Source organism: Arachis hypogaea, chromosome 14 (assembly GCF_003086295.3).
Source record: "Arachis hypogaea cultivar Tifrunner chromosome 14, arahy.Tifrunner.gnm2.J5K5, whole genome shotgun sequence".
NCBI classification, from domain to species: Eukaryota; Viridiplantae; Streptophyta; class Magnoliopsida; order Fabales; family Fabaceae; genus Arachis; species Arachis hypogaea.
In genome coordinates this window covers 109,720,089-109,792,177 of record NC_092049.1, presented here as the reverse complement: position 1 = coordinate 109,792,177, position 72,089 = coordinate 109,720,089, and the positions used below count along the sequence as shown (strand labels likewise).

The following is a 72,089-nucleotide window of genomic DNA, read 5'->3' as shown; positions in this document are numbered from 1 at the left end:
ATTTTTCAAAATAAGATTTTAAACTTTGATGAGATGAAGAATGAGGTTTTATATTGGCGTGATACATGGGAAAAAGAAAGAGAAATCCGAGCAGATGGGGTAGAAGAGATAGGTGGAATCCTATAATATAGCTGATTTGTTATAGATTTTAGTGTTACTTATGTTGTTGTTTTTGTTTGTTTTGATTTGGATAGTTTTGTTTTAAAAAGTGGTTAGAGATTATACTGTGATGTAGAACATGGGATTCGTATGCTGTTTGAGAACTTGATGATTTTAATTATATAAAAAAAGTCATCCCAAAAATAAAAACACACCGATACTAAGGGTAAAAATACATTAGAATCCACTAAATTTGCCTCGGAAGCTGGGAGATCCCATGAGAGAAGATGATTCTTGAAAGATTAAGTCTCTAACTTTAAAGCCTTGATGTTGTAACAGATGAAGTTCTAAATTCTGTATTCATTGCTTCATATATTATGATCCGTCCGTTGGCTATAATTCAGCTCAAGTAAAACTAAAACTATAAATCGGAATCAATTTGGTTAAAACTAAATACACACGTGCAGGAATACGTGGAGAGCACGTGTTTTGCTCTCCTAACGAACTTATCCTATACAATCAAATAACTACGTGCCAACCCAGATGACACAGAAATCTCTTCGCAAATCTCTCTAAACAAGCTCACTAAAGAGCAATTATCACATAATTAGACTCATTAAGATCAGAGTAACCATACCACAACAATTCTATAAATATTTTCAGTCCTGACATAAAAGAGGTACACTATTCATTCTGAGTCATTTGATATTCATCTTCTACTCTTACTAACTTGAGCGTTGGAGTCTCTTTGCAGGTCCCAACCTCCTCCGGTGTTCCTTAACGGGCTGAAGTATAGCTTGAAGTCTTTACTCTTAGAACAGAAAACTCTATACACAGAGAAGAAGGAGTTATACCTCGGCTCAGATTACTAGACAGGAACATATGGCGCCCACCGTGGGCCAAGTTTACTTAACCCCACTATCATTTTTTCTACCCAAATATTTATCCTATTTTGCAGGTTATAATTAATAACGGACGAGTAAAATAATTCTCCTCCTCCTCTCACCGAGGCCGAGCGCTGTGAACAAACGTTTAATAATGAGGTAATGAGGCAATGAGGAGGAAAAAAAATTCTAGTAATGATAACACTATACCTCGGAGGCTAAAGCCGCTTTTGATAGACACCCAAAGCTCGTCAGACGAGATACATACATTTTGTGGCAATACTCTAACAAGTACAGTGAATATCTTTTTCTCAAAGGTGTATTTCAGCTAAGTTTATATGTCGAAACACAACTATGTGCTCTCTTTTATTAAATAATATATCTTTACTTTTTTACTTTCAATTTTTTTTTCTATTAATCTTCCTTGATCTATAAGTCATTTAGTACACGATTAAATCAAAACTGAACTATACTCCTGTTCCTTTCCAGTAGTCTGAGCCGAGGTATAACTCCTTCTAGTGCCGAGATATAACTCCTTCCGTGTGTATGGAGTTTTCTGTTCTAAGAGCACAGATACCGAGCTATACTTCAGCCGTCAAGGAACACCGGAGGAGGTTGGGACCTGCAAAGAGACTCCAACGCTCAAGTTAGTAAGAGTATAAGATGAATATCAAATGACTCAGAATGAATAGTGTTGTGTACCTAAGATTGGAGGTGGACGTATTTATAGAATTATTGTGATACGATGTGGGTCTAATAACTGCTCTTTAATGAGCTTGTTTAGAGAGATTTGCGGAGAGATTCCTGTGCCATCTGGGTTGGCACGTAGTTATTTGATTGTATATGATAAGTTCGTTAGGAGAGCAAAACACGTACTCTCCACGTACTCCTGCACGTGTGTATTTAGTTTTAACCAGATTGATTCCGATTTATAGTCCTGAGCCGAATTATAGCCAACGGACGGATCAACTCCAATTTCCCAACGCACAAGATACCAACCTATCTATTATGTTCAATTATCCCTAACAACCGACCATAAAGATCAGACACTCAAGCTCAAGTACAACTCACACAACTGATACTTTGATGCAATCATTCAACTTCAAAATCAATTAATCAATCCGAAAAAAATAACTTTTTACATGATAGTTACTTTGATACATAGGTGATGGACTCATCCCTTTTATTTTTCTATTTTACAATAATTTATGCATGTTTACTTTCAACTCATTTTATTTATGTTACAATCTTTATTATTTAATCAATATTCAATAATTAATTATTTTGGGCAAGAAATTCGTCAATAAATTATTGTGGGTCGGAAAAATTCTCAAAGACAATTGATCATTAAATTCTCGTATCATACAATCGATTCGATCAATGAATACGAACGAACTTTTCAGTTCGCGTCAATCAAATACTATATGCCATCCATAAAAAATTGTTCTCAAGCAAAAAAGTATCCCCAACATAATTATATTGATCGAACAACTCTTACCATTCAATTGTTTTTGAATAAATATCGACTAACTGGCTAAGTTTGGGAGCTACCACTCATTGAATAGCCATAACTATCTCACTTTCTAATCTTTTTTATTCATCTTTTTTTTTTATTTGTTTATCTATTTCATCTGTTACTACGAATTTTTTTCATTTTTCTCTCTTTTCAATCTAACAGGTTGAGCTTGGGGTCTGCCATAATCACAATTCCGATTTATAGGTCGGAAGCTCAACCCGTTTAATTGAAAATTTTCACAGGTCAAGCTTAGGGGCTATGATCCGTCCGTTGGCTATAATTCGGCTCAGGTAAAACTAAAACTATAAATCGGAATCAATCTGGTTAAAACTAAATACACACGTGCAGGAGTACGTGGAGAGTACGTATTTTGCTCTCCTAACGAACTTATCCTATACAATCAAATAACTACGTGCCAACCCAAATGGCACAGGAATCTCTCCGCAAATCTCTCTAAACAAGCTCACTAAAGAGCAGTTATCACATAGTTAGACCCACTAAGATCAGAGTAACCATACCACAACAATTCTATAAATATTTCCACTCCTGACATAAAAGAGGTACGCTATTCATTCTGAGTCATTTGATATTCATCTTCTACTCTTACTAACTTGAGCCTTGGAGTATCTTTGCAGGTCCCAACCTCCTCCTCCGGTGTCTGTACTCTTAGGACAGAAAACTCCATACACAGAGAAGAAGGAGTTATACCTCAGCTCAGATTACTAGACAGGAACATATGGCGCCCACCGTGGGGCCAAGTTTACTTAACCCCACTATCATTTTTTCTACCGAAATATTTATCCTATTTTGCAGGTTATAATTAATAGCGGACGAGTAAAATAATTATCCTCCTCCTCCCACCGAGGCCGAGCGCTGTGAACAAAAGTTTAGTAATGAGGTAACGAGGCAATGAGGAGGAACAAAAAAATTTCTAGTAATGATAACACTATACCTCGGAAGCTAAAGCTGCTTTTGATAGACACCCAAAGCTCATCATACATTTTGTGGCAATACTCTAACAAGTACAGTGAATATCTTTTTCTCAAAGGTGTATTTCAGCTAAGTTTATATGTCGAAACACAGCTATGTGCTCTCTTTTATTAAATAAAATATCTTTACTTTTTTACTTTCAATTTTTTTTTCTATTAATCTTCCTTGATCTATAAGTCATTCAGTACACAATCAAATCAAAACTGAACTATACTCCAATTTGTGGCAATACTCTAACAAGTACAGTGAATATCTTTTTCTCAAAGGTGTATTTCAGCTAAGTTTATATGTCGAAACACAGCTATGTGCTCTCTTTTATTAAATAAAATATCTTTACTTTTTTACTTTCAATTTTTTTTTCTATTAATCTTCCTTGATCTATAAGTCATTCAGTACACAATCAAGATACCAACCTATCTATTATGTTCAATTATCCCTAACAACCGACCATAAAGATCGGACACTCAAGCTCAAGTACAACTCACACAAGTGATACTTTGATGCAATACAGGTAGTAGGAGTCGAACTTGGGTCTTCTGGATTAAAGACCAAGTGGACAACCACCACACTAACCCGTTACTTTAGTATTGCTAGTGCTTTTTATAATATATATTTCAATTTTTTATAACTAATACATATATATATTTATACATGGAAATACTTAACTCAATATTTTTTAAATTAATTATTTTTTAATTGAAATACAAATTAATTAATTTTAAAATAAAAAATAATAATGAATATAAAAATAAAATAAAAATTATTTATTTTGAGAAAAAAATTAATTTATATAATTATTTAATTATATAAAAATATTTAGACCTTGAAATTATTCTTTAGATATAATTCATAGATTGTTATTCTTATTGTGTTTAATTAAGATACTATACAGTAGTATGAACTAATTATATGTCTATTTTTGTATTAGTTATTTATAGAATTCGACTTAATTGTTCTTAAAATGTTAGTAAAAATATTATTTTTAAAAATTTAATTTTAGGTTTTTGACTATTTTTATTTTTTATTTGCATAGTACCGAGTCAACCGGTTCAACCAGTGACCCACCGGTTGAACCAGTAACCCAGTGACCCAGTGACTTGACCGGTTCGATTACCGGTTCGGTTCTGACAACTATAATCTTTATTATTTAATCAATATTCAATAATTAATTATTTTAGGCAAGAAATTCATCAATAAATTATTGTGGGTCGGAAAAATTCTCAAAGACAATTGATCATTACATTCTCGGATCATAAAATCGATTCGATCAATGAATACGAACGAACTTTTCAGTTTGCGTCAATCAAATACTATATGCCATCCATGAAAAATTGTTCTCAAGCAGAAAAGTATCCCCACATAATTATATTGATCAAACAACTCTTACCATTTAATTGTTTTTGAATAAATATCGACTAACTGGCTAAGTTTGGGAGCTACCACTCATTGAATAGCCATAACTATCTCACTTTCTAATCTTTTTTATTCATATTTTTTTTATTTGTTTATCTATTTCATCTGTTACTACCAATTTTTTTCATTTTTCTCTCTTTTCAATCTAACAAGTTGAGCTTGGGGGCTGCCATAATCACAATTCTGATTTATAGGTCGGAAGCTCAACTTGTTTAATTGAAAATTTTCACAGGTCAAGCTTGGGGCTATGATCCGTCCGTTGGCTATAATTCGGCTCAGGTAAAACTAAAACTATAAATCAGAATCAATCTGGTTAAAACTAAATACACACGTGCAGGAGTACGTAGAGAGTACGTGTTTTGCTCTCCTAACGAACCTATCCTATACAATCAAATAACTACGTGTCAACCCAGATGGAACAGGAATCTCTCCGCAAATCTCTCTAAACAAGCTCACTAAAGAGCAGTTATCACATAATTAGACCCACTAAGATCAGAGTAACCATACCACAACAATTCTATAAATATTTCCACTCCTGACATAAAAGAGGTACACTATTCATTCTGAGTCATTTGATATTCATTTTCTACTCTTACTAACTTGAGCGTTGGAGTCTCTTTGCAGGTCCCAACCTCCTCCGGTGTTCCTTAACGGCTGAAGTATAGCTCGGCGTTTGTATTCTTAGGACAGAAAACTCCATACACAGAGAAGAAGAAGTTATACCTCGGCTCAGATTACTAGACAGGAACATATTAGATTGCTATAGAGTAGTACACTATAATCATATCGTCATTATGTTGTAAAATGAAAAAAAAGTATCATTCTTATGAGTTTGGCCAATGCTTCACGTCTTATTTTAATTTCCCTATGCAAATTGCAATGAGAAATTCCCAATAATTTCATTGTAAACAATTAAACATTCGTTCAAATCCCATGACAGTATCAAGTTAGTTTGTCCAAATGTTGAGTGCTTCACATAAGAAAAATAGATGAAAAATAAAATGAAAAAAAAAACCATATGTATGATACATTTTTCATTCCTTTTAATACTCAATTTTACTTACAAGCTATTTTGAATTGAAACATAACTATCATAGTGCAAAAGAAAATTGTAGCTCATCCTGTAAAAAAAAAAAATTAATCTGTTGTTATTTGATTTTGTGCAGTGTACACACAAAAAGTGCATCCAGTATTGGTGCAACGAAAAAAGAGACATAATTTGTGAGATATGATATCAGGATGTTTCTGTGTTTTATTTGTGTGTGTAATTATATTCTTATAATTTTATATTCTATCAATTTTGTTGTTTTATTTCCAAGTTATCATCTTACTAGAAAAATGAGTATGTTGAACAAGAATATTGAAAAATGGGGTTAACTTTATCTTGAATTTTTTAAAGTGAAGAGATCTTGGGCCATAAGTGGAGAGGCTTTTAGGCAAATGAGTATTATTCTTTAATTCTTGGGAGTATATGAATAATTGATATCCTCACTTTTTGTTTTTAGCAAGAAAATTCTTGAGTTTTTATCTTGAAGGATGTTTGCCTTCCATTTAGGATAGTGTAAGCTCTTTGGTTCTTGAACTTACATTTACACATTTCTTTGCTACAAAAATTGGAGAGGAAATTTTGTTAGATCGTGGGACTGGCGTGATTATTAGTGAAACTGCTGTTATTTGAAAGAGTTTCATTAATGCAAGTGAGTTTGTTTTACTTCTAATTATTTTATGTGAATTTTAACAAGTTGACCTTTGTATAAGAGAAAAAGACTTTTATTAAAAATTGGTGTCTCTCAAGAGATTTGTATTTTCTATACAAAAAATTGACAAGAAAATAGTTAATTATGATCATTGTCAGTGTTAAAAAATGTCCTTCTGCATAGGTATAAATTAACAACCAGCTAGATGTACATCATAATCAACCACCAAAATTAGCCACCAAGGTAGAATATACATTGAAATATAAAATACACATTAAAAATAAATTAAATTACAAATATATTTATATACAAATACATGATGACTAGTTTTAGTCACTGATTTTGGTGTGCAAATAATATTTTTAATAAATTAATAACTTTTAGAGAACAATTATTACTTGCAATTCTACCTGATTAATGATTTGTTTTGTAAGAAAATGTTGATTATTATAGTGTGGTTGAATTGTTTTATTTCTTTGTTTTAAAGAATTGTGTCCTTTATTGATTTTTTTTTTACTTTTTTTTTTTCTTTGATAGTCTTATTATAACTACATTGTTTCTGTTAGAATAATCTCTGATTTGATCAATAGGAAGCTACTATTTGTGGCAAATCTAAGTGTTGTTAGATATGAATTAAATACATCCCTGCATGTTGTTAAATGTTAATTATCTTTTTTGATCTTTGTGTGTGTTTCTGTTTAAAAGACATTTTGTTTACTAAGTTGTCTTTTATATTTATTGCAGTTGTTCAATCTACATGCTGATGGTCTTCATATTCCTTTAGAGAAAAATATGATCTCCATCAACATTCTCATTTTGTTGGTAGTGTTGTTTCAAGTTCATGTGTCGGATGTTTTCCCAGTCTGTTTTTAGATCAAATCATTGGGTATAGTAATTAAAACAAAGCTTTCATATTTTACTTTTTTATATAAAATTTTTACTATATTTTTTGTTTGTATAGTTTGAGATTTTGAATTCTTTTAATGTGTATTGTTTATGTTGTGTAACTATATTAATGTTATTTATTATTTCTTTTTTTGAAGAAATATAGGATTCTATTAGTAGTTCAAGAATTAATACTACATGTATAAAAGATTCAGAGTTCAACGTGATCCATGTAAAATTGTGTAATCAATAAAATATATTATATTAATTTATATTTAGAATCTTGCTTAGGTCCTTTTTTTGGATGTTAGTTTCATTGTATTGAATACATAAAATTTTTTTTCATGTTATGCAGGATGTTATTCATAAGAATATCAAGTGTTCACATAGCTTAGACCTGCTGCACAACATAGTAGCCCTTTGACAATTAGATGGGAGCTAGAACTTGCTTTTAGGAAATATTTGAATAGTAATTCGGATGAGCATATGGATAAATGTAGTGCTTAATATCTAATTTTTATTGATCGTATCATGTTTAAAAAAGTTTAAAGTATATGAAAGACATAATTATAATTTAATTTAGTAAAAAACAATTTACAATGTGTAATAATTAAAGATAATATGTGAACAATTATGTGTGTTTCTAGAAACAATCAAATTATTGTGTAAAGATATTAAGAAATTTATTCTGCCCGTTTCAAAACTTCGATGCTTTTTTTTCAATGGCTTTAAATACTTTGAAATAGTAAAAAGGATTAAAATTATCTTGAAAAAGTACAATAGTTTAAGTAAGTTTAATTATATTGTTGTTTCTTTTATGTGAGAAATATTTTACTCAGATATAATAGTACATATGCAAAAGATGGATTCCCCCTCCCATTGAATTGCAAAGGTTAAATATCTCCAATTTAGTTTAACTAATTTTTACAAAAAAAAAAAAGTGAATTGGAATAATGCTATTTGCACGTTAATTAGGTTTGTTATATACAAAGTATAAATTGATTACAGGAGCTTTCTTCAGTGGGGAAAGTATCTTTTGGTCCTTGATGGACCAAGAAATAAATGAAATTAATGAAAAATCTAGGGGTTCGTTCACAATAATAAAAAGTTCACAAATAAACTTCCATTTAACATATGGGGCAAATTTAAATGTAGGGTTAAATTGAGTTGGGGTCACGGCGAAGCCTGGGTTGGACATCTAAGTGGCAGACGGCACTGCACGACGGAGCAGAGGGAGTGGTAGAGCACCGCCAAAGTAGACGCGTAGATCGGACCCTGGCCGAGTTCAGGTACACCAGACAGAAGGCAATGGACGACATGGGAAAACCGTCGATGCAGGCACTGCGGTGGAGACGTCGGAAGAGCAGCTCTGCAATGAGATCGATGAGCTTCTCCGCCAACAGCGCGAGGTCACTCATTACTCTCTCGCCAATTACCACACTACTCTACTTCCACTATCTCCAATCCATTCATCAATTCTGCTTCTTTTTTGTTCAATTTTCTCATATTACGAAGCGGCTTTGTGATCCTCGAGGCCTTCGAAAGAGTCCCTTCTCAGCTCCTTGCCGACAACCCTTTCCTCCCCATGTCAGTCTCACTCCCCCTCCCCCTTCTTTTCTAGAGCAGAAAATATTATCTTTCTTGTAATTTGAGTTTAGGGATTCGGTTAAATAGTGTAATTTGACATACAGGGAGACAAGAATGAAGCAGAAGGTCAACCTCCTGTTAAATGTCGACTTTCTTATATTGTTGTCAGGGTAATAACATTATAATCTTCTCATTTTCATGTAATTTGGTTCTGTTTGCACATTAAAGGATTAGAATACATCATAGGAGGAAGCATAAGATATAGTTTAAGTTGATTATGGCTTATTAATTGATAATGGTAGAGGAGGAGGGAGAATTGATTCAGGATGATCCTGCTCATGCACCGAAGAGTGTTAACACTAATGGGACCAGTGCTACTGATCCTATATCCCGCTTTCTGGTAACTAGAGTTTCACATCAATATTTTGTTGATAAAAGAATAGTTTTGGTAGAATTTCTGAATCCATTCTTTTTAGTTGTTTAATCGGACTACAATATTTATCTAAATGTGATTTAATTGTATTATACACAGTTCATTGATGCTGGAACAATGGTTTCTCCTACCGTCTATGCACGACGCAGTCTGTGTTATCTTATTAGCGATATGTATCAGGAAGCGCTGAACAATGCAGTGCAGACTGTAAACCCCGGGATTTTTAGAAAATAAATAATGAATTATTTATAATTATATATATGATTTTCTTTTTAGAAAGGTTATGAGACTTCATGTTTTAAATTAATTTGGTTTTATATAACTTTCAATTATAATTAGATATTTTTTTTTACTAAAATTAATAGTTTGTGCTTAATTAAAATTAAGAGTTTTAATGATTGAAGATGAAAGAGAATTTTGTATATAATTTAAATTGAAATAATTTAAAATTTTGATTAATATTATGAATTAAAAGAAAATTTATTTATTTATCTATAATTTTAAATTAAAGTATTTAATTACAAATAATCTGTAATTTGAGAAATAAAATAGTATTCTTAAAATTAATTATATTTATTAAATTGGGTTGTAAATCAAAACTCTACTCAAATTCCTAAATTCCCAATTTTAAACCCTAATTTCACTAATCCTAACCCCTCTCACCCAAATCACCCACGTAACCCCTCTCCACACTTGTTCATCCCTCTGAGTGCCACGCTCACTCACCACCGCTACTCCCTTTCCCAGATATACACGCACAGACACAGCTCACAAACAACAAAAACATACACACACACACTGTGAATCAGAGAAATAAGAGGGAAGAAAGAAAGGGGAAAGAGAGAACGAGGAAGAAGAGAGAAGAGAGGAAGGAGGCGTCACTGCCTGTTGCCGCCGAGCCTGCTCCACCGCCGATCATCACGCTCTACTGCAGCCATCGCATGCATCGCCGTCCAACGAGCGCCGCCGACCCGTCAACTCCATGGTTGGGTTGTCGTGGCCGTCAAGTCCAGACGAGAGAGGGGAGATGCGGGACTAAAACCCCAACTAGCCGAGAAGAATCAGCGCTACCGCTGCACCGCTCGTGGATCCCATTGCCGCCGCTGAAGGTTCCGATCGTTCAACTCGTTGCTGCCGTTGCCTCGCTGCAGATCCGTCACCCCTGTCGTTGTTGGAGTCACGCATAACCTTGTGGGTTTCGACTAACTGAGTTAGGGGATTTGTTTTAAAAGTAAAGGTTTTAACTTATGAATGCTACTAAAATCAAATGAGTAACTGTAAATGGTTTATGATTGCTTTGTGTGAATAATTGACGGAATTGAGTTGGATTATAACTGTAGTTGGTGATTGATTTGATGATTGTGCGTACTGAATGTTGTAAGGGATAGAATAAATGGTGTTACTTTTGTTGCTGAGCTTGCTGGTGTGAATTGATGAGTTATTATGTGTTTGAATGATGATGAGTGTATATGGAAAATTATGCTTGGCATAGTGTAGAAAAGAAAAGGTTTGATGATGCTTAAGTACTTGACATCGTGTGAATTATTGATTCTGGGTTCTTGGACTGTGTTGGCAATGAAGACAATTTTGAATAACTGGAAAGAGGTTAAACGTGTGATTTTGGAAGGGTTATAAGTTCAAATGTGGTTTTTGATAAGTAAGGTTGTTGAAAATGCTTAAGGCAGAATTTCTGCATACATGACAGTAGAAAGAATCAATTTCTGGGAGCATCCCAGGTCATATACTTGAATGAAACTATTTTTTCATGAAACTTTAATGTGTTTTGAGCATCTCATAAAAAATTCAGAATTTATTGATGAGTATTTTGGGAGAAACGAATTTTTGAAGATTGATGGTTTCTGCAGAAAATTCTGTTTCCTTACTGCAGAAGCACCAACTTCCAACTCACTTAATTTTCAATTCTGGTAAGTATTTGAGCTGAAACTAACGGTATTTTCAAGCTTCCTGTGTCCACAATCTTCATTTTAAATTTCATGTCAATATCTTATTTAACCAAGTAGATATGTTGAAAAGAGTATGGATAGCTCACTGGATTTTGGAAACCGAATTCTAAAAGGCATGGCTGTGTTTCTGACTTCATAACTTTTTCATATGATGTGGTATTAATCTGGAATTTGATTCAATGAAAAGCTAAAAGAGTCTTGTTTGAGGTAGTGAATTTTGAAAGGCAATGGGTGAAAATTGGATTTTTAAGGAATTTATCAAACTTACTACTTCCTGCTGTTTTTCTGCATTTTATCAAAATTACCTCAACACCAAGTTTTTCTTTTAAACCAGTAGTACTATAACAACTAGGAAAGGTTTAAAGTTAATTGGGTGATGCGGAGGTATGTATAGTTAAGCGGTGATGCGGAGGTACGTTTAATATTATGGTGATGCGGAGGTATGAGTATGTAAATGGTGATGTGGAGGTATAATGAAATGAAAGAAAATGAAAAGTCATGAATGAAATAAATAAATGAGAATTGTATGTTAAACGGGCCCTGTGCCAAACTGCTAATGCAAAATTGCCCGCCTAACGGATAGCCTGAGATTGCTAATGCGGGAATGTTCGCCTAATTGATAGCACTGTTCCTTACTGTGATACACATTGAACTGTTATTATAATGAGGCCTAATTGATACGGGTAACCTGATGCCAAGGTGTCTAATTGACACAGTAAAGGGACCATATTCGGGGTTCATTCCGAGTAACGTCGGGTTGCGGGTAGACAGCCGACGCATGAGCTCATGGCCTGCGCTAGGAACAGGCATGCATCATCTTGTTTGCGCATTTACATTTGATTGTGTTTGCTTTATTTTATTTATTTGTGTTTGTGCTGTTGTTTTGGTGATGTGCTTACGTGCTTTATGGATATTTTACTTATGTTGTGTTGTGGTTTTAATAATGTATTTAGGAATGATGTTTATGGATAAGGAATTGTTAATGTGATTGGAATTTTGTTTAATTAACGTGAATTAAAGGAAGGAACTTAAACTATTTTAAGTGAAATTATTTTTATGATATGAATTAGCTATTTGTATTTACTCTGTTTAGTGCGGCATTCCTATTCCCTACTGAGAACTAGTGGTTTGTTCTCACCCCAAAATCTTCCACCCTTTCAGTGACACAGGTTCAGAGACTCAGTTTGAAGCTGCAGGTGATTATGAGTTTTATTTAAGTTAAGTTTATGTGTTGAGTTGTTTTTATAGAATTCCCTCGCCTTTGTTATTTAAGATTTTATTTGATACAGAAGGATAGGAATTGTATCTGGGTTTCTTTTGAAATTTTTTGTATAATATTTATCATTATTAATAGTTATGTGATTAGTATTGCTTCTGTTCGTTGATAAATGATTTTTATTGATGAGAAACAAAAGATTTCGGCTTTTTCCTGAAAATTGAAACGCGGTATCGAACTAAAGGCTCAATATTAAATAGTAAATAAGGAAAACAAGTCAGTAACGCCTTGCTTTTGGTACGATCATGACGTGATGAAAGTTAAGGTGTTACACAGACAAGAGTGATTTCCCCGGCACATTGCATTTTATCTTGAATTTGTTGCACTTGAAGGACTTGGAATGGAGAATGAAGCACAAGTAGCAATTAAAGAAGCTACAACACTTGAAGCTAAGAGGAGTTCAAATGCTAAACAAAAGTGAATAAGGCTTTGTACAGATACAAACCTTTCTTGCTGATTTATGTTCTGCATGATGATGATGACAACCACCACCCCCACAAGATTAATTATTACAAAGATTTCATCTTTGAATTACACCATAGATCCACAACAACAAAGTTGAATGTGTTTTTTTAAGACTACTACTTCAAGAAATGGTGATTGGATTGGATGAGTGTTGGTTATGACACACCCCTTCCCCCTTTTTTGTTGGGTTGGTTAGGATGTTTAATTTAGTTTATGATTTGATTCATCGAAGCATGGCTCCTTACTTCTGGCAAAATTTTTCATTTTTTTTTCATTTTATAAAAGGTTGAAAGTGTGAAAAGTGAATAACTTTGTTGATCATGGCCTTGTATTTTCACTATTTTTTGTTGGAATGCCAAGATATTGTGTTCATTTGTTGGTGCCTTGAATCTTGTGACATCAACGCTTTTGATTGAATGAAAAAAAAAAAGGTTGGATGAGAAGTAAAAAATGGGAAGAAAAATACCTATGATCTTGTGACTTGGATGAAGAAAGTAAAAATATTTTTTCTTCTTATCTTTTACTTGATAAAAGGAAATTGGAGAGAAAATAATAATATGTTGGTTGTAGAGAAAAAGTAAGAGTAAAGAGCATAAAACATATTAAATGATATTTTAACGATTATTATAGGTGAAGAGTAGATATCTAATATTTTTTTTGCAGTGTTTTTGTTTTTCCTTTCTTCATCATACTTAAGGTGTCATAATGTTGGATATGCTGCTCATTCAATAATGATGAGAGCTATTTGCTCACTTTACACAATATGAAGGTTGGTTCATAACGAAAATATACACTTGTGAATGCATCATTTTATATGATAGGCCATAGGATCCAAATAAAAGGGAAGGAAAGTTAACAAATGATAAACGAAATATTTATGCCATTTATGCCATTGGTACTGAACTTGAGTCGGCACACTTTCTCATGTAAAATGAGTATAATGAACATTTCTTGTCATTAAACCATTCTATTAGACAACATTAATTCACAGATGCAAATGGCTAAAAAGAAAAACTTCACTCAACAAGATGAATCAAATGTTTATGATCATAGTATGAAGATTTGTTTGAGACAAAAAATTCCAAATTGCAGCCATGAAACTTGCAACTAATAAGTAATAGCCCATAAACCAGAAAATCAACTAAGAAGTTTGGGAAAAACTAGAACATCTATCCAATAATAATAACAATAAAATAGAAAAGGAACAAGATGAAGAAAAGGGTAAAGATTAAAGCTTTTGAATGACAAAAAAAGGAAAGATTATAGACAGGGTCGAGAGCGTTGGGCTGAAGGCCATAATCAGTGATCAAGAGGAAATAGGAAGCGGTGACGGTTGCAGCAATAGTTACCCTTTTCACTAGCTTCTCCATTTTTGGACTCAACAAACTCATTTTTATTCAATTTGATCAGATCCAATGCGATTATCTTCTTCGCTTCTCTCTAACTTCAAGCTTCAAGCTTCAAACTCTGTGTTCGAGCTTAATTATTAATTTTATTTGCCGTTTATTTATATTACAAGAGAAAAGGTAACCCATTTCGTCCAAAAAAAACTAACAAACCGGGTCTTATCATTCAAATCGAAACAGACCAAGCTGAATCGGTTTGCAATTTGTTCAAGCTTTGGGTCAAATACATAATTTCCAAGAATTTCTGTACAGACGTGATGAGTCCATATTTGATGATATATTTTAGCTTGAATTGGATGGATTTCATCACATAAACTCACACTTATTCACTAAAATAGCATACTTTTGTGTTTGATCCCTAAATTGAACCTAAATGTGAAAATATGTATTTTTGTGCTTAAGTTGAGCAATTTAATCCCACTTTTACTCCAATCGATGCCGTGATATGTTTGTTGAGTGATTTCATGTCCTAAAGGCAAGAATGGTTTGGTAGAAGTGGAAGAAAGCATGCAACAAAAGGGAGAAAACATGAAGAAAACAAAGGAGAAGAGCTCAGCCTAGTGTGCGTGCACACAGACATGCGTGCGTACACACCGCCATCGAATTAGAGTCACGCGTGCGTGTGGGCTGTGTCGCGCGTCCAATCAATCATCGCCTGGTGTGCGCACGCACAACTTCCTGTGCGTATGCACAGGTCGAGATTTTCCGCAGAGTGTGCGGACGCACACGTCTGTGCGTCCGCACAGGTTCCAGTGCATGCCTTCATTAAAAATGCACGTGTACTCGCGATTTGGGGCTCCTTTTGGCCCATTTATGAAGGCTTGAGGCTGGTTCAAGAGGCTATATTAGGGAGCAACACATAGCAAGGAGAGCCATCTTAGAATAGGAAAAACACATAGTAGGAGTAGGAGTAGTGTAGATTAGGAAATTCTCTCTTAAGGTTTTAATTAGGGTTTGTAGCATTTTATACTTCAAGTTTGGATTTGGATTATAGCAAATTTATTGTAAGTATTTCTTTAATTCTCTCTTTTATGACATTACTTGTTCTACACTTTCTCATATTTTCATTTCTCTTGTCAATTTATATAGCTTTACAATTTTGGAATTCTAGTTGTTTAATTTGATGTTTGATGGCTTTTATATGTTTGTTTGAGTTGCCTTTATTGATTTTTATCATTTATGGTTCATAGCTTTCCTTAATTTACCAATTTTGCCATATTTTATCATTATGCATATTAGGTGTTCGATAAAATGCCAATTTTGATTATGGGGTAATTTCCACCCCTTGGCTTGGGGAAAATGAGTTTACGAATTACTAGAGTTATAATGTCCAACATTTAATGATAATTCTTGGGAAGTTAGTTGATTCTTGTTTCCATTAAAGCTAGCCTTTTATCAACTAGTTTGAGGTAAGTTGGTTAGAACTTATGGATTAAGGTCAATTATGCTTGCTTGACTTACTCCTCGATGTTTGGGGTTAACTAGGCGAGATTAACTCATGATAATTATCATAGTTGTGGTTATGGTAAGGAAGGGATTCCATAACTCATCCCAAGTCAAGGTTTCATTTATGTTTAAACCACTTTTCACTTACTTTATAGCATTACTTGTTTATATTACAGACATAGTTCTTTTATTCCTTTATTACTTTATTAATTGCAATTTCGCCTTGTTCTTTTATTTCTTTATTTGTTTGTTTTAAACATTGAAAACCCCTTTGGCTCTTCATAACCAAAATTGTGCACTTGTTGGCATTAGTTCCTAGGGAGAATGACCCGGGAGTTTAAATACTCTCGGTTAAATTGGTTTGAATTGTGACATTATCTTGGATTAAATTTTGATTGAGAGGATCCATTGCTGATTTGGACTATACTCACAACGGAATTACTTTATCTAGTCTTCCGAATTGGCATAAATTCTCTTCTATCAGGACGCCATCCTCACCATTAAAATGGCATCTTTCTACCTAGTCCACCAAGGTTCGGAAAATACTTTTCTCACCAAAAACAAAGCCTTAATTACAATACTACTATAGTTATTCTTTAAATTGAAAAAAGGGATCTGTTTTAAACCGTGCAAGTGCACGGGTTTACTACTAATATAATATTTTTTTTTAATGTATCCAAATTTATTTACTTTTGTTTTATTCATAATATTTCTAGAACAGTGTCACCAAGAATAATTTAAAATGACCGGTACCGTTGAGTTTGTCTTATAGTTATCCCTGATGTATGTTTTTGAAAAGAATAATGCTATATATATATATATATATATATATATATATATATATATATATATATATATATATATATATATATATATATTTTATTAATCAAGTTCAATCAAGTTAATCTAACATTAATAAAAATTAATTATAAATAATATTGTTCTAAGTTTTATTATTTAATTTAATTAGACTTAATTCATAAAAAGATTTGAATATGTAGCATTATTCTTATAAAAAAATTGTTACCTATAAACTAAAGTTTGGGACTCATTTTTTTTAGAGATGAAAAAGATCGTATGTAATTCATTGTAATGGTTAATTAGTATGTATTTTATATGGATTTTAATTATCTTTTTAAATTTTAAATAACAAATTGGGCCTTTAAATTTAAAAAATAATAAAATTTATAGAAAAATTTGAAGGTCAGATTTCATCATGATTCGATTTGTGTTGAAACAATTTCTTTACTTTAAAACAAATTGAAAGATCTGATTTACACATTAAAAAATCTGACCTTTGCTTAAATTTACATTTTAAAAAAATTTGAAAATCATCAGATTTATGATCTCTACATTAAAAAACACACAACGTCTCAATATTGTTGAAAAACACCACTACAAGCACAACACCAAAATTAGAAAGCGAAAGTTTGGAGACTTAAATCCAGAGACTGGTCCTTGAAATTAGTGTCGTATATTAAAATTATGGTAAATTCTATGATACCTTTGTTGTGATGCTTAAATTGCCTAATTTATCTTTTAAAGTAAAAAATAAAATGTTTAAAGTAAAAAATAAATCATTTAAAATTTATTAAATATTATTTATTTACCTTTTTTAGTAACTTAGGTACAAAGTAATAGGCATCATAGGATTCACTTAAAATTATTTTTGAGATTTTAGTTGCACCAATTATATTTTTGAGATCAGTAAAAGTGTACTACGTTAGTCTCTGACTCATTTTTTGTTAACGACGTGCAAATATAGTTTGATGACATGGATGGTTAGTGACTTCAGAGTTTGACTAGATATAATGGTATGATGATGAGTCGATTAATGACACGTGTCAGCTTGTGCCACATGTCGTAACATTATTCGTCCATGTGTCATCCGCTATGTCATCATTGTAAATATACCAAATTGGTTTTTGACTTTCCATTAAGTTACTCATTTTAGTTACTGAAATTGCATGTCATGCACAAAACTAGCCCCTTCACTATTTTTTTATATAAATTCAAAATTCTCAATATCTTTGAATGCATTAATTTTAATTCTATTTTTTCATATGCCATTTAAATACAAGTGTTTTTATAAAATATTTTTAGGTTTTTAGTTTTCATTATATAAATTTTCTATAATAATTTAACATTGATAAATTTTATGATATATAAATGCTATTATAAAAAAATTATATGATTGATTAAATACACTATTATTTTTGTCCAAAAATACACGTATTTTTAGCAATAAATCAAGAATTAAAATACACACTTTTTTTCCGATTCTTATAAAATACATGTTTTTGGACTTAAAAATATATTTTTTTAATTAATCATATCATTCTTTTATTAAGGGCCTATTTGGATAGGTTCGTAAGTAACTTTTTTTAACTTTTAACTTATGAAAATGTATAGTATTAATGTCTGGTACAATTTTCAATATCAAATTGCAGCTTTCTAAAAAGCCATTTAAGTGCTTATGGAGAAGTTTAAAAAAATGACTTCTTTCATAATAAAAAAAACTTTTTATCACTCTTCTCTTAAAATAAGTATTTTTAGAACTAAAAAATCAAATACAAAATAATTTATTTATAAGCTACTTTTTATATAAGCATTTATTGTTTAAGCTATTTTTTCAAAAAGAGTTTAATTAAACTGGTAACCCAAACTGGACCTAAATAACATAATCATTGTTACGAGGTGTACCTAAAACTGATTGTATACAAAGGAGCTAGACAAAAGAGGTCTAAGATAGTAGTGAGAGTGCTTGAAATTCTTTCATGTTAGCTCCAAGACAACAATTGTCACTCTTGTGAGTACTTGTAAGGAACTCCCATGCCTAAATACGCAAGAGTTTAAGTTAGTTTATGTGAAAATTCGGTTGAGAAATACCCGAATCTATTGAGATATTTATATGGAGAGATGATGACTTAGTCAACTAAATTGATGATCTTATCTAAAAAGAGTATATGGTTTTCTTCTCTTATTGCATGGGAAGTTAGCCACATCATATAGTTATTGGTACTAAATTATTATGGAAAATATTTTGTACGATTAAAACTAAAATCTTAAAATTATTTATCAAAAGCACTTGTATTTAAACAAATAAATAAGAGTAAATAGCTATTTTTAATAATAAAAAATTGAAACGCTAACAATATTAACCATGACTAATTTAAATAAGAATTATCACCATCAATGTTTATCTCCATCTAACATTTTTTAATCAAACATTGATTTGACAATAAATATCATTATGATCATAGGTGATTATCAAGTGTCCAACATAACAAATGATAATCCAACATGTCATCCAAACTCCCCTTCCTCATTCCCTCCTCGAAATAACTCATCATTCTTCACTCGTTCTCATCTTCTCCCCTAAATAAAATTTTGATTCCCCAAAACAAAAACCCTAATTCTCAATCCCCCAAAGAGAAGAGAGAGACAGAAGCGAGAAGTGTCGAGAGCAGAAGCTACTTGTAACACCCTACCACACAGACCTTTACGCCTAGGATGTAAATCAAAGGTGGTGAAGCGCTACGACCTCTAAAACAAAAATACATAAATAGATATATAAGAAGAATAGTTTAACTAGGAGCCTTGGAAGAAAGGATGATCAAAAGCAGAATGAAAACGCGTCACACTCGAAAGGCGTTTGGATAGAAGGCTTATATAGATATATAAAATTAGAGTTCTAAATGATAGTTATATAATCAAGATCTAAACTCGACCTGCGAAGCAAAGGTCGGCTAGAATATATATATATATATATATATATAAACCAACAGATAAATATAAATCCTGTTTCTCCAAGTCAACCTCTAAGAGGGACAGAACATAATATATACAAGATGGAGAATCTATACACATATATAAACATAAACCAAATACAAACATCAAGTTCCAAGATAGTTCTTCACTTCCAAAATTTACCAGAATGCTCAGTACGGTGCCTCGCGTCCTGCATCTGAAAATAACATAGATATGGAATGAGAACATGGTAAAAGTACCCACATTGATAATATATAAGGTCCTGGGAAAGCTAGAGGCAATCCTAGAACTCCGACACTCAGATTTAAATCTTAAAGTTCTTATTTCTAATTTCTCTCTAACTTAAGCCCTAATTTTCGCCTTCCTCCAATTCTCCAAAACTCTGGTGCACAGACAAAAAATACAGACAAAGCAAATGCAAGTAGGACACAGATACAGCAGGTAGCAAATATAGCAGGTAAGCATAATAATCACATAGGCAAGCCCAATTAATGCATAATCAAACAAAACACACATATGCATATGATGTATGTCTGCCCTATGGCCGATGAGTCTCATTTGTCGATTATAAAGCCAAACCCGATATGGCCAGTAGCTAACCCTGGACAGAACACCAAACACTGAGCAAGCGGGACAATGCTGCAACCCTTGCATCTTACCCGCGTACTCGGGGAAGGGGACAACCTCACCACTGCCTCTTACCCAGGCGGTGTTACAGTTCTCGACCCGGAGCAAGTGGCGAAAGAACTCAGCCCTTGCATCTTACCCGAAGCCTCGAACTTTCCTAGAGCAAGTAGATAACACCACTGCATCTTACCCAGAGTCACATTCAGAAAATCATTCTTATTATCATTACAATTTATTCATATTCATTCAAATTCATAATCAAACTTAGTCCTCAACCTTCCTCTTCCTCATAGCCAACCTTATCCTCAATCATATCTCATACAACTTCATCACTGACCCAGAGTGAGTGGACAACGCCACCGCATCTTATCCGGTGTCTCAATTTATTCCCGGCCACATATATATATATATATATATATATATATATATATATATATATATATATATATATATATATATATATATCAGTCAATCACAATCAGTCATCATCATCTCAATTCAAACTCATTCATCATCTCATTATCATTATAATTCATTCATATTCATTCAACAATTATACTTAAAAATCAATTCTCGTCAACCTTCATTCCTTATTATTAGACCTCCCATTTCGTCCATTAACAATTCATACTCAAAACAATTCAATATTTTCTAAATAAAACAATCTCAAAACGTAATCCTTTTCTTAATAACTCAAAATCAAATTATAAAATCCTTAAAAATCAAATCTTTCTAAATAACCACTTCAAACGAAATCTCCTATTTTCATAAAAATTTCGGCAGCATCTCCTCTAAAACTTGGACTTTTGCCACCTTTCAAGGGTTCCAACCACCAAACCAAACATCTCTCAGTCATTCAAATCATTCCAGTATTAAATTATTTTAAAATCAAACTAACTCCAATATCAAATTGTTTACAAAATTAAATCACACATTTCTCAATCAATCCATTTGATTCAATTTCACAAACCTACCATCAACCCTCAACATATTAACAAATCATTATTAATCTATACTCATTAGAATCATAATCTAACTCATACAAATTCATTCATCATTTATACACACATTATATACCATATACACAATCCATCAATAATTCATTCAGTTCATTCCTATCTTAAGATCTTTTAACCTAAGTTTTCACATGACATTAAACATTAACTACGAGAAACCAAAATCATTCCTTGTCCAGTTCCTCCCTAAGCTCGGAACACCTTAAAAACCTATCCTTTCACAAAATCCAAACTTCCAAACGTCAATTCCTCAAGCTTAATCACCTGGATTTCGTTCCAAACCGCTCAATTGAACTCCAAATCAACAAGAACACAATCTAATTCACACAATATCACTATAATCATCAAAGAGTTTACTAATTTACTAATTCACAAGAGTTCAACAGTTTCTTACCTAATAGTTTCCTCAAGTTAAGTCAAGCCTAGAAGATCAAAATCACATAATCTATCAAACTTAAAACCTTAAATTTTGAAATTAGGAAAGAGTGGTTGAGTAATAAATTTCTAGATTCTTAAAAAATTGATATGTGAGTTTTGTAGAGAATTTCGAGATGAACACGTAGCCACTGATGGCTCGTCAATCGGAGCTCCGAATTGAAAGATACGGGTGATTAACTTTTCGGAGACGTTAGGTTTTCTCTCCCGATTCTCTCTTCCTCAACATAACTCCCAGGGCTGAAACGAAAGAAGGAGAGCACGTTCTTTGTGTTTAATAGGTTGGGCTTTGGGCCCAGTTCGGGTCCGGTTCAACCGGTTTAGTCTGTTCGGTTTAATCTTGGGTCAAAACCTTTAAAATTAGTGTTAAAATTCATATTTTAATTATTGCTACTTCATGAAACTATAAAATTTAATTTTTTAATTTCTTTAAATAATAATTAATTTATTGTTTAATTATTTACTAATTACTCGGGGTTTATACTTCTCACTCAGGCAACAATTCAATATCCCTTCTCATCCTTCCTCTCGGCGTCGCACCATCACCGTCACCATCTCGCAGTTTGCAGGTTTGTTCTTAATCTCACAATAATTCATTCTGGAAAAAGTGTTGTTTGATTATTGCGTCTAGATTTCAACAGATGAATGTCACCATGATTCATGGCTCAAACATACAAGATTCATAATAATATCTGTGTTTTTCCTTCTTTCTGTTAGAGCTATAGTTTCTTAAACACACTTATGAACTTCAACCTCCAAGCAAAATGCTCCAATTTGTTATGTGTTAATTTTTTTTGCCTTTACAAGTAGAAAGCACGAAGAAAAAGAAAAGACGAGCAAAATCAGATTCAGATCTTCTCATCTTCTCGAATAGTGGCTCTTTCTCCTCCCGATTGGGCTCCCTCCTCACAAATGGCCTCTGGAAACTACACAAGCCCGATTCACAAACGATGAACGACGGTTCAGAACAACAATTCCATTGGATTTATCAGAACGGAAACCATCATTGTTAGAAAGCTCTCTTTTTTCTTTGCACGAAATTACTTTTTTCATGACTCTTCTTATGTTTAAAGCAAAAGACGGGCAAAGTTAAATATGTAAATTTCACGGGTTAAATACAATTTTGGTCTCTAAGGTATAGGTCGAAAAAAATTTTCGTCCCTAACATTTTTTTGTATACAAAATCGTCCCTTTTACTTAAATACTAAAATTTTGGTCCCTAAAATAAGTACGATTTTAAAACCAAGTTAAACCTTAGAGACGATTTTGTATACAAAAAAGATATTAGTAAAAAAAATTTGTGACCTTTACCTTAGGAAATAAAATCGTACTTAACACTAAATTCCACTAATAATTAAAATAAGTATTGATATGTTGGATAATCATTTTTCATGTTGGACACTTGACAGTCAAATAGGATTATAACTAACGACGTTTATAGTCAAAGTAATGTTTCGTTAAAAATGTTAGATGGAGATAAACATTGATGAGTATAACTCTTGTTTAAATTACTCATGGTTAATATTGTCAGTATTTTAATATTTCATAGTCAGAAATGATTATTTACTCAATAAATAATATGTAAAAAAATAGAATTAAAATTAATGTATTTAAAGATATTAAAAATTTTAATTTTATAAAAAAAATGAGAAAATAGTAAAGAGACTAATTTGATGCACGATATTTAATTTTAGGGATTAAAATGAGTCACTTAGTGCAAGTTCAGGGATTAATTTGACGTATTTACAATAATAACATAGTAGATGACATGTGAACAAATAATATTGTGACACGTGACCAAATAGTATTGTCACATACGGTACAATTATCTATGTCAATATGCCGCGTGTCACTGATAAATCCACTACATACTATTATACATGATCAAATCATAAAGTGATGCATGTCACTAACGATTTACATCATCAAGCCACGTCGATATGTTGTTAACAAAAAATGGATAAGATACTAATATGGTGTACTTTTGTCATCTTTAAAATATAACTAATACAATTAAAATCTCAAAAATAATTTTAATGTACAACATCAATCTCAAAAATCACTTTAGAATTTAATTCCAAATTTAGATTAGAATCTTTGGACTATGATAGGAGGAAGATGAAAATAATTAAAATTCTATGTACTATTCATATAGAAATTTGATTACATATTACCAGTTTATTACTATAACTCTAAAAAGAATTTTAAATGTTTTTAAAGTATCGATATTTCAAAAATTTTAATGTCCATTATAAAAAATATATAATACATATTAATTGAAATCAATGATATACTAAAATTATTAGAATATCAGTGTTTCAGCAACATTTAAAAATTTTTCATTACTATAATAGAAAGAATTATATTTTATACTCATTATTTAAAAAGAATAAAATATAATAGAATTAGTTAAATAAATGTGTAGTAATATATAAAACGTAACAAAACTCATATATATTGAAAAATGATAAATTATCGAAAATGCACCCATATAATTTTGTTGCTAATAAAAATGTATTTGAATTTTTTTATTTACAAAAATATTCTTAAATTATTTAAAAACGCGACAAAAATACTGAAAAGAATATTTTTTTTATAAGCGGCAAACAACTTTTGTATTTATATTTGACAAACTGTTTATATGCATTTGATCCAAAAATTTATAGGAATATTTAGATAACTATTTAAAAAATACACAAAAAACGAATACGAATTTGATCTCTATATTTTTTTATTTTTTAAAAGTATTATTGGTTGTTGACAAAAAATCACAAAAAATTTATACTTAGTAAAAAATTACCACATTTTAAGAATAAAAATATCTTGTTTTTTAATCATGCTTACAAAAGAGCTAATCAAAATTTAATTTTTAAAATATTTTTTAAAAATACATATTTAATATTGAGTGTTTTTGTGACGTTTTTAAATTATCTAAAAGTATTTTTATCGATAACAAAATTCGAATGTACTTTTATCAATAATAAAATTTTTTGAATGTATTTTTAATAATTTATCCATTAAAAAATGTAAGTGAGTTCTATAGAGATGAAGAAAGAATAAGAAATGCCTCAAGATGAATATGATAAGCCAAAAGAAAGTTGGTTGAGAATTTAATAATCACACACACACACACTAATGCTTAGTCGAATAATTAACTCTGCTAGCTATCACCAACAGATTCTGTTTCTCAATTTGTTATATCTTATGTCAATAGTTTAAATTTTAAAAAATTAACATACCGATTAGGTTAATCACTTAGCTTTTTTGATAAAATTATATAAAAAAAAAAAAAACCAAAAAAGCTGCTAATTATTTATTATTTCTAATAGTAGATAATTTTTAAGAAGCATTGCACTTTCTATTTTTCCTAGAATAAATTAACATTCACCAAAATTGAGATCATACCTTTTTCTATTTAGTCATATTTTAAATTTGTAACACTTTTTATTTCATTATTTTTTAAATTAAAAATATTATCAAATATAAAAATTTATAACTTTAATTTATCTACACGTTTTAAATATTATGAAAATTTTGTATATTATAATAACGATCACAGTAACATTCATCTATTAATATTCCTTGTATTTGCTATTTCTTTCGATGTTTCCTTTATTCAATATTTCTGTTTAACAAGGAAACATAAAGACCCACTGAAAGAATTATTAAGATCATTAATTGAAGAATTTTTGACATGTTGATGGGATGAGGATTGAGAATTTGAGATGACACTCATCTATTTGGCATGTTTTTGAAAATGAGTGGATAATGACAATGACGCAATCCACTCAAAATATATTTGGCACACACCACTGCTTGACGAAGCAGCACCTACTCTCTCGTCCTTTACTGCATTATTTGGCCCACTTCCTCCTCCTTCTTTTTTTTTTCTTTTTAATTTTTTAAGAGAGATTGGCCCACTTCCCTCTTTGACATGTGTTTCTTAAACAACACATTATCCATGACAAAAAACAAAAGAGCACATTATCTGTCCCAATAAAAAAAAAAACAATACATTATAATTGAAGTAAGAGTTAATAGTCAAATTAATCCTGAAAAATAAGATATTTTTTAAATTATTTTTTAAAGATTTTTTTAATTAAATTGGTCAAAGACTACAAATTAATCATATATGTCCTTCAATTACTCTACTCATAATTTTCGTCAAACAGTTGATAATGTAAAATAGTAATTGATAGCATATATGACACATAACATGTTCAATTAGATATTGACTAAATATGTTTACGAAAATCTATCAATTTAGTCACTAGGTCATATTAGGAATAGAATTTTTGTAATCGAAAAAAATGACAAAATTAATAAATTTTCATAAACATATTTGGTCAATATCTAATTAAATATATCAGATACTATATATGTTATCAATTAACATTTTACGACATCAATCTTTGAAGAAAATTGTTAATGGAGTGACTCGAGGACATGATTAATTCGCAATCTTTGAATGACCAATTTGATTGAAAAAATCTTTTAGGATGAACTTAAAGAATATCTTATCTTTCAGGGACTAGTTTGACTATTAACCCATTGAAATAATATACTAATATCTCGTTCTCTAACAAATTTTGAAGGAATAAATTAACTTTTATTAAAATATTTTGATAAATCAGTATTTAATTTTTTTAAAAGATTAAATAGATAATTTTTTAACAAAATATAAGGACAAATTAATTCATAAAAAATCAAAATTGACTTTTTTTTTTGTGGAAAGGATTTTACCTATAAGGATCTATCAGCCCAAGTTTTTTAGCATTTCTTAGTATCCAAAGAAAATTTAATATATCCTAGTCTCCTAGAGTTGCTTGATGTTGATAGAAAACAAAGAAAATATAATAGAAATAGAAATCATTGGCTGTAAAATAATGTGATGTAAAAAAAAAAAAAAAAAGAGAAAGAGAATATCTTCATAAAATCAGGTCTCCTAACTTTCTTGTTGATCAAGAGTTCCAATTCTCAAAGTTTCAAAACTGAATTTGCTCAACGTGGGTAACAAAATGACAATGAAAAACTACTTAAATTATCTTGAGAAAATGATGTTTTTTTTTATGTAAAATGTTTAAATTATGCTTTTTTTTTCTTTATTTATAAAATATACACTTTTTTTTCTTGTAAGATTAAAATAACACATTTTTTAGTCTTTACTTAACCAAAATATTGTTCAATGATTATTATAATTATATATATAAATTAATGTTAATTATTTAGTTGATTCAAATAATAATTAAATAATAATAAATATAATATAATAAAATTTATTTGTTTTTATTACATTATTATTATTATTAACTTTAATTAAATAATTATTACTAATTTATATATATAATTGTCATGATTATTGAAAGATGCTTTAATCAAATAGGCCAAATAGTGTATTATTTTAGTCTTCCAAAAAAATATATATTTTATAGTTAAATATAAAATATCATATAAATATCTCACAAAAAGAATTTTTTTTTATAGATTAAGTGATTAATAGAATATTATGCCGAAAAAATATCATATAACATTACATGAATCATTTAAGATTATATGACTCTTCTCACATCATTATCTAAAATTAATCTTAGAATATTACTTAGATGATCCATAAAATAGAAATATGCCATTTCAGTTGGACTCTTCCTTTGTAAAAAATATCAGACTTCCAATAATTCTGTGTGAAGAGAAATTGAGAGTGAGAAAGAAGAGTAGAAAGTGAATTGAGAGAAAGAGAATGAGTTTTATTAGATATTTAGTAGGTGATAAGTATGATATATATAGTAGAGTACTTAAATTCTAATTAATTGTATTACATCTTATCAAACTTGGATTAATTGTAACTAATCTTGATTAACTCTAACTGACTTCTATACATTTTCATCCTCCTTCAAACTCAAGGTGTAGTGAGTTTACAACCTGTGTTTGTCTCAAAATATGAGGAATTTATCAGAAAAAACAACTTTGGTCATGATATCAATAATTTGAACATCTCCTGATATCTGACTAATTTTCAAGTACCTTTTGGTAATGTGATCTCTAAAAGAATAAAGATCAGTTTCAAAATGTTTCGAACGTGAGTGCTAAACTAGGTTGGCAGACATGAGAATAGCTTTTTGGTTATCACAGTATATCATAGGAACTAGCAATGTGATGTGAATTTCAAGTAGTAGCTATTCGATTGCAAGTAATTCAGTGGCAAGATTGCAAACACTTCTGTATTCCACTTCGGTACAAGATCTAGAAACAGAAGTTTGCTTTCTGGATGACCAAGAAACTAGATTAAGACCCATATAAACACAGCACTCAGATATCGACTTTCGATCTTCAAGATCTGAGGCCCATTCTATGTCATTATACCCGGTGAGCATGAGAGATTTTGCACGCTTTAGATGTACTCTAAGGATGATTGTTCCTTAAATGTATCGAAATATGCATTTTACTGCTTTTCAATGACTTTCTCTTGGAGCTTGCATGAACTGGCACATTTTGTTTACTGAGAAGGAGAGTTCTGGTCTTATCACTATAAAATATTGAAGGCTGCCAACTATGAACTTATAGAGACTGGAATTATCAAAAAGATCATCTTCATTTGCTGTCAGCTTCAAATTTGAAATCATAGGTGTAGGAAAAAGCTTGCAGTTCTCTAAACCAGCTTTCTTCAAAAGATCAGTCATGTATTTGGATTGAGTAAGAAGCAATCCATCTACTACAGGTGTCACTTCTATACCCAAAAAGTAATGGAGATCTCCCATATCTTTGAGAGAAAAGTTGGGATTGAATTTTCTTATAACTTCTATAATAGCATTATTTGATCCATGTAAATTTAGTGCAAGCATCAATGAAATGCAAGTAGTAACGAGCTCCATTTATTGTTGGAACTGAGGAAGTCTCTAGATGTCAGTGTATACAAACTCTAATGGACTATTATATTTTGTATTAAAATGAGAAAAGAGAGCTATTGTGATTTTTATAGACAGCAACAGACATAAATAGAACCTAAAATTTGAAAGAGAATATTGCATAATTTTAAGACTCTAGATACACCATCAAATGAAAGATGTCTTAATCTGAGATGCCAAAGTTTGAAGTTGTCTTTATTTTGAACAGATGTGACAAGTGCAGTAGGTGACTCATATCTTTTATTATTTGGACCAAAGGAATAAAGTCCGTAATCATCTAATCCTTGGAGAAAAATCTTTTTGGTATCCTGAGATTTGACAAGATATTTTATCAGTATGAAGTTCAACCCAAACATCATTGTCAGTATCAAATTTGTGGACACTCAATAAATTCTTTGTAAGTTCTAAAACATGCATTAAATTGTGCAATTTAAAAGATTTAATTGCTGAAAATAGTTTAAACAATGAGCTACCAATTTTAGAGATAAAAAGTGTGTTACTACTACCAACTTGCACTTGTTCAGTTTCATGATAGGGTGAATAATCTGTGAGTTGTGATCTATCTGGTGTCATGTGGTGAGTGACTCCAGAATCTGGATACCAATTAGAATCAAAGACTGTTGATGGAGAAATAAATGGATCAGTGGTAGTGAGATTATCTTGTGATCTGAACTGTGAGTTGCTGGTGTCAGGAGCTTGTACATTGCTTGAATACTTTCTATTAAATCTATGCTAACAATCCATAGTCGTGTGTTCATACCTGTTGCAAAATTGACAGGTAGGCCTTTCTTGATATTTTTGCTTCTTCCTCTTGAAGGCATTAAGGGCGGCAGCATGCACACTACCCGTGGGTATCCAACCTTATCCAACCCGGTCAGGTAGAGTTGCCAAACCGATCCGCTGCGGATAGGATTGAGTGCGGAACGGGTTTGAGTATAGGTAACCTGCACCATATATATGTATATGTTATAAATATATGTTATAGGTTGATGTTGAACTAAGAACTTCTCACTTAATGCAAAAGGTCTTTACTATTGAGTCAAGATCATCAAGTAATAATTTAACATTTTTGTTTATATAAAAACCAATTCTATTTTAGTGATATATAAATACAACATTGTATCACAATATTTTATTTGTGTTTGTGTTATTAATTTAAGTAAAGACTTTTATGTAGAATTGAACATTTGATGGTAATATTGTTTATGAGACAATTGTGTTATTTGTGCGATGATTGTGTTGTTTGTATTGAATTTTTAATTTGCATGCTCAATATGTTATATAATAATATTGCATATTTTGTGAAAACTCGCGGGTAGAATCAGATACCCACGGGTAGGGTTAGGGTTGGATTGTTCTCAACCCGTGGGGTAGGGTAGGATTGAGTTTTAATAACAAATTCAATCCGCAGGTAGGGTTAGGGTTGGATTCAAACCCTACCCTATCATACCCGTTGCCACCCTAGAAGGCATATAGTTTCTGCCTCTTCCTCTTGAAAAATTTTTAAATCCTCTTCTAAAATTGTTACCTCCAATTCTATTGTATCTATCATTCATGTATCTTTCTGAGCCTCTTTTATTGTTTAATCTTCTTTAAGTTAAATTTGCTTGAATAAGTTGAGAGTTTGATTTTGTAAATGTTTTTATTCATGCTTCTTGCGCCAATAACAAAGATTTAAGTGCTGCTACTGAAATTGGTGTTTCTCTTACATTGATTACAATAACAAACGGTTCATACTCTTCAAATAATCTTCCCAAAATTGTTGTGACATTTGCTACTTCATTCATTTTCACTCTTATAGATATTAATACATTAATTATTTTTTTGATTTCAAGTAAGTAATCTGTCGTTGAACTTTCTTTTTTAATATTATTCAGCTTATTTCTCAATTGATTTTTCTTGGCTATGGTCAGAGATACAAAGAAAGTTTTCAATCTCTTTCCGATCTGATACGAGAAAGTGCAACCTACTATTCGTGTGGTGAAAGAATCGGACATTGAAGCTAAAAGCCAGGATTTAAAAAATTCATCTTGTTTTTTCTAAATTTTATATTCTGATGTGGTTATTCTATTTCTACGATGCTCGTCTAAGTTGAACATCACTAAAATGTTTATTCTAAGAACATGATTCAACAATTTGTGACCTATGGTTAATTCAGCTTGATCTCTAATTTGCTTCTTTCAACTTGATTTCGATTGGATTTGAGGAGCTATGTACTCCAGCTCCAATATTTGCTTCAAGATTTGCCATGATTCAAGATCTGTAAGTTCTGATATTATGAAAGATATCAGACTCCAAGTAATTATATAAAGCGAAAAGGAGAGTGAGAGAGAAGGGTAGAGGATAAGAGTTGAGAGAAAGAGAATGAGTTATATTAAATATTTGGTAGGTGTTTAGTACGGTATATATAGTAGAGTACTTAAGCTCTAACTAATTCTTACATCTTAACAAATTTGGATTAATTGTAACTAATTCTGACTAACTCTAACTGACTTTTATACTCTTTGATTTTATAAGATAGTGTGTTATTCTCATACTCATTTTTTCAATTATCTTAAACTTTACCACTAATACTCAAATCCAATTGGTAAATTACAAAGTGTTTTGATTTTTGGTGAAAAAAAAATACTAAATCGCTATCAAAATTTATTATTTTTTGTTATTAATTAATTATTAATATTTAAAAATATGAGTTAAAATATGTTGTTAAATTACTAAATTAAAAAATTTAGATTAATAATTAAAATAATAACAAAAAATAATAAATTCTAATAACTTCTAATAACATTACCTCTGAAAAAAAATACGGAATGAACAAAATCCATCCAACTTTACTAAGTGCTCTAATCCATGCAAATTAACTATTGAAATCTAATCATGCAAGTGTAAATATAAATTAGAAGAGCATAATAAAATATGGTAGACTTTCCAACATACTACAGGTTGCGTCCTACTCTCCTACACTACTAATGGGCTAATAATCCTAACCACTTTTTATATTTAAATAGACTTTTTACTAAAATAAAATAAATATAATATGTGATAATTGTAATGACAAAAATTCTTACGTGCATAGCTCATAAATCGTAGTTTAAAAGTTCAAATATATGTAATTCATGTTTAAAATTATTATTTATGCACAAATAATATAAAAAAATAAAGAAAGGAATTGTGATACTAAGCCACAAAAATAATTGTTGTTTAATATAAATATAAGCCCTACATCTTTTAAAGATATGATTTCTAAATATTTTATAAATATTAAATATTTTTATTTATTTTTTTAGAGATTAAATTAAATTTACTCAATCTCAATTTTAATATAATATCAAAGTCTATTTAATTTAATATCGTAATCTCTAAATAATTTATAAATATTAAATATCTTTTATTCTTTATACTAACTTTTAGAATTGAATTAGATCTACATAATCTCAATTCTAATAAGATTCACCATTCATTCATTATTTTAATTAACCAAAGATATAAGAGTGATGATTCATGTGAATAAATGGTATATAATAAAAAAAGTTTTAGAGCATTAGATATTCATTTTAAATATTTATTTCAAAAAAATATTTTTTAGATAACACAGCCGGACAACAAAGAGGAATTGATGATAACTTTTTCAATTGCAAAATCTATTTGGCATAGTCAATTGCAAAATCAGTTTTACACATAATCAACTATAATTTTCACTTAAGAGGATGCACTTTCGGGTGTTGGTTGGTAAATAAAGTCAACTTACTTTAACCTACTTTTTGGGCTATATTTAAACGGAGCAAGATAAATGATCTGACCTAATAATATGTGTTCTAATACTCAATCTATATTATGTTTGGTGGATTAACAGTATTAAGTAAAAAATATTATATTAATTATTAATTAAATAAATTTTAATTCTTTATTTATTATATTTCAATTAATGACTTAAATTTATTATTTAGAAATTTAAATTTAGAGTTAGGGTTTAAAATTTATAATTTAGAATTAAAAATTTAAGAAAAAATTAATATTAAAAACCGTTAGGAAGATTTAATTATTAAAAAAATTTTAATATTAAAATTATTTAGAAGTATTAATTTTTATAATAATTAAAAAAATGACCAAATTTTTTTTGTGAAAAAACAAATATATCTTTAAGTTATTTTTTATTTATTTATTTTTTTGTAAACATATCTTTTCTCTACTTTTTTATCATACTCAAATTCTTATTGATAAACCTTCATCTTATTGACACACTTTCATCCATAATTTATAACAGAGATTTATTGGTGCAAATCACAAATTCATCATTAGTAAGTCTTCTAATTTTTTTTTAATTTGTTGACTAATTATTAACTTTAAAAAACGTTGATAATAGAATAATTAAGAGATAGATACAGAGGTAGAGCAAAGTCACAGTAATTAGGGTTACAAGTTACAAGGTGTGACATTCTTGATCACCGTTTTTCAAGTCTCAAAATTGATTTAAGCATCATGAATGCTGAATATAAATTTATGAATTCCAGATGTCACACATTTATCATGCATGGTTCATGAGACATGGCATGATGCGAATCAGGGTCGGTAGTTATTTTGGAACTGGCTTCAAAATTAAATAAGAGGCACAACACCATATTGCTATATTAGATTGATATCATCCCATAATACTAGAGAGCTGCAAATTCTTTTTTTGGAATAGCTAATAAGGTTACTAATAATAAACGTATGTAAGATCTGGGGAATATATTCCTCTTTTGGTTTTATAAACTAGTTCTTCTCAAACCTTAAGGCTACAGTATTCATATAAAACTCGTTGATTTATTAGTCAAAGCTACAGTATTCGTATAAAACTCAACGCTACAGTATTCATATAAATTGTCAAAGCATAAAATAATTAGGACGCATTTATTAGTCTTTCAGCTTTATTATTTGATTCACAGCAACAAATTTCTATTATGAGTTACGGATGAAGGTTTGTCAATAAGATAAAGGTGTATCAATAAGAATTTGAAAATGATAGATAATTAAAGAAAAGATATGTTTATATAAAAAAATAAATAAATAATAATTTAAAAATGTATTTATCTTTTTATAAAAAAGATTTGGTTATTCTCTCTAGTTATTATAAAATTAATACTTTTAAATAATTTTAATATTGAACATTTTTTAATAATTAAATATTTTTAACAGTTCTTTGTAATAATTTTTTTAAAATTTAAAGAATATTGCACTCGTTTTTTTACTGGGGCGTATTAGCATTCGTCCAAGTTAATATATCATTGATAAAAATAAAAATAAAATAAAATAAAAATAAAAACAATTAAAGATGATCCTGATTGAGAAATTAGAAAAGCAAGTAACATGGAGGCAACGATTGATGATAAGGGGAAGAATACATAAATCATGAAGAGGAGGATGGAGGAAGTGTAATGGCCAATGGTTGCTGAGAATATATGTCTCACTTATATATACTATGGCCCATCCACTACCATTACCATGCTTGGCTACTTGTCATTAGAAAATAGTTGCTATACTTACATACTTACATGTATTTGAGTCCACTTGGCATCTTCTCCTCATTTGTTGTGCTTGCCTAGCGTCGTTAATAACTTAATATTACGGTATGACGGTATGTCATGTTATGTGCTCGTGAATCCGATATATGAAAAATATTTATTTAATTCGTATTTTTATTAATATTTTTAATTTTATTTTTTATTATTTAATTTATATAAAAATTATTAGGAGTCTTAATTTATTTTTTAATTATTTTTATAATTTTTAAATAAAATTTATTTTTTTTTATTTTTTTAGTATTGAAAAGATATATTTAAATTCTTATTCATTTAAGTATTAAGAAGATAATTAAATTCTTATTCATTTTTAATAGTGTTCTGTTAGGGTTTTTTAGTGCTCTGTTAGGGTTTTTTAACGGAGTTTCTACTGCCGTCAAGACTACATTGTCAACGTCAATTAAATCTCAATACAAGTCTACGTAATTTGCATGGCTGAGACAACGAGGGATGAAGATCGGACCGAGGAAGACAACCAGAAAGGAGGTAGGAATGTGATTCTACTGGAAGAGGCAGACATATAAGAAGGTATTAACGCTTGCTCCAATAGTCTCTATGGCAGACTCTTTGCTTCCAAAACCTTCTCAATTGGAACCATGGGGAATGCTTTAAAGGCTATATGGGAAAACCCGGAATGATTTAGCGTGATTGACAAAGGGGATAATTCCTTCCAATTCTTTTTTAATAAAGAAGTGGATGTCTTGCGTGTTGAACGTGGTTCTCCATGGCTATTCAAAGATTATGTGCTCCATGTCAAGATATGGAAGGAAGATCAGAACTGTGAAGAAGAGATTATTTCCAATTTTTCAGTTTGGGTTCAATTTTGGGATTTGCCAGTATCGTTTAAAACCCTCGAAGTTGGACGTAAATTGGGAGAGAAACTGGGCACAGTGTTGGAGGTAGGTAAATTTCAGATGCGAGGCAGAGAAACTAGGATTGTGAATATCAAAATCAATATTGATGCTGCCAGGCAAGTGAGAGATCAGTTAATAGTGGCAGGACCTAATAAAAAGGAGGTAGAAGTGGCACTGCGCTATGAGAGACTTGGAAAGTTTTGTACCTATTGCGCAAAATTGGGGCACGAGGTGAAAAACTGCCATGATCTGCTGAAGGACACAGAGAGTGATATGGTAAAAGAGGATGACATTGGCGAATGGGTTAAAGCCAGCCAAGTGGGAATGCGAATCTACTCTGAAGGAGAAAGAACATTCAATAACTCAACCCAAAACCAAAATAAGGCCACTCAACGTAAGAAAAAACCGGTCTTAAACTGCTTATTGAAAGAATTTGCAGGGATGTCAATGCAAGAAGGGAAACAAAGTTTGAAACCACAAGACACTGATAACAGGGCAGCACCTGAGTCACCTCAATCAGCCAATTCTAGAACAGAATGCATGAAGGTTATCATAGCTGGCCAGTCCAATACCAAGGAGGATGAAGGGCAGCTTATGCAATTCGCTATTGGACAGTGTCTCACCACAGAGAAAGGTAGGAAGTGGAAAAGGTTAGCAAGACAAGGTGCTGCAGAGTTAGATACTAAAAGTGAACCCAAAAAAAGGTTGATGAGTGGTATAGCTGAAGGATCTACAAAGAAAGCAAGAACAGATGATGAAAATGCAGTTGAACAGATGGTGGAGGGTGCCAGACTACAAATGGCACCCAAGACGCCATGAGAACTATAGTTTGGAATTGTCCTGACAATTCACACCTTAAAAGGGATCTGTAAATCCCACTCCCCCGAGATTGTATTTATAAGTGAAACAAAGAACCAATCTCGACAGGTGGAAGCAAAATTTCGGGTATGTGGCTACGAAAACTGGCATATTGTTAACCTGGCAGGAGTGGCAGGAGGACTTGTGCTAGCTTGGAAGGACAGCATCAGTGTTCAAATTATTAGTAGTGGAGAATTCTTTGTGGCAGCCGAAATTAAGGAAGTCGGAAGCAGTGAGGTATGGGCGTTCATTGGTGTCCATTTAAGTTGTTCGGAACAAATTCGATCCTTACAGTTTGAGGAGCTTACAACAATGAGCCAACATCTAAAAGGAAAAGTGGTAATAGCAGGCGATTTTAACGCTATAACAAGTCAAGCGGAAAAGGAGGGTGGAGGCCAAAAATCAGCAACCACCATTGCAACATTCACTAATTTTATTGACAGTAACGAATTAGTGGATATTGGAATGGTGAGGCGCCCTTTCACGTGGAAAAATCAAAGACAATTAGAGGATTTGGTGAAGGAGAGGCTTGACCGCTATTTAGTTGGGATGGAATGGAAGTTGAAGTTTTCGAATGTAGTGGTGCACAGGCTCACAGAGTTAGGATCGGATCATGCTCCAATTTTGATGGAAACCGAACCTCAATCCTGGCATAGTAAAAAGCGGTTTAAATACCAGGAACGTTGGTGTGGAGAAGAGGATGTCAAGAGAATTGTCAGTGAAGTGTGGAGAATAGAAGTTGTAGGCTCGTCTATGTTCTCCTTGGCCCAAAAGTTGAAAGTTTGTAGACATAGACTAGTTCAATGGCAGAAAACTCACAAAGCAAACTCCCGGAAAGAAATTGAGGACCTTCAAGCTAAACTAGAGGAGTTGCGGGTGGCTGGAATCAATGGGGGAGAGGAGGTTACCGGTTTGGAGGAGAAGTTGGAGCTGGCATATTTGAAAGAAGAGAGCTATTGGCGAGAAAAATATAGAGTCAAGTGGCTAAAAGAAGGAGATCAGAACACTAGATTCTTTCACCAGAAATTTCAATCAAGGATGCAAAGGAACAGAATCTGGAGATTAGTGGGGAGGGACAATGAGATTGCATCGAAATCGGTGGATATTGCAAAGGTAGCTGAAGACTACTTTTGCGATATTTTTACTTCTTCTTGTTCGGCTGACCCGAATCCATACTTAGAGGATTTGGAGCCTAAGGTTACAGCTTCCATGAGCCGTAGGCTCCAAAGGCCAGTAACTATGGACGAGGTCAAAAGAGCTACATTTAGTGTTCATGCTCAGAGTGCTCCTGGTGATGACGGGTTTACAGCTAAGTTTTTTCACTTTTTCTGGGATATAGTTGGAGGTGACGTTTTTAAGGTAGTGAGAAGTTTCTTTCACAGTGGTAGAATTCTAAAAAGTTTCAATCATACTCAAATTTGTTTGATTCCAAAGGTGCCAGATGCCAGTGACATGACTCAGGTACAACCGATCAGTTTGTCTTCAGTTATGTATAAAATTATTTCTAAAGTTATGGTGCACCGATTACATGTATTATGAATAAAATTATAAGCCCAAATCAGAGTGCGTTTCTTAAAGGTAGACTCATTTCAGATAATATTCTAATTGCCCACGAATGTATGCACTATTTGAAAAATAAGAGAAGTGGGGCAGAGCATGAGATGGCTATTAAACTAGACATGAGCAAGGTTTATGATAGGGTTGAATGGCATTTTTTATGGTATATTATGGATAAGCTGGGCTTTGATGCTAAATGAATTAACTGGACTAAGGAATTGGTAACGACTGTTTCTTACTCTGCCGTTGTGGAAGGTCAACCTTTTGGCTATTTTAGGCCAAATAGGGGCATCCGACAGGGTGACCCCCTATCTCCATATCTCTTTCTTTTTTGTGCAGAAGGGCTTTCCTTCTTGCTACACAAGGCAGAGCAAAATAGATTAATTTAAGGAGTTCAAGTTAATTGGAGATGCCAAACAGTTAATCACCTTTTGTTTGCTGATGATTCAATCTTTTTTTGCAAGAGTGCACCTAATACAAGCCAAAGTATTCTAGAATTGCTAGAGATCTATGAGGATTTCAGTGGACAAAAAGTCAATTTGAATAAGTCGGCTATCTTTTTCAGTCACAACACACCTCAGAACACAAGACTAGCAGTTGCTCAGACACTAAATATTGAACATATCGGAGCATAAGACAAATACCTGGGACTGCCCTCTATAGTTCAAAAATTAAAGAAAGCAATCTTTGGAGCTATCAAGGATAAAGTTCAGAAGAGGATTATGGGTTGGAAAAGAAATCTATTATCATCAAGTGGCAGGCACACGCTATTGAGAGCGGTGGGGGAGGCGATTCCTATTTATACACTCTCTTGTTTCAAGCTCCCGGACACGCTGTTGACTGAGATTCATAGCATGCTCTTGCAATTTTGGTGGGGTCAAAAAGGCGCAGAACGAAGAATGGTTTGGATTAAATGGGACACAATGACAAGACCGAAGAAAGATGGAGGGCTGGGGATCAAGGACCTAAGGGCGCAAAATTTGGCTTTATTGGGCAAGCAATGTTGGCGTCTAATGAAATAACCTAATTATACTCTATCAAGAATGCTCAAAGCTAAATATTTTAGATATACAGATTTTCTACATGCAGAGATAGGAAGCGTACCGTCATGGGGCTGGAAAAGTGTTCTTGAAGGGCGCAAGGTGATCGAAAAAGGCTTGTTATGTAAAATAGGCTCTGGCACTAATGTTCGCATCTTCCATGACCCCTGGCTCCCACCACCAGTGCCCCTGAATGTCCCTCAAAATGCACTCACAATCCCGCCAAATCTGCAAGTGTATTACGTTAGTGCGTTACTAAATCCTGATAGAAGTTGGAATAGAAATCTAATTGAGTCGATTTTTTCAGCTGATATATGCAATAAAATTTTTTCAATCAAACCAACAGAGGAGGAGGGTGAAGTTAATTGGTGCTAGACAAAATCTGGTATATATGAAGTTAGGTCAGGATACAAAATTGCTTATGGATTCTTTCATTCTCCTACTTCATTGAGGCCCCAGAACATACACAACAGAGTCTGGAATAGTATTTGGGAGTTGAAATTACCACATAAAATTAAGATTTTTCTATGGAAAAGTCTTCATGAAAAGCTTCCGGTGTTGCAACAAGTTCACAGCCGGTTCGCATCCACTCCTGCCACTTGTCCAAGATGTATGTTGAAGGCTGAATCAATTTCTCATGCTTTGTTCCAATGCCCCCTGTCTTCAATAATATGGAGTCTAAGCTTAATAACCCCTGGCCTATGGATGAGAGAAGAAGAGACATTTTTCAATTGGTGGCAACGAGTCTTATCCTGGGCAGCGGCTCAATTCGACGGTAGACAAAAGACCCTCCTCATAGCGGCGCTGTATTGGAGCACTTGAAAAGCGAGGAATCGGTGTGTTTTTGAGAAGGTAATAAGCCCGGCACTAGAGATAGTGAAAGAAGCCAACAATTTAGTGCGTGAACTCGTAAGCCATACTTGATAGATGCTGCTAATTTTCTTTACTCTTACTTTACTCTTCTTTAAGCTCTTAGTATTTCAATCACAGTTGGTGATAAATGGAAATACCCAATTCTTTTGTACTTCTTTACAGAAACACTTTTATTTTATATTAATAAAATAACATTTATCTTTGAGAAAAAAAAAAGATAATTAAAAGAATAAATTAGGTCTCTTAATCATTATTTATATTTTATTATTCTAGAATGATATTATTTATAAGTTTTATTTTTAATAGATATTTGACTAATTAATTCAAATAATGAGGATTATATATTTTATTTGTAAATTATATTAATTAAGGTTGATATATAATAAAAAAAATACAAATTAGATTTATTAAAATAATTAACAATTAGTAAGATTTTAGTTATTAAATATCAATTTTTATATAATTTTAAAAAAGATATTTTTTAAAAATATTCTGAGAGGAGAGAGAGGTATATATATTGACACAAGAATGCATTATGTCAATATTTTTGACCCGGATACTACCTATTGTAAAATAATATTAGTGTATGTACTCGTGCGATGCACAAAAAAATCTTATTTTTATTTATATCTAAAATATTTTTAATAAAAAAATTCTTCAATATATTTAATTTTAAATTAATCTTAATTTATTATTTTTTATTGGTGTAAATACTAAGCAAGAATGCATAACAAAGAAATTAACAAAATAATTAGATTAATTAAAAAAAAAAGTAGCATGCATGCAATAAATAAATGTCTTAATTTTTATAAAAAAATATGTTTATAATTTTTTGTAAACAATCAAAATTTTAGTCTATGTTTTTGAAACATTGATCATTGCACAGTCACAAGCTGTATTTTTATTTCCGTATTAAAATATCCTAATTTTAAATTTTATGTCCAGATATTTTTTTGAGATTCTTAATAAGATTATACCTGTAAAATAATTAAGATAAAATCAAAAGTGAAAGAATCTAAGTAAACAACTTAGAAAAAATTATATTTAACAATATATTAAACTCAAAATTAAAATATAACTTAGTAGTCATAATAATTGTTAAAAAAAATATAAGTCTCAAATATAAACGTTTACAATTACGTAATACACTAAAAAGACATATATATAGTGTAGGATTCATCTAATAATTTAAATTAAAAATAAAAATATTCAATTAATACTAAATAATTAATTTGATTATCTATTTTTAGAACAATCATTTTAATTATACGTGATCAATAAAAAAGGGATACATATTAGATTTATTATAGTGATCAACAATGAGTAGAATTTTAGTCATTAAATATTACTTTCGTATAATTTTAAAAAATATACTTTTTTAAAATATTATGAAAAGAGAGAGATATACATATTAGTATTAAAATGTGTTAGGTTGGCATTTTTTTTTGCCAAAATATTACGTGATCTAAGATAATATAATAATATTATTTGTAGGTTTTAATAAATATTTGACTAATTAGTTCAAACAATGAAATGTATATATTTTATTTATAAATTATATTAATTAATGTTGATACAATAAAAAAAGATATTAGTTAGATTTATTAGAATAATTAATAATTAATAAAATTTTAGTCATTAAATATTAATTTTTAAATAATTTTAAAGGAGATATTTTTTAAAATATTTGAAAAGAAAAAAAATATACATACTGATATTAAAGCGTATTATATCCGTTTTTTTTTTTTTGCTAGAATATTAAGTGTGTTTTAAGATAATGTAATGATCAAGGAAGACTTCTACAATAAATAAATAAATTAATGACATGGATAAGAATAGAAGAAGAGAAGTAGATATGCAATGTAAACTAGTGAGAGGAGGACAAGACTTTAAAAATAGGCAAAAAGAAAAAAAATGACTTGAGGATTTAAGTTAGGTTTTTTTATTTATCTTCTTATGTACTATTTTTATTTATAATATCTAAAAATTATATATAAAACTCTTGTTGGATAAATATTTAGGTTGAGAGAAAAGGGTTTTTACAGTTCAATTTACTTATTTAGAGGTTAATTAGATGGATAAATTAAATTTTTTCAATCAGATCAAAAGTTTTGTACTATTAAAAATATTTGGGTGCATTGTAATGGATTAGATTCTTTTGCCACTTCTAAATGAAAACATAAAAATAAAATAAGATTGTATATAAAATATATTATTTTTTTGGTGGATTATAAAATATATTAATTTAAAACTATTGGTTTTTAAAATCTTTTAACAATAATAAAAAATATGTCAAATATACTAAAATTTGACCGTGTTAAACGATTTTTCTGTAGTGTTAGATTTTGAAAAATGTTTAGTGTGCGTGATTTGTCAAAAAAACTATTACTTTTATACATAAATATTTAGAATGCAATAGAATTATTCATAAAAATAAAATTTAATTTTAACAAGTACCCTTTGTCAAGAATCGATGACTTAATGAATCAGTTGCAAAGAATTAGAGTGTTTTCGATGATCAATTTGAGGTTAGGTTATCACCTGATAAGAGTGAAGGGGAGGATATTCCGAAAACTGCATTCAGAACACGTTATGATCATTATGAATATGCGATAATGTTCTTTGGGTTAACGAATATACCTGTTGTGTTCATGGATTATATGTGATATGACCAGTAAAGTCGGTTACGAGTTATAAGCTCGGTAACGTGCTCACAATCATAACCGAATATTTGCAATAACCAGCATTCATTTTCACTTAATAACGTCGGACAGACAATCAATTTCCTCTCCAGACGTTACAACCTACATCTAACGTTCAGCCTCAAATGGATATAAGAAGGAAGACAGGAACGAAGGAAGGTATGTAATCTTTCTAAGAAATATTTACATACAAAAATACTCTCACTAATTTGAGCGTCGGAGTGCCTTTGCAGGTACCCACCTCCCTGGTTCCTCATCGTCGGCATCGCCCGCGTTATACTTCGGAGATTCGCCGACTTTATCAGGAAGGCGATCTATTCTTCGGCAAAGTCTGGTAAGAACAATATGAATATAGTATTTCGTCCCTTTTTAGATAAATTTATGGTGGTGTTTATATATGACATCTTGGTCTATTTAAAGATGAGAAAGGAGAACGAGGAGCACCTGAGAACAGTGTTGCGATTTCTGAAGGGAGAGGAAGATTTATGCAAAGTTGCCTAAGTGTGAATCTTGAAAAGAAAAGGAAAAGTTTTTAGGCCATGTCATGAGTAGAGGAAGAATAGCAGTGGATCCTTTAAAGATTAAAGCGGTGATGGAATGGAGAAGACCGACGTCAGTGACTCAGATTAGGAGTTTTTTGGAATTAGCCGGATACTACCAAACAAAAATATCTAAATATTAAATTGTTGGTGACTCCATTAAAATATTATGTTCAATTTTTAAATTATCTAATTTCATCATTTTCAACCTTTTGAAATTCTCATATTTACTAATAAAAACCTTTAAATCAATCATTTTGAACTAAAAAAAAGTCAAACCATCTTCGCAAACTATAACATCAGTGCCACCAAAATAAGAATAACAATAGGTTTATCATCAATGACACCATCACAATTGCATCTCCTTCTATATTGTTACAATCTCTCTCTCCCTTTTCTAATTGAAATCTGCCATTGCCATCCAAATCTTCTCACTCTTTATTCGTCTTTGTAGCGTTGTGTCACCCTCTATCACCATCTTCATCTTTTCTATGCTTTTAGGTTTCAAATCCATGTTAATATCCTGCCAAAATAATTCAACAAAATATGTAACAACACTTCAACCGACAAACACTACCTTACTATCTCTCCCCCTCCCTTTGTTTTTTTCCTAATTTTTCTTTATAGCTTAATTCTTCAAACTCTACTTATTACAAATAGGGATGACAATAGGTATTTGTGAGGGCAGGTACCTTTTTCATACCCATTTTTATTTATAAAAATGTCTCCTGTTCTCTCTCTATTTTTGTTGCGAGTCCTCATTTAATTGTCCTTGTGAAGATGATGAATATTCGCGAGTATCTATATACATAATCTCTAAAAAAGTTTTAAAATAATTTAACGTAAAATCCATAACACAATCCTTAAAAAATTCAACAAAGTTTAACTTAAAGATAATCCATTCAAAGTTTGAAACACAATTTAACACAATTGAAGACAATCATTAAATATTCAACATGATAACATATAACTTTTACATATAAATAAGGATATTTTGGTAAATTATCTCCGTGAAAAAATTTTGCAGCTCTTCAATGGGCAAATAATTCTACCTCGTCTTCATTTATTCGTGGCGACTAGTCCCCATCACATGGAGATTTCACGGATACTCGTTTCTATGGGTATTTTTGTCATCTTGTATAAATTTTCTTTTTCTTTTCTCAATGATTTTGAAGGGTTGAATGTGGGCCATTATCAACATTTAGTGATTTGGGTGACAAAGGACAAGTAAGAAATGGTGGAGGAAGATACATATTTTGTGCACAAAAGATTTGAAAAAAGGGATGTTGAAGAAAAAGGAAAGGGAGGTGTTCAACAAAAAATGAGTAAATAGTTATTTCTGATCATTAAAGATTTGGATGCTGACATTGATAATGAAAAATTGAAATTAAAGTTATACCAATATAAGATAAGTTTCATTATACAAAAATGACTAATTGTCAAACTTTTGTTGATAATTTCATAAATATCCCTCTCCTTTCCTCTTCTTTTTTCATCTTTGTAATACCTTAAGTTAAGTCCTATCTCTGAAGGCCTTTGGATAGGGTGTCACTCTTTTGAGAAGTAACTTATCCTCCAAGCGTTATGAAAGAAAGAAAAGAATATTCATAAAGATCTGGGTAAAATCAATAACGATTAAAAGATGGAATTGAACACACATAACCAGGTTCGAGCAAATAAATAAAGAAAGGCAAAACAACAAGGTTCCCATGAGTATGGCTCCTAATCGAAAGAGAAGTGGTAAACAAAAATAACTATGACAAAAAAATTCAACGTGTCCTAACTAAATTCGTCGAAGAAACTCCCATCTTTGTGTCATATTTCGTCCTTCGTCAGAACCCTTTAGTCCTCTATAAATCGGGGTACCAACAGTCCTCTCCTAACACTTTTTCGCGAGGTGAAGATCCGGTTCTGTTGTGTGGGGTGAACTAAGATCTAACGGGGTGCTGAAATGGGAGAATAAGGCACGTACTCCACCTTTGGGCTCCCATGAAAGGTTAATTTCTCCTCCGGGTCCTCCTCCTGACTAGGGCTGCTGGACTCTTCTTCCTCTGTCTCAGAATCTGATTTGAGATAGACCACCTTGAGTGATCATTTTTTGGGTGCTGGAATGTTCGTATCTAAGAAGGTTATGACAGCAGTTGGAGGTTTTCTTCTACGGAACCTCAACCTAAGTAAATAGTCTAGAGCACGTTAGTAGTGGTCGTAACTACCCACGCGTGCTTTGAGGGATCATACTCAAAAGTCACCCTCGGGGGGCACTGTGTCGTCTCCACCCGGTGTGCCATGCTCCTCTAGAGATAGTATGGAAAAGAGAAAAGGGTGAGAACTTAAAAGATCTCAATAGGAGTGCTATGTAACACCTCTATATCTATTCTCAGCTCACTTATGGGATTTTAAAAATGATATGGCATGGCATGTATTATGAACTTTTCTTGTAAAGCATAAAACATAATATGCACAAAAGGAAAGCATGTAACGTTGATAGACAAGCTAAGTAGAAAGGATAATAACTTATGAAAAATCAACATGACTTAAGAAAATAACCTTGAAAATAATAATCACAATCAAACTTCCCTTTATACTTTCCATTTCTTAACTTGTAGCTTTTATAGAAGGTATTGAGTTCAAACTAGTATAAAAGTGGGAGTCCCCTTCACTTACTGAAGGTTCTTATCTCAAATGTTTTGGCAATCACATGCCTTTACCGAAGGATCATCTTGATTGATCACCTTCCCTTACCAAAGGATCATATCGATATCTTGTCTTTGGGGGTCACCTTCCCTTATCGAAAGATCATTTCCTCAGTTCAATTTACAAATAAGGTTGTTTAGGCATACACTAAAAGAGAATCATGCAAAGGAAATAAGTGTATATGAGGGTGACAAAGGGGCACGTTAAAATAATGATATCATAATGATAGATACATGGAATAGGAGAGACATGTACTCTCTAAAAAGATAGTAATAGTGACATAAATTACATAAATGCAAGATCGTGTAGTATCACATGTTTTAAAGAATTCCATGATAATGGGGGCATATTAAGGAAAAGTATTGGGAACCAAGATAGAGTCTGCCAAGTTTTGACAACAACAATTAATTATTAATTTTAAATTAAAAAACAAAATTTGAATAATTAGCATTAAACAGAATTTGAAATATAAGGATTAGGCAAATAGTAACCTCCCCATAAACATCTCCACCCCTTCTCATCCCAACTTCTGAAGTGCCCTGGCTCCCATCGTGCAGACTGTCGCATCGTCGTTTCTGCAGTGCGTCGCGCACGTCGCCACTCTCCTGTCACACCGCCGGCTGATTTGCATCACTTGCATCCACGCTGCTCGCTTGTCGCATCCTCGCCGCTTGCCACTCGCATACCCAAGGCCAAGCTCGCGTTTGTGCTCCTGCAGCCTCCACCTTGATGATCCTTTGTGCAGTGCTAATGCCCTCCGCAATCAATCTCCGTCGTCGCAACGCGCTCTCTACATGTGCTGTTTCCTCCTCCACAGGACCACCATAGCGCCCTTCCCATCGTGATTTTTTGCGTCGCCGCCGTCCACCGCAGTGCGCTCCCTCTCTCTTGTATCCACCTTCTCAATCCTTTTTACTCTCTTTCTGGTGAGCCAATTCATCTTCGTTTACTTTTTCTTTTCTAATTTCCTTCTTTTTCTGGAATTTAATTTAAAAATACATTTTTTTAATTATTTTGGTTGTTCCAATTTACTTGTTTTTATTATAGACTATGATGATGAGTGTGGCAGATAGTGAATTTGTGTCGAAATTTATGATTTTTTTTGTTGTTGGTTCATTTTTGGAATTTGCACTGTTTGTTGATTTTGTGTTATGTTGTTGCTAATGAAGATTTAGGTATGCGATTATTCTTGGAATATGATTCTACCTTTGTTGTGAAGTTGTTGCCCTGTCAAGAATCATGAAAATTTTGCCGAATTAAAGATGTGAATATTATAGCTTAGGTTAAAAGTTTTAGGTTTCAAAATGTGTTTTTAACTCCTTAATTTTCAATCTATTATGGTTCTTTTTTTAATTGACATAAATTGTGATTATTTTAAGGTATAAGTAATATTTTCAAGTATGTAATATATTGTTTGTGTTGAAATGTAGCTTTCTTTAGTCACCAAAAAAAAAATATAGCTTTCTTTGGATTGAAAATTGAATTCAAACATGTATGTTCCCCTGATTTGTGGATATTGTGTTCTTATGTTTAAAATTAAAGTCTAGCTTTCTTTGTTTTATATCTTTCCTCAGCAATTAAGATGTGATTGGTTATATGGTTGGAGTTGTACTCTTCAGCTTATGCCTTCCATAGAAGAGTAGTTAGTCTTTTTATAATTAAATTTTGTAGATTGGAAGCAATAGTGAAAAACTAGAAGTTTTTATTGATATGAATTCATAGTTTAGAGTTTAATTGCATTAGTTCTCTTTGTTTTTGATTTGCCTTTTATGATTTGACTTTATGCGCTCTGAAAAACTAGAAGCTTTTATTAATATTTCGGTTGTTTCTTGCAAAATAAATGGATGTTATGCTGTATGAACATGAATTATATGTGCCATTTTGAATTTGGTTGTTGCCTAAGGACTTGGACTCTCCATTTTGGTATGAAGACAATTGGTTCAGGTTGATGATTATGTTTCTTAGTTTTGGAATATAGATGGTGCTTGATAACATAAGTTACTAACCTTCAAATTTAATTTCCTTATCTGTATTAGCGGATCATATGTTGGGAGAGGCAACTAAATCTGATAGATCAAGGCAGCCTAATCCGTCTGAAGACCCTATGGTGTCCTATGATGCTCATGACCAAAATAATAAATAATTGATTTGTTTTAAAATTTTTGTTAAATCTTTTACTCAAATTTTCTATTTTTTACATAGATAAACTGTGAAGCTATTAATATCTTGTTGAAATTAAATGCCTAAAGCATGATAACTACAATGTATAGTGGTGTTGCTTACAAGCCTTTTATTCAGGCATGTTGTTTTCTCGTGTATTATCAACCTTGGAATATGACATAATATTATTCTCAAATTTGAAGTTTATTGTTTAGTTTCATGAACAGCAAACATTGGGTTGTAGTCAATTATGTTCAAATCATATGACAAATAATTATTTGTTTCTTTTTTATTTTTGTAGTCTTGATCAAGGGTTTGTCCTCTTTACTAAAGGTAGGGGCTTGTATTCAAATATTAGATTAGGGTGCACTAGAGAGAATCTAAATCTTGTCTGATTTTAAGTAGTTATGAAATTAACGACACATCCAAACAAGTTTTAAAAAGAAGACACATTCATAAAAGACATATCTAACAGCAAACACATCCATTAAAGACACATATATTAAAGACACACTCCTGTTTGGGAAACTATTTAGTCAAAAGGTACATTCATGAAAGACACATCAAATCAAGTTTTAAACAAAAGACATATCTATCACAGACACAGCCAAAGAAGTTTGAAACACATGACACATCCAAACATTAGTTGGTTAAAACTTAAAACAAAACAAGTGTTTAACAAATGCAAAAAGACATGTTAATGTCTTAACAGAGAAGACACATTCACACTTAAAAAATTTCACAAGAGTCTCAATAGAGATATGCACTAATAAGTCCAACAAAGAAGAAAAATTCGGGTCATAACCAAAGAAAGTCTACAAGTCTTGAAAAGTAACATCGAAGTTCTAAACAGAGGACACATCCATTAAAAACACATTCAAATAAGTTTTAAATAGAAGACACATCCATTAAAGATACTTCCAACAAAAGACACATTCATTAAAGACACATCCAAACAAATTTTAAACAGAAGACACATCCAACAAAAGACACATCCATTAAAGACACATCAAAGTATTAACCGGCTAAAACAAAACAAGTGTTAGCACTCTTAACATAGCAAGGAAATTAGATACCTCTGCTGTCTTCATTTCTAACAATTTCTCCTTGTATGCTAATTAATCAAATAAAGTATCTTAAGAAACTATAATAGAATAATTTAACTAAAAATAATGGCTCTACCAAGCTAGAATAATTTAACTAAATGAATTCAAAGGACATAAGGGAATGTTATAACATTCTAATTCTCGTTCAAAAAAAAAAAAATACAAGTTGACTTTCAACAAGTTTTTTGAGCATCTCATCATTTGTAAGATCAGGTGAAGCAAGGGTCCTATCAAAGAATTCTCTATACTGTACAATCTTTTGTTTCTTCTCCATCTATGCATCTCCCAAAAAATTGGAACAAGCTTTGTCTTAGGAATTCATGTCAAGCACCATATGATCAACTATTTACAAGTTCCTACTTTGCTCTTAAATCAACAACAGAAGAAATTCACCATAGTTATAAATAAAGACTAGCCATTCATGACTATTTCAACATCTCATCATAAGCATATAGAGCGTATATGCATACTCTGAAAGTGGATCAATTAGGTAGATATTAGCAATAGTGCTTCCTAAAACAAATAACTTGAACCTTTACTCAAATTGACACATCCTAATAGTCTAAACAAAGATGCTAGATACTTATTATGATTCATGGTGGTCATTACTTTCCCTTGAAGGGTGATGTCATTTATCGGTTCTCTTGAATCAATGTCCCCAATATACACTACACTGAAAACTTATGCACCAAATAATAAAGCCTCATTTTCTTTTTGTTATTATTTGAATTCTAAATGCAAATGCTACTACACAATTCTAACTTCTAACACCTAGACAATGACAGGTTTTAGCTTGTAACTAGTTTTTGTGTTTACCAATTAAGAGTATGGATAATGAAAATAAAAAAGTCTACATATGCGGTGATCAATTTGAATAATATCCAAAAATCTTCTAAAGAAGTTACCCGGGACAATGTAACCATATGATCCAGCAACCCTGGACATGGCACCGGCACCGGCACCAACACCAGCACCTTCCTCAACAGCGTCACGCTGCAAGGTCTTCGCAAGCCCAAAATCCGCTACATGAGGCCTAAACTCATGATCAAACAATATGTTATTGCTCTTCACATCCCTATGAACTATAGTAGGCACATAATCATAGTGAATTGGTGTTTAATAACGATGGATTTTTGCTAAATTCAATTCTATGGTGTTTCCATTATAGCATATAACTAATAAAAAACTAATAAACTCATCATAGCATATAGCTAAAAATAACAAAGTTACACCAAACATACATATAACCAAGTAACAAACACATAGTGGCAAATGGAAATTAAATGAAATTACATGAAAGTCCAGAATCAAAATTCGGCATTAAAATCAATATACACCATTATTTTAAAAGGCACAAACAATAATATATATTTTTAGGACAATTTACTTAAATAAATTAAGTGGAGGAAGAATTTATCCAATTACACATTTCTGAATACCAATACGCAAATGCATTTTTTCATAATTCTATAGAAACCGCTACTGGTACTAGCGGATTAGGGGATAACAGAAATCGTTATAGGCAGCAGTGGTTTCTATGGAAAGAGATTTGGTCATAAACCGCTACAGGCAGTAGCGATTTATGTGTATTGGGTGTTGAATGTAGATCGCTGGAGGCAGTAGCAGTTTACGTGGAGTGTGTGTGTATGCTGGTTGCCTATAAATACCCCTCCAAGGCATTGAGCTAAAAAGAGTGTGTGTCATTTCTCATAAATGGATGGTGAGGAGTGTTTTCTGGCTCTGGTGCATTGCTCTGGGAAAATTCAAAAAAGCAAAAGGCACGGTGTTAAATTTAGAGACAGGAACCGCTTAGTGTTTTTATTCGGTCGTCAAGTACATTGGTAGAGATAAAACATAGCATATTACAGAAGTTGGATGTGTGTGGGATAAAGTGGGTTAAAAAATTGTTCTACAAAATTCCCATTGCCGTTGTGTCGGCCGGTGTGAAGTATGAGACGTTTGTGATAGGGTCCGATGAAGACATGCAGGTCTTGTTTCATCGTCGGTGGAGTTTTTCGGAGGTCAGAATACCCAAGTTATTTGCGAAGTTAGAAGATGGCGTCGACAGCTCTGGGGCATCGGCACCGAATCCTCAGTCGACGACGATGGGTGGTGCCTCGACGTCAATGCCGGTGGTAGCACCTTCCGGTCCAATCCCCGATCCTCCATGTGTTGCGGTTGGTACTGCTAGTGTGCCTCGTGGTGTTCTCGATTTTGACTTTGAGGTTGGACCAGATCGTGTTGAAAATGCCATGCGAGACGATGATTCAGCCGATGAGCCAGTCGACATTGTTGAGGATAGTGATGATGATATTCCGAGCAATAGGCATATACCCCAATGAGCATATGGTTCTGACACACAACAATATCCTCCACACTTGTCAGCGTTGAACTTGGAAGCCATAGGTGAACAGCAGGAGGTCGGGGCAACCTATGTGGGTCAGGGTCTGCATGATGCAACCGCTCTGACGAAATTTCAGATTGGCCAATCTTTCCAGAGTAAGGAGGAAGCCGTGCTGAGTGTGAAGGATTACAGCATCCGACGTGGAGTTGAGTACAGGGTGATGGAGTCAGACCATCTCAAATACCAAGGGAGATGCAAGGAGTTTTGAAAAGGGTGTAGTGGATGATTCGTATCGCGCTGCGGCAACGAAAGAGCAGTTGGGAAGTTAGGAAGTACAACAAACCGCACACGTGTTTGGCCACTTCCATATCGAGCGACCATAGACAACTTAATTATCATGTCATTTGTGCGAGGATCTTTCCATTGGTCAGGGCGGATGTGTCGGTTACGATTAAAGTGTTGCAGGAAGCAACTGAGTCCACCTATGGTTTCAGGCCTAGTTATAGGAAGGTTTGGATGGCGAAACCGAAGGCAGTAGCACAGATCTACGAGGACCAGGAGGAGTCTTATGGCGAGTTGTCCCATTGGATCCTTGCGGTGACGTCCACCATGGAAGATACAATAGCACTTCTGAAGACCTCTCTGGTTAGAGTGGGTGATCAGGTTGACGAATCGACTGTCTACTTTCATCGTCTTTTCTTGACATTTCCTCCCTGAGGCCTTCTGACACTGTAAACCGCTAATCAGATGGTACGCAATTGTATGGCAAGTACGGAGGGACCTTGTTATTAGCTATTGCTCAAGACGGAAACTCGAACATCTTGCCTATTGCATTTGCACTTGTGGAGGGAGAAAATGCAGAGTCTTGGACATACTTTCTGACCAACTTGAGAAGACATGTGACTCCACAATTGAGCATTCTGGTAATCTCTGACAGGCACAACAGCATCAAGACGGCACTAGAGGCACTTGATAGTGGTTGGCAACCTCCTCATGCTTATCAGACATTTTGTATTCGACATGTTGCCGCCAATTTTGTTCCCACGGTTTTTGTAGACACACCCTCCACATAAACCGCTACTGCCTCTAGCGGTTTACGTTCAGCACCCAATATACATAAACCGTTACTATCTGTAGCGGTTTATGGCCAAATCTCGTTCCACAGAAATTGCTGTTGCCTATAGCGGTTTTTGTTATGCCACCAATATACGTAAACCCTAATTCACTACTACTAGTAGCGGTTTCTATAGAATTATGAAAAAATGCATTTGCGTCTTGATATTTAAAATTGTGTAATTGGATAAATTCTTTCTCCACTTAATTTATTTAAGTAAATTGTCCTATTTTTTTATAAATAATACTATACATTCAAGTCTTTTTATAAATAAAATTTAACTAAGTTAAATAATAAAATTTGAAATAATGCTAATAATAATTAATTTTTCTTATATTAGACCAACTTAATTAGACTTGATTAATAAAAAGCTTAGATATATAGTATTATTCTTTTTATATTTAACAAATAAAAATAAAGTATATGTACTTTTTAAAAATTCAAATACCTAATCAAAAAATTTTATCCAACTAAATCTCAAAAGATTTTATAGACTTTATGATTTTTCTTTAAAGTATTTTTTGTTATTTGTGAAATTAATGAACACAATTTACTTTTTTTATTTATTCAATATTATAATATAATAATATAGAATTAGTTAAATTAGTCCATGCTTTATCTTTTTAACTAATAATATTGAGTTAATGTTTATATCATTAGATTAGATTTTTTTATTAATTTTGGTTCAATTTTATTCCTTTATTTTTGACATCCTTGCCATTATTAAAGAGAGAGAGAGAGAGAGAGGTGTGAGGTAGACATACCCTCCTGGCTGGACTGTTCTTGCTGGTGTTCTTTTCTATAAATACGGACATACCATCTCTTCTCTCTCCCCTCTCAGGTCTCACCTCACCTCACCTCACCTCACACTTCTCTCTGACTCATAACTCTTTCTTTTCTCTCTTTCTTCTTTCTCTTCGCTGCCATTTCCACCACTTGTAGGGTTTATCTATCTCTCTATTTCTCAACACTCTCACTATTTATAACAATATTCATCATAGCGATTGATGATGGACGCTTATGCCTTCCACCTCGCTCTTGCCGCTCTCGTCGGAGCTTCGGCGGTAGCTGTCTCTGCCTACTTCATGCACCGCAAGACCCTCTCCCAGCTCCTTGAGTTTGCGCGCGCCGTCGACGATGACGCCGGTGATACCGGCGGTGACGGAGATTTGACGAACCATGCAAGGAAGCATGTCAATGGTGGCGGCGGTGGAGTCCGCGCCAGGAGGAGGGGGAGAGGTTACTACCGGCGAGGGCTGTCGCTGCCGGATGTCGGAGCGATCTCCGGCGGTGGCGGAATGGACGGTGAGGATAAGTGGAACGGACTGCCTCCAGTCGATGGGATTCCGGCAGGATTGCCGCGGCTGCAATCGCTCCGGGAAGGTATGGCTGTCATCAAAATGCTTGATAGTAAAATTGTATAATTTGAAAATATGAAATTGAAGTCACTGTTATGAATTATGATGTGTTTTTCATTGATTCATGGATTGGAGTTAAGGGCTATGTGAATTGATGCGGTAGTTTCTGGAGCTACTCTATTAGTGGTTTATGAAATTTTTGAATCTTTGTGAATTTTTATTTGTAGTAGTAATCTAGTAATTCGAAAATTTGATCTTTGCTTTGGAAGGCTTGGAAATTCGGATTCCATTGAATTAATGGTACAGGCATTGGATAATGGATATGCCTTCTTTTTTCTCTTTAATCTTTTTCTTTTTATCCTCCATTGTTTTGTTCCAGTTCATAGTATATGTGATTGAATGAAAAGTTCAGAAGATAGAGGATCAAGCTGGGTAATTTAAAAATTTTAACATATAGAAAAACAATTTAAAGAAAAAGCCACTGAAGAGGAGAGAATATGGAGCACTAAGCAAAAAGTTCCTTTTTAAAAAAAAAAGGTAAAAAGAGCAAACAAGAATATTTTCTATGAATAAAAATATTAAAGTATCAAACTTCTTGTAGGCATCTTCACCTCTTTTGGATAGAAAATGAATCTTAATCATCCAAAAAATGGAAAATTAATTCTAAATTGTTTTCTGAGTTTATTCTGCTGTCTGGTTGAGATGGAATAATTGAATGGGAAAGATGTTCCACTATATTGAATGTGGGAATATTACTTTATTAGTAAAGTGGGTTTTAAAGTATAAAATTGATTGAAATAGTGAGAAGCATTTGGTTTCTAGTATAAGTATATCAGAAAGGTGCTTTTGGTGAGAAAATGATCCCTTGAGCTAATATGGATTGCATCTAATCTACTTTAAAATGTTGCCATGCCCTTTTCTACAACAAAACTTTATGCTATGTTTAAGCATAGTTATCACTGTGCTTTCTTTCTTCCCTGCCTTCTTTTTGGCATGATTCCCACGTAAATACAAGAAATGTTTGATCAAATCATTAATTTGTTTTATTAACCAAGGAAAAAACTTTACAGCAAAATCCATGCATCCTGGTACCCCAAAGAGAAATATTTTAAGACCGATTTCTCCCAAGTCACCTGTTGCAAGTGCCAGTGCCTTTGAAAGTGTAGAAGGATCAGACGATGATGATATTGCCGCTGACAATGCTGCAATGGATACAACATATCTGCATACAAATGGAAATGTTGTAAGTCTTGTGATGTTGTTCTTCATAGGTTTAAATCTACATTCATATAGCATTCTATAAGCAGAACCTGTTAACTGTTTTCATGATATAAATTTTGTGATGTTGCCAACTTGCCATTGCTCTGTTCCATCTGATGCGGTGTTTTGCAAAGTATAATAATAATATTTAAATGCTATACATTGTTGAATTTTATATAACGTGCGAGCAGGGTACAGAAGTTAAAAACCCATATGAGACTTTACCTGATAATGTTAATGCTAATGGAGAGAAGATGCAAATAGCTGCCACAACACCAAGTATGATCCGTTCTCATAGTATGTCCGGTGACCTGCATGGTGTTCCACCTGATCCAATTGCAGCGGACATTCTCAGGAAAGAGCCAGAGCAAGAAACTTTTGTTCGACTTAAAGTTTCTCCCATTGGTATGAATATTTCCTGTCTCTTAATTCTATGATTTGCCTTAAATTTGTTTTTCGATAGCCTGCAGAGTCCATTTTCTTTTGAAAAAAAAAAAAACAACAGATTTAACTTCTGTCTACATGTGGTGGCCTTGCAAATTTGCCAGTGTTGAAAATCATTTGCCAAAATTATAATTTATATATTTTTATTGGGTTTAGAGGCTCCATCACCTGATGAAGTGGAAGTCTATGTGGTTCTTCAAGAGTGCCTTGAAATGAGAAAAAGATATGTTTTTAAAGAAGCGGTTGCTCCATGGGATAAAGAAGTTATATCTGACCCCAGCACTCCAAAGCCTAACCCACAGCCATTCTTTTATGCACCTGAAGGAAAGTCTGATGTGAGTTTTTATGAGTTTATTTTATACTTTTCCATCATCGAAGAGGTAGATATCCCAATTTTATCTTCTGTGATTAAATGAATGTTATTTTGTTTTGTAATGCAGCACTACTTTGAAATGCAAGATGGGGTTATTCATGTATATCCAAATAAAGACTGTAAGTAATTAGTAATACACCAAGTTTCTTGTAGTGTTGTCTTTAGACCTTTTTTCAAAAGAAATTTGTTTCTTCTTTTTAACTGGATTCTTATGCAACTTTGCTTATAATATGCAGCAACAGAAGAGCTTTATCCTGTTGCAGATGCAACTACTTTTTTCACCGACCTCCATCATATACTTCGAGTCATAGCAATAGGGAATATACGAACTTTATGTCATCACCGGCTTAATCTTCTAGAACAAGTAAATACTAAATACATTCAATGTTGCTGTAACTTCTTATTAAAGTCATAAACTGCATTATACTTGTATTTCATTTAAAAATAATATTTGACAGTTCTATATATATTTTAGAAATTCAATCTGCATTTGATGCTAAATGCGGATAGGGAATTTCTTGCCCAAAAAAGTGCTCCACATCGAGACTTCTACAATGTCAGGAAAGTTGATACACATGTCCACCACTCAGCCTGCATGAATCAGAAACATCTTTTAAGGTTTATAAAATCAAAGCTGAGGAAAGAGCCCGATGAGGTGATAATTTTGATATGTTATATATTTATATTATTACATGAATTGCTTCTCTCTCTCTCTCTCTCTCTCTCTCTCTCTCTCTCTCTCTCTCTCTCTCTCTCATATTTTTCTAGAATTATTATTATTATTGTTATTATTATTATTATTATTAAGCTAAAGTTATGAATTCAATTTTCAAGATGAATGGTTTTCTTTTAAGCTGCTGTACTGGATAAGTATGTACCAACAAAATGTCGGTGTGTGTATGTTTAACCAGTATGCAGTGGGACAATTGATAATTCACATGTAGGCAATTGTTTTGCTTATTAGTGCATGCTTCTTTAGTAAGTGTAAAATGAAATGTCTTACATGTAAAAGGTTTCAGTTTACTATGGAGTTCAATTGTTCAAAAAATTACAAGAGTTCTTAGACATGCAAATGATTGATTGATTTCATGAGATGCACCAGTACAGATGATATTCATGCTTGCAAGTTACAAAACCAAAATATGATATGCTATGCATTATGTTATGCTCTTTCAGTTATGGATACTGTGACTGATAATCTTGGAAAGTGGTATACATTGCAATGATTGGATACTCATTACAACCTCTATAATTTTAACTTCATTCAGGTTGTAATATTTCGAGATGGGACATATCTCACATTGAAAGAAGTTTTTGAGAGTCTGGATTTGACTGGGTAACAACTTCTATCTAATTCATACCATAATTATAATTTCTAATTGAATTTTCTTGGCTACATCTTAAAATAACAATTTTTTTTTTCAAATTGCTTTTTGAGCAGATATGATCTCAATGTTGACCTTTTGGACGTTCATGCAGACAAGAGCACATTTCATCGCTTTGACAAATTTAATCTTAAATACAATCCTTGTGGGCAAAGTAGGCTGAGGGAGATATTCCTTAAGCAAGATAATCTCATTCAAGGTAATTTTTTTTTTAATGAGGACAGTTGAATCTCTCTCTCTCTCTCTCAATAGAACAACAACCCCCCCCCCCCCCCCAAAAAAAAAAAAAAAAAAAAACCACAACAAAAATTACAAACACTCAATCTCAAAATTGTGTCAAACTTTTTTGTATTTTTTATTTTACTAAATATTGCTTCAGAGGCATCACCTCGTTTTAGTGTTCTTAAGAATTGGATCATTAATTTGCTTTAAATAGAGTTACGGGTTCCTAATTGGGAAATTTGTATCTGTGATTAAAATGGGCTGGTTATTATTGAAGGAGGTTCATAATTCTTTGAAGTTGGAAATTTCATATATTTATTGTGGTCTTGGCATTTTCAATTGGAAACAAGCAGCCAGGCTTTGAAGTCAGTTTTTGAATTATATTTCCAAAAGCAACTATGATTGTGGATTGGTATAGTAGTAGAAGCATCAGAGAAAGAATACCGGTGGTTGTTGGGAATCAGAACTCATTTGCATTAATTCTAATCATTTCAAGATCATCTGACTCATGTTCATAATGTTGTCATTTGTGTTACACCAAACAGGTCGTTTCCTTGGTGAGGTGACAAAGCAAGTGTTTGCTGATCTTGCGGCCAGTAAATATCAGGTATTTTCTTAACTTCATCTATATGTTTTCCTCTATTATTGTCTAATGAAATGTAAAATTCAAGTTAGACTGCTAATTTTCTGTGCTGGGTCTTTCAAATTTGTGCTTCTTGTCTTATACACCCTAAGAATCAGCATGGTTTTACTTTGGTGAGTCATGCCGGTTAATGTGTTAAATTTGCCCTTGCTTCCATAATCATGCCCACTTCTTTTGTTCTTCCCTCCACCCCACATTTTGTACTCACAAGAGGTTGAAATGTTGATGAGGATTGTACTTATAGCTAGCTGTATTTCATTCATGTCGAAAACCTTTTTGTAACCGATGATAAAAAAAATTCTCACGTATATTTTATAGCATTGAGGGGTAATAGAATTTACTTTTTATTTTTATAACTTACTATAATCTTTCATCTCTTGATTTTTATTTCTGTATGCTTATTCCCTTTGAAGTGGGTGCCAAATGATTGCGAGCTTATTGCTTTGCATGTATTGTTCACAGATGGCAGAGTATAGAATATCAATATATGGGAGGAAACAAAGTGAGTGGGACCAACTAGCAAGTTGGATAGTCAATAATGAACTGTATAGCGAGAATGTTGTTTGGCTGATCCAGGTATTTATTTATTTCACTCCTTGATTACTATGCATAGTAGTTAGTTCAGGAGTTTTTAGATATATACTTCAGTTTTTGTAATTATTCTTTTGCCACATCTCTTAGGAGTCTCTATTATTTATGACATTTACCCTTTTTTCTTTATTGCTAATAGATTGTAAAGTGTAGCTAAGTAGTTTTAAAAAATTGTCTTGCAGCTTCCAAGGTTGTACAACGTGTACAAAGAGATGGGAATTGTGACCTCATTCCAGAACATCCTTGACAATATCTTTATTCCACTTTTTGAGGTTACTGTGGACCCTGATTCGCATCCTCAACTGCATGTTTTCTTGAAACAGGTTTGATAGGATTTCATTTAATTTAAATTGTTAAATAGTAGTTTGACTTGGGCTTACTTTGGTAAAGTTTTTACTTTTCAAAAGTAGCGTATAAAAGGTAGCTTTTTAAAAGTTGTAGCATCTGTGTCTGGTAAATTAAATTAAAAATGACTTTTAACAAGCATAAACAACAAGTGCGTTTGGTAAAATAACTTTTAAAATTTAAAAATACTATAATAGACATTAATGTAAGAATTAAATTTGAATATTAATTAATGTACGAGGTTATATTAGATTTTTTAATTTTGATAAGCATAAGTTAACTTTGAAAAGCTCCTCCTTAGGTGCTTTCAAAAGCGCTCCTAACTTTCAAAAGTTGCAAGCATAAGCACATGAGCTTTTTATTTACCAAACCCAAAACGAAGTGCTTGCTTTTGAAAAGCACAAACACCCCTCCGAAAAGCGTTACCAAACCAAGCTTGCTAGTTTTGCTTTGTAATTTTATGTCTCGCCCACCCGAAAAATTATTTTAAAAAAAGAAAACAAAACAAAAACAGATTTAGAGAGATATTTAATCAATCATGTTTTATTGTTTTGTAGTGCTTTTCTTGTGAAATATAGAGCCGTTGCCCAGTTATGAGTTTTTGTTTATGTATGTTTAGGTTGTTGGGTTGGATTTGGTGGATGATGAAAGCAAACCTGAAAGACGGCCAACAAAACACATGCCTACACCTGCTCAATGGACTAACGTATTCAATCCAGCATTTTCATACTATGCCTATTACTGTTATGCCAATCTTTACACCTTAAACAAGGTTTGTAATGGTTTTTCTTAAACAACTTTATACTTTCGTCAATTTTGATTAGCTGTTCTAGCTATTCACTTCACCACAATAGAAATCAACTCCCTTTGTTGACAAGAGGAAGAGTAAACAAGGGTTCGCACTCTTTTCTTTTAACTACTATGTAGCATAAGTTGCAGACCTCTTGATCATATTGTACCAAAATCATTACTATATATATTTATTGTGTTGCTTTCTTCTTCTTTCATCAGTCATCCATGGATTCCCTTAGATGGGCATACTAAGATTTTCTGCTTTTAAATTCATAATGAGTATCCAGAAACCCCCAACTAAAAAATTAAAAAACAAAAGAAAGAAACAATAATCATAGTGAGTATATAGGTATCTAGAATTTGTTTTGACACACCAAAATTTGACATAATGTAATATTTCTCAGCTACGTGAATCAAAGGGAATGACAACAATTAAATTCCGTCCACATTCTGGAGAGGTAATTATTGGATTGCAATTTCTTTTGTTTGCAAACTTGTTAGTTGTATTGGTCCCTGATATATCATGTTTGATGCAGGCTGGTGATATTGACCACCTAGCTGCAACCTTTCTTACGGCTCACAACATTGCGCATGGAATCAATTTGAGAAAATCTCCTGTGCTTCAGTATTTATATTATTTAGCTCAAGTATGGTTAATTTTCAATTGATTTTTGTTTATTTAAATTTTTTAAGTGACTAATTGGTAATTGTATATTTGTTATCAGATTGGGCTGGCAATGTCTCCTCTCAGCAATAACTCCCTATTCTTAGACTACCATCGAAATCCTTTTCCAATGTTCTTCTCACGGGGATTGAATGTTTCACTTTCTACCGATGATCCACTCCAAATTCACTTGACAAAGGAACCATTGGTTGAAGAATATAGCATAGCAGCTTCTGTAAGTTACATATTTCATTCTCTACCCCTTTCTCTCTCTATGAGCAGGCATTGCTGATAGAACACAATTCCTCTACAGGTATGGAAGCTGAGTGCATGTGATTTGTGTGAGATTGCCCGCAATTCTGTTTATCAATCAGGTTTTTCACATGCATTGAAGGTAATCTTAACTTGAATTTGGTACTCTTGTGAATAAGTGAAAAAAGCTGAGATCTTTTCTGTGGCCTAAGTATGGATGGCGAGAGGTGTCATATGTTTACAGTGAGCTCTTCTAGGAGAGCATTATCCAATACTCAATATCATTCTTGGTATTTTAGAATTATAAAATTTTTAACATCATTATTTGGATGACATATGAATCCTTGTTTATATTCAAGGAGAGAATATGATTCACTGAACGAGGATAATAGTACATAACTGCAAAGTGTGAACTACCAACTTAATTCAATGTTATACTTTGACGATATTGATGAAATTCAAACTTAATAATCACTTAAATCATTGCTTGAATATAGTGAAGAGACAAGAATGATAATTATACATACATGGATAAAAATATATTTTATATATACACATACACACACAAATTCATCAGCTTTTCCTGTGGCAGTCACATTGGATAGGTCAGGAGTACTATAAGAGGGGGCCAGATGGAAATGATATTCAAAAAACAAATGTTCCACATATACGATTGGAATTCCGAGACATGGTATGATTTCAATGAATGGGTGAATTCAATATTTTAAACTAGATTCTTTTTGTGCTATATAAACAAATTAGGATAGAAAATTACGTTGAAGCTATGTGTATAATTGCTGTCCTTGCAGATTTGGAGAGATGAGATGCAACAGGTTTATCTGGGCAAAGCCGTCATTCCTGAAGTAGTGGACAGATAGATAATATGCCGGAGGCACATAGCATTTGTATTTGGCTCTTTCTCACTTGCTCCATAGAATGATTGAACCTGTTGCCCTTAGCCCACATTACCCACCCGGCAATCCAGCATAAGGTTTTAGGCTTTTGGCACGCACAAACTTAGGCCGAAGGCATTTTGGTTCGAAGAGTTGGACCTGAGACAGAGTATATATGTATCCCACATGATGTCCTAGCTGCGCCATGGATCAAATCAATTTGGTGCTGTAAAAGTGCTTTTTCTTTTGTTCATTTGGGGGCTAGAGTGAAAAGAGTGGGGTTGCCAATAATTGCAGGTGCATTGATCAGTGATGCTTGTTGCAGTTAGTAATATATGTGACATAACAACGCAGTTGAAAGAGAGGCATCCAGTCTCAAATTTTGATTCCAATTTGTTTATAGGGTGTTCTTTCATTGTTGGTGTATGACTATAAGAGGGCCTCAGTTTTGGCATTGTGAAGTACTGAAGTGTATCAAAATTACTTAACAATATAGCTAGATAACCCAATGAAACCTAAAATCATAACAAAAAACTGTTTTTTTCCCACTCAATCCTTCCCTTTCAAATTCAAATTGGTTCAAATTAAATTATTCATCTAATTCAATTCAACCGAAAACATTAAAATTGTACTAATTTAGATTTAATTGGATTTTATTTTTGATAAATTGTATAGATTGGATTAGATTTTAGATCTATTTCTAAAAAGTAATCTAAATTGCATAATGTGATATAATATTTATTATATTTAAAATTTTAGTTATAATATGTTTAGTTTGTTATTATTATTATTATTATTATTATTATTATTATTATTATTTAGTGAACATTTTATGAATTTAGAATGAGATTTATTTATTCAATAATATTTTACATCCATGCAAAAAAACTTAACCAAGTCATCCAAGTAAAACTTAACCAAGTCATCCAAGTTCTTTTTATTAGACGCGCCTTTCCTCCTCCCGTTCTGTGAAATACACGTGCTCCTCCTTCTCCCTCCTATTAACGTAATAGAATTACGTAAAGCTACTTCTTCAACGTAAGCATTCTTTAATGTTAATGATTTGCATTGTAATTTTTGGATCTGCAATCTTTGCTGCTTGTTCTTTTTTCTTCTTTGCTGCTCGTTCTTCTTTGTTGCTCGTCGTTTTTCTTGTTATTCTTCTTCGTTTTCTTCTTCGATCTGTGGATTTCAATAGGCTATCAAAACAATAAATGATTCAGCTTCAAATCAGTTGAATGGGAGCGATTTGGATTATTCTTTTGAAACGAATTAAGTGGACGAGGTTTGGATTATTTTTCAATCGAATTGAATGGAATGTAATTGCTGAATTGAATTGAATGGACGCAGGTGTTCTGAATTGAATTGAATTGATAATCTCTAAATTGTAGACACAGGTGTTTTGAATTTGATTTTATATAATGGATAATGTTCCGTTCATTTAGTACTATACAATTGTTTCATCTTAATAAAATGTTCGGTTCATTATGCAAACCAGGTGTGTTGTGGATGAATAATTTGTCCCAAAGGTCAGGATGACTTTCAAGATACTAGAAAAAGCTGGAAAGTTCTACAAAAATTATTTCAAACTTGCCGGTTTTTCTACCAAAATAAGGAACACGACTCGGAAGGGAGATAAGATTAAGAATCAACTAATCGTATGCAGCAGAGAGGGGAGGTGGAAATCCAAGATATCTCCAACTCTGAATAGTCACTTTTTTGTGTTAGTTTTTATTGAATAGCCACTTTTTTGTGTTTGATATTAGCTTTCTAAAATTCTTTATTGAATAGTCACTTTTTTGTTTATTGAATAGGCAATTTTTTCTGTTATGTTAAAGAGTTCAGGTGTTTCTGAAATTGAATACTGATAGCAATATTTTTTTTTTAAAATTTAGCTCTCTGCTATATTGATATATGCACTTTTTCAGTTCATTCAGTGTATTAATTTTGGTTCATTTGTGTTTTGGGGGCTCTTAATGTTTGATAAATGCCCTGATTTCATTCACTGTGAACTTAGAACAAAACAACAGCTAGACAGTTCCAACAGATATATACATTAACATCTCAGACCGACAGGATAAGGACTAATCCATCTTGAATCAGATATATACATTAACATTAGATTTCCAATAACATTTACATTAATATTCACATATATACATTGAAAGAAGCAGTGTTTGCTTTTTTAAACAAGTTAAACAAAATAGTCTTAATTACAACCAGTCAAACAAAGTATATCCTATTTACTATCTATATCCCCATATGTGAATTTACAATAAGGGCTGGAGAGGGCAGCAGATAGCTTTGGGAGTCTTATTGCTTCAGATGCCCGAATCACTTGGTCTCTAATTTTGGTGATAAATATATTTAATGTGTACATATTCTTACATTATAGCGTGGCTTCTCCTTCTTTGTGGCCATTGTCTTCTTCATATTTGCTGTAAGGACAAAAAAATTTGGTCAATACTTTACTCAATACACCGACAAGTACAAGCATGTATATTTTAATCAAGTGAATCAAAATGACCAAGCCCACTGAACCAAACTCCCTTGATGTTCTGAATAAAATGTGATAAATATACAAACAGCTAGAAAAATATTTTTGCATGCAAAAGAATCCAACTGAACACATAACAATCAGGTGAATCAAAATCATCAACTCCACTGAACCGAACCCTATTCATGATTTGAATAAAATGTGATAAACATTCAATCAACAAGATAAACATTTCTGCATGCAAAAGAACTCTACTTAACACACTAACAATTAAGTGAATCAAAATGGCTAACTGCACTGAATTGAACGCAATTCATGTTTTGAATAAAAATGTGATAAACATTCAATCATCAAGAAAAATATTTCTGCATGCAAAAGGACTCAACTGAACACACTAACAATCAAGTGAATGAAAATCACTAAGCCCACTGAACAAAACACTGTTCATGTTTTGAATAAAATATGATACGCATTCAATCATGAAGAAAAATATTTTTTCATACAAAAGAACTCAACTGAACACTTAACAATCAAATGAATGAAAATGACCAACTCTACTAAACTGAACACCATTCAAGTTCTGAATAAAACATGATAAACATTCAATCATCAAGAAAAATATTTCTGCATGCAAAAGGACTCAACTGAAACACACTAACAATCAAGTGAATGAAAATCACCAAGCTCACTGAACAGAACACCATTCATGTTGTGAATAAAACGTGATAAACATTCAATCAGCAACAAAAGTATTTCTGCATGCAAAAGGACTCAACTGAAATCACTAACAATCAATTGAATCAAAATGACCCACTCCATTGAACTGAATGAAAATAAGAACACATTTCCATTCCTATGCCCTAGTTACACAAAAAAAATTGATTCAAAATAAGTCGATCTACTAAACGAAGCAACTCAATCCAGTAAACCTAAAATGCAACTAGGAGAAACGCGAGATTACGAGATTTTAAATGAACAGTAGTTTTTATCATACCTTTCGCAGTCTCTGCTGCTGTTTTCGTTTGTTTTTTCTTCTTCCTTTCAAAATCTTCTTGCGATTCCTGAGTAGAAGCAGTTTTCGTAGAGAAAACGATCGAGCTTTGAGAGATTTGAGAGAGATTCGAAGTACTCCAGTAGCAGTTTCAAAGTTGAAGAAGGAACATTTTTTCATAATGAAGCGCGAATGAATGTTAAACATTTTCGGGGGTTTGGGCGTGTGTAATACACGCTCATTTAATGGGATTCGGTTTTTTTGGTATTGGGCCAGCTTGGATGAACTTGGATGGAAAATTATATGGATGTGTAGCATGACTGTTATTTATTTGTTTATTTTAACTAACTTATAATTTTACGAAAAAGTTCTACAACTAAGCAAAATACCTAACTAAGTCCAACTAAGTTATTATAATGTATTTCACATATACGCACTCGCACCTAGACTCCTGCCGCTTCTTCTTCTTCTTCTTCTTCTTCTTCTTCTTCTTCTTCTCCTCCTCCTCCTCCTTTTTCCTTATCTTTCTTTTTCGTTATCATTGTCGTCATCACCACCACCTCCTTCTCTTCTTCCTCCTCCTTTTCTCATTTAGTTTCTTGTTTTCTTTTTTCCTCCTTCATTATTATCACCACCACCACCACCACCACCATCATCCTCTTAGTTAAATATCACAGATTTATTTAGTTGTAAATGATATGGTTAAAAAATTTCGGTGTCAAAATTAAAATTTTATATGTCACAGTTAAAAAATTTTGGTGCTACTTTTCTAATATAATTCAAAATTCTTATTCCTCCTCTTCTTCATCATGATCATGATCATGATCGTGATCATCATCTTCTTCTTAACAAGAACCTGTGTCACGGTTAAGAAAATTTGATATCAAAATTAAGAAACTTCTTGTGTCACACTTAAAAAGTTTCGGTACTATTTTTTGTTGAATTTTGGATAACTTAAGTCCTCTTTCTCTTTTTCTTCTTTTTCAGTTTAATACCACACAATTAATTCAGTGATCACAAAACACATTATTTAGTTAGAAATGACACATAAATTTTTGATAAATGATACAAGAAATCTTTAAAGAATTACAAGTCCAAAATCTTAACTCACTCAACTAACAAAAAACTGTCAAATATGTTTTAAAACAAAAAATTATATCAATTATTGTAAATGACACAGGCTAAACCTCTTATATATGAATTCAATACCCACCTAACTAGTTTAACGATAATAAAAATACATTATTTAATTGAAAATAACACGGTTATGAAATTTCTATGTCACAATTAAGAAATTTCGATGTCAAAATTAAGAATTTTTTTTGTGTCACGATTGAACAATTTTGGTATTATTGTTTTTAATAAATTCTGCACAATTCAAAACTCTCCTTCCTCCTCTTCTTGGTTCACATTATCATAATTCTTGTTTTATCATCTTAACAAGAACTTGTGTCACGGTTAAAAAATTTTGATGTCACAATTAAAAAGTTTTGGTGCTATTTTCTAATGAGTTCTGCATAACTCGAAAACTACTTCTCATAATCTTCATCATTATATTCTTGTTTATTTCACCTTCTCATAATTCTTTATTCCAAAAACTACTTCTTTATTTCACCTTCTCATAATTCTTGTTTTACCCGCTTAACAAAAATAAAAATAAGAAAAAATTAAATAAAGAAAAAAAAACACATAATGTTACAAAACTACCAGGAAGAGGAAGAAAAAAAATGCAACAACAAAAAATGACAATGAAGAGAAAACAAATGAAGAAGAAGGAACACAAAGAAAAATGTATTTATGTTAAAGAGCGCGGGATATGTTCACGTTAGTGGAAAGTTGGAGCGTGTCTAACACCTCTCACTAATGGAAATTGGCCTGGGATACACCCTGACCTCATGAGTCACAAGCTTGTTGTCTACCTGAGCTCACGACCTGTTCAACAAAAGTGACAAAAGCTCGGTCCTAAAAGAGCACAAGTCATTGAAGAGCAAGTGCAATCTTTATTAGAAGCCGGATTCATAAGAGAGGTAAAATATCCTTTATGGCATACTAACGTGGTACTCGTGAAAAAACAGAACATGAAGTAGAGAATGTGCGTCGATTATACCGACCTCAATAAAGCCTGTCCTAAAGACCTATACCCATTTTTCGGCATTGATATCTTGGTGGATTTAGCTTCAGGGTATCGATACTTGTCTTTTATGGACGCATACTTGGGGTACAATCAAATCCCTATGTATAAGTTGGATCAAGAGAAGACCTCCTGCATTACCCCAAAGGTCAACTATTGTTATGTAGTGATGCCTTTTGGATTAAAAAATTTTGGAGCCACCTATCAACGGCTAATGAATAAGGTGTTTTCATCCCACCTTGGTAAATTGATGGAGGTCTACATTGATGACATGCTCATCAAAACAAAGGAAGACACTAAGATCTTGTTCGACTTAGCTAAGGTGTTCAACACCATAAGGAAGCATGTGATGATATTAAATTCCTCAAAATACACATTTGCAATGGAAGCCGGAAAGTTCTTAGGCTTCATGCTCATCCAAAGGGGTATCGAAGCCAACTCGGACAAATGTAAAGCAATACTCAAGATAAAAAGCTCGACTTGTCTAAAAGAAATCCAACAATTGAATGGAAGATTAGCAACCTTATCCAGATTCTTAGCAGGATCAGCCCTGAAATCTCTACCCATGATCTCAATACTCAAGAAAGGGTGCTAATTTGAATGGACTTGGGAATGTGAGCAAGCTTTTCAAGACTTCAAAAACTTCCTGAGTCAACCACCAATACTCACCCGACCTGTTCTAGGGGAAGAGCTCGTGTTGTACTTAGCAGTTGCAAGTAGGGCCATAGCCTTAGTTTTAGTCCGAGAAGATGAGAACGGATAGCAGCTGATTTATTTTGTTAGCAAGGGTCTACAGGGGGCAAAACTAAACTATCAGAAAATAGAAAAGTTCGCATATGCCCTTGTGCTCACTTCCAGAAGGCTCCAATCACATTTCTAAGCTCATAGCGTAAAAGTCTGAACTAATCAACATATGAAGCATATCCTCCAAAAGACAAACACAGCAGGTCGGATGCTACAATGGGAAATAGAACTGTCTGAATTCGACTGAAGATATAAAATTCGGATAGCAATCAAATTCCAATACCTGGCCAACTTCATGGCCGAGTACACCGAAACCTAGAAAAGTCTTACAACCTGGAATTTATATGTGGATGGATCATTCAATAAAGTTGGAAGTGGAGTAAGAGTCATCCTGAAAGGTGAATAAGAAACTCGGATAGAGCTTTCATTAAAATTTGAGTTTTCAGCCTCCAACAATCAAGCACAGTATGAAATATTACTTGCTGACTTGAAGCTAGCCAAAGAGGTCAGGGCAGTAAGGTTGATCGTGTATAGCGATTCTCAAGTGATAACCTCTCAGGTAAATGGGACTTATCAGGCCAAAGATCCCAACATGAAGAAGCACTTGGAAGAAACATTGTCACAATTAGCTCAATTTCCCGAGGAAGAAGTCTGACATATAGCCCGAGAATCAAATATCCAAGCTGATGCCCTCTCCAAGTTGGCCAGCACCAAGCTAGGGACAACAATAGAGGTTTAATCCAAGAAACCCTTCACACACCATGAGTGGTCAAAGAAGTTGACAAGTTGGAAATAATGACCATTTCCAATCTAGGTCTGGGTTGGATAATCCCTATTATTGAATATCTTAAATTCGATATCATCCCTAAAAAAGAAAGAGAAGTAAGGAGGCTCATAAGAAAAGCACAAAAGTACACATTGGTCCACAACATTCTCTATAGAAGAGGAGTATCTACACCTTTATTAAAGTGTATCCTGACCTCCAAGACTAAAGAAGTCCTAGAGGAAGTCCACAGTAGCATATGCGAAAACCACTTAGGAGCATAGTCACTAGCTAAGAAAGTGATCCGAGACGGCTTCTTTTGGCCGACCTTACAAAGAGAGATAGCCGACTTCGTCAATAAATGTCCACCCTGCCAAAAGCTTGCTAACTTCTATGTGGAACCCCCTAAAGAGCTCATTAATTAGCATGACCTCACCTTGGCCATTTGCAAAATGGGGTTTAGACCTCCTCTGACCATTCCCACAAGCACCCGGGCAGTTAAAGTATCTCATAGTTGGGATTGATTATTTCACTAAGTGGATAGAGGCAGAATCTCTAGCAACCATCACAGCTCAAAAAAGTCGGAAGTTCCTCTATAAGAATATTGTCACTCAATTTGGAGTTTCACACTCCATCACCACGGACAATGGAACTCAATTCATTGATTCATCATTTAGAAGCTTGGTGGCAAGCCTCAAAATTAAGCACCAGTTCACATCGGTAGAACACTCTCGAGCTAATGGACAAACAGAAGCTGCAAATAAAGTCGTACTAGCCGGGATGAAGTGCCAACTACAAGATACAACAAGAGCATGGGCTAATGAGCTCCCTCAAGTCTTGTAGGCATATTAAAACCCCCCACTCAACAATTGGGGAATTTCCATTCTGACTTGCTTATGGAATCGAAGTCATGATTCTTATAGAAGTCAATGAAGAATCACCAAGGGTTAGATTCTATGATGAAGTAAGAAACATTTGAGTTCAAAAAAAGGAACTTGATCTCCTCCCAGAAGTATGAAAACATGCTCGGATAAAAGGGGAAGCATTAAAGAAAAGAATGTCCCTAAGGTACAACAAGAAAGTCATCAAAAGAAGTTTCGCCACAAATGACCTCATACTAATCCAAAATAACATCGAAGTACCAAAGTCAGGCGAGGGAAAGTTGGCTGTAAACTAGAAAGGACCTTACAAGATCATCGGAGTCTTAGAAAAAGGTTGTTACAAAGTATTTGACCTGTAGGAAAGTGAGCTCCCAAGGTCGTGGCATGAATGTAACTTGAAGAGGTATTATAGTTAGAAAGTGCACATTGCTCCCTGGTGTAATCTTTTTTCCGACTTCATGATTTTTTTTCGAGAAAGGTTTTTCTGGAGGGGGTTTTAACGAGGCACCATAGCAAGGGCTAAGGTTTAATGAAAAACTCTTAGTTGCAAGAAAATTTATGTAAATAATTTTTTCTTATTAATGATATTTTATTTTCTCATTGAATTTCCCCTTCAAACGCACAAATTTAAGCACAAAAAATCGTAAAAATTGTTGCCTAACCTAGGTGGTCGACAAGATGAAGTGACGAGGTACAATTTAGTATGAGAAATTATATAACAAATCATGGTCCAATCTCATTGAAACTTAAAGAGTTTGACCTAAAACGAATTGCAAAAGTAACTTGCTAAAACTGTCTACTTAAAGTTGAAGCACAATTAATTAAAGGGAAACAATATTGACCTTACAAATAAAAGGTCCAACATAAAGGCTGATATACTTTGACCGACAACTTAAAAAACTTGACGAAGTTAGAATCAAAAGTTATCAAATGACTAAAATTTTACTAAGTCACAGAGAACTAAAACACCAAATAGTGCTAATCCAAGAAGAAATTATTTAACAATCAGTCGTACAAAAAACCACCACTAATCAGAAAAGTGGGGAAACATTTTTAAGCAAATACCAAAGTAAAGAAACAAAGTATCCAAAATAAAACTATTACAAAAGTTGTTCATAAAAGACCCACAAACCGAGCCATTAGATATCGCAAAGTAAAACTAAGAGGGAGGAAGTTGCTCATTGGAAATCATGTTGGAGGTGTCTTCAACCTGTACTGAAGGAGATGGGAGAGTTTCAAGATGGGAGGAAACAAGCTCGTCTTCTATCCGAGTGGGGAAGCTCTGAGAAGCTCCTTCAACTCGGATGTCTAAAGTCTTTAGGTCGGGCATATGAGTGTCGTTCTCATCATCAGAAGCGGGAACAATCTTTCCATCAACCATGATCATATCGGGACTGATAAGGGAGAGGTCCACCTTGGGAGCTATAACTCAGAACTGGGCCTTCAGGTTCTCAACTAGTTCATCCATCTCCTGAGTTATAGTCTCCTCCAAGTCGGCATATTTCTCCTTTGACTTGGAGACCTCATCCACCAAATCCAACTTCTCCCTAAAGACCATGGTGTAGCTCTCCTTAGCCTTCTTTATCAAGCCCTCCGTCATAGCACAAGCAGCTTGAGATTGTTTTACCCTCTCTCGAGCCTTCGCAAGGTCGGTCATCAGGACCTCCTTCTCTATTTCTAACCCTAATTTAGCATCCCACAAAGATGCTACCTCAGCCTTCAAGTCGGCCAAAGATTGCTGATTAGCACTAAGGAGAGTCTTCTTAAGCTGCTTCAGTAAGGCAAAATACACTTCCGCCGTCCTTATCCAACCCCGAGCTAAGACTTGAAGATGGTGTTTTACAAAAACATCATCCATACTTATAAAATTGTTTAGGAAGATGTGTTTCTCACAAAATGCCACCGCGTCAAAGCCTTGTTTGTAGATACCCACCGATTCAGAAGTCTTATGCCTTTTAGGCTTCGGCTCGAGAATAGGAGGCGAGAGGGGAACTATTTGATTACCAAAACCAGTAGAAGGAGGAGTGATGCGTGAGCATTTTGTACCCTTTTTCTTATCATTTTCTAGTTGTTTTTAGTTAGATATTATTTTTTTACTTGATTTTAGTGCAAAATCCTCTTTAGATACTACTTTGAGTTTTTTTAGTGTTTTTATGATTTCAAGTGAAATTCGGAGCAATTTGGTAGAGTTTGAAGCAAAAAGGAAAAAAAGCTGGCAGCACCCCCCTTGGGCGCTAAAACGCCCAACTGGCGTTTAGCGCCAGCAAGGGATACAAACCAGAACGCCACTGCTCCCTCTAGGGCGCTAAACACCAGAGCAAGGCTGACCGAATTCCCTCTCTTTGGGCATCTCAAGTGGATTTAGCATTTATTAGTTTTATTTTATTTTCTTAATTTTTATTTACAAGCAACACCTTTTATTTTTGGGATTTATTATTTTATTTTATTTCTGAATCAAATTAGGTTAGTATAAAAGGAATAAGATCAACCCTTTCTGGGAGATCAGACAGCCGCACATTTTTCAGAACCCTAGTTTCTTTGTAAGTCATGAGCAACTAAACCTCTTAGTTAAGGTTAGGAGCCATGTTTATTTCTATGGATTAAAATTATTGCTTTTCTATTTTAATTAATGTATTGATTCAATTTCAA

At 32.8% G+C, this 72,089-nt stretch overlaps 2 protein-coding genes across 2 annotated transcripts; both read left to right on the top strand.

The window, feature by feature from the left end:
- The first annotated feature begins 36,709 nt into the window (after positions 1-36,709).
- LOC140178663 (uncharacterized) lies at positions 36,710-42,218 on the top strand. The gene is made up of 2 exons (XM_072215877.1): positions 36,710-37,543; positions 42,057-42,218. The coding sequence occupies exons 1-2, from the start codon at positions 36,710-36,712 to the stop codon at positions 42,216-42,218; spliced, it is 996 nt and encodes a 331-aa protein (XP_072071978.1).
- Positions 42,219-52,921: 10,703 nt separating this feature from the next.
- Positions 52,922-61,894, top strand: LOC112743673 (AMP deaminase). Its single transcript, XM_025792971.3, has 19 exons — positions 52,922-53,594; positions 54,640-54,812; positions 55,021-55,234; positions 55,430-55,608; positions 55,714-55,765; positions 55,883-56,010; positions 56,122-56,301; positions 56,915-56,982; positions 57,088-57,230; positions 57,799-57,860; positions 58,359-58,472; positions 58,670-58,810; positions 59,452-59,604; positions 60,029-60,082; positions 60,161-60,271; positions 60,350-60,523; positions 60,602-60,682; positions 61,133-61,231; positions 61,350-61,894. Exons 1-19 carry the CDS (start codon positions 53,219-53,221, stop codon positions 61,416-61,418), a joined length of 2,571 nt encoding a protein of 856 aa, XP_025648756.1. The 5' UTR covers positions 52,922-53,218; the 3' UTR covers positions 61,419-61,894.
- The last annotated feature ends 10,195 nt before the right edge of the window (positions 61,895-72,089 follow it).

Coding starts and splice junctions, on each gene's coding strand:
- LOC140178663 (XM_072215877.1), top strand. CDS start 36,710: ATGGAAACCGAACCTCAATCCTGGCATAGTAAAAAGCGGTTTAAATAC. Junction 37,544..42,056: donor ATGCCAGTGACATGACTCAG/GTACAACCGATC, acceptor GCAAAGAATTAG/AGTGTTTTCGATGATCAATT.
- LOC112743673 (XM_025792971.3), top strand. CDS start 53,219: ATGATGGACGCTTATGCCTTCCACCTCGCTCTTGCCGCTCTCGTCGGA. Junction 59,605..60,028: donor ATCTTTACACCTTAAACAAG/GTTTGTAATGGT, acceptor AATATTTCTCAG/CTACGTGAATCAAAGGGAAT. Junction 60,683..61,132: donor GTTTTTCACATGCATTGAAG/GTAATCTTAACT, acceptor TTCCTGTGGCAG/TCACATTGGATAGGTCAGGA.